Below are 72,089 nucleotides of genomic sequence, written 5' to 3'. Positions count from 1 at the left end.
CTGAGGAATATTCCATTAAATGGATATACTTCATTCATTTGTCCATTCATCCGCTGAAGCACACTTGGTTCAATTCTAATTGGGGTGCATGCATGCTAAGTCACTTCAGTCGTGTCAGGCTCCTTGCAACCCTATGGACTGTAGCCTGCCAGGCTCCTCTTCCATGGGATTCTCCAGGCAAGGCAATTGTTAATAAATCCTTTACAAATATTTGCATGCAATTTGAGTGTGAATATCAATTTCATTTATGTTGGCTAATGACCTGGGAATGAAATAACTAGGTTGTATGATAACTATGTATTAAATTTTTAAGAAACTGTCAAACAATTCTGCAAAGTGGTTGAATCATTTTCCATTTCGACCAGCGTGAATGGTAGTTCTACACAGTGGACATCCTCACCAGGATTTGGACTAGTCATGGCTTCTGTTATTGCTTTTACTGAGCATGTAGTGAAGCATACTGAGTTTTCTTTTATTATTGAACCATAATCGCTTTATAACATTTTCTTCGTTTCTGCTGTACATAGAAGTGGATCAGCTATATGTATACATATTTCTCCTCTGTTTTGGACCTCCCACCTCTTCATCCCACCCATCTAGGTCATAACAGAACACTGAGTTTAGCTTCCTGTGCTTTAGATAGATATCTATTGTAGATAGATATCTAGCTATCTATTGTACACACTATAATATATTTATGTGTAACCTAATCCTCCAATTCATCCCACCCTCCCCCTCCCCCACTGTGCACACTCGGTCTCTATGTCTGCAACTCTATTCCTGCCTTGGAAATAGATACATCTGTATGCTAGATTTCACATATATGTGTTGATATACAATATTAGTTTTTCTCTTTCTGACTAACTTAACTCAGCATGACAGCCTAACTAGGTACATCCATATCTCTACAAATAACCCAATTTATTTTCTTCTTCAGTTCACTTCAGTTCAATTCATTTCAGTCGCTCAGTCCTGTCCTCTTTGAGACCCCTTGAATCGCAACACGCCAGGCCTCCCTGTCCATCACCAACTTCCGGAGTTTATCCAAACTCATGTCCATCGAGTCGGTGATGCCATCCAGCCATCTCATTCTCTGTCATCCCCTTCTCCTCCTGCACCCAATCCCTCTCAGCATCAGGGTCTTCTCCAATGAGTCAGCTCTTCACATCAGGTGGCCAAAATATTGGAGTTTCAGCTTCAACATCAGTCCTTCCAATGAACACCCAGGACTGATCTCCTTTAGGATGGACTGATTGGATCTCCTTGCAGTCCAAGGGACTCTCAAGAGTCTTCTCCAACACCACAGTTCAAAAGCACCAATTCTTCAGTGCTCAGCTTTCTTCACAGTCCAACTCTCACATCCATTTATGACCACTGGAAAAACCATAGCCTTGACTAGACAAACCTTTGTTGGCAAAGTAATGTCTCTGCTTTTTAATATGCTATCTAGGTTGGCCATAACTTTCCTTCCAAGGAGTAAGTGTCTTTTAATTTCATGGCTGCTTTTGAGCCCAAAAAAATAAAGTCTGACACTGTTTCCTCTGTTTCCCCATCTATTTGCCATGAAGTGATGGGACCAGATGTCATGATCTTACTTTTTTGAATGTTGAGCTTTAAGCCAACTTTTTCACTCTCCTCTTTCACTTTCATCAAGAGATGCTTTAGTTCTTCCCTTTCTGCCATAAGGGTGGTGTCATCAGCATATCTGAGGTTATTCGTATTTCTCCTGGCAATCTTGATTCCAGCCTGTGCTTCTTCCAGCCCAGCGTTTCTCATGATGTACTCTGCATATAAGTTAAATAAGCAGGGTGACAATATACAGCCTTGATGTACTCCTTTTCCTATTTGGAACCAGTCTGTTGTTCCATGTCCAGCTCTAACTGCTGCTTCTTGACCTGCAAACAGATTTCTCAGAAGGCAGATCAGGTGGTCTGGTATTCCCATCTCTTGAAGAATTTTCCACAGCTTGTTGTGATCCACATAGTCAAAGGCTTTGGCATAGTCAATAAAGCAGAAATAGATGTTTTTCTGGAACTCTCTTGCTTTTTTGGTGATCCAGCGGATGTTGGCAATTTGATCTCTAGTTCCTCTGCCTTTTCTTCTTATGACTGGGTAATAATCCATTGTGTATATTTACCAACATATTGTGGCTTTAGTTTGAATTTTTTATTGATTAATACTGTTTAACACTTTTTTTCATGAGATAATTTGATATCTGTATATGCTCATTTGTCAGCTGTCTGTTCAAAGTTGCCCAACTTTTATTTGGTTGTTTATTTTCTTATATTGATTTCTGAGATTTCTGAATATGTTGTCAAATCATGTTTTATCAAATATTTATTTTCCAATATCTTGTTCAAATGTGTGGCTTTTCTCTTAATCACTGTAACAGTGGCATATGAAGAGGGATTTTTAATTTTGATGCACAAAATTTATCATTTTTTTTTCCTTTACGAGCCATGCTTTCAGTATTATGTCCAAGGTATTTTTGCTAAATGTAAGATCAAGTATATTTTCTCTAATGGTTTCCTTTAGTATTTTATATTTATTATGAGCCATTTCAAATCCTAAATGATGATGCTGTGAAAGTGCTGCACTCAATATGCCAGCAAATTTGAAAAACTTAGCAGTGGCCACAAGACTGATAAAGGTCATTTTTCATTCAAATACCAAAGAAGGACAATGCCAAAGAATGTTCAAACGACCGCACAATTGCACTCATTTCACAATCTAGCAAGGTCATGCTCAAAATACTCCAAACTAGTCTTCAACAGTATGTGAACTGAGAACTTCCAGATGTACAAACTGGATTTAGAAAAGGTAGAGGAACTGGGGATCAAATTGCCAACATCTGTTAGATCATAGAAAAAGCAAGAGAGTTCCAGAAAAATATCTACTTCTGCTTCACTGACTACTCTAAAGTCTTTACCTGTGTGAATCACAACAAACTCTGGAAAATTCTCAAAGAGATGGGAATACCAGACCACCTCACCTGCCTCCTGCCTAACCTGTATGCAAGTCAGGAAGCACCAGTTAGCACTGGTCATGGAACAACAGACTGGTTCCAAATTGGAAAAGGAGTACATCAAGGCTGTATATTGTCAGCCTGCCTATTTAACTTCTATGCAGAGTGCATCATGTAAAATGTTGGACTGGATGAAGCACAAGCTGGAATCAAGATTGTAGGGAGAAATATAAATAACCTCAGATACGCAGATGACATCACCCTTATGGCAGGAAGCAAAGAAACCAACTAAAGAGCCTATCGATGAAGGTGAAACAAGACAGTGAAAAAGTTGGCTTAAAGCTCAACATTCAAAAACCTAAGGTCATGGCATCTGGTCCCATCACTTCATGGCAAATAGATGGGCAAGCAATGTAAACAGAAACAGGCTTTGTTTTTTTGGGCTCCAAAATCACTGGGGATGGTGACTGCAACCAGGAAATTAAAAGACACTTACTCCTTGGAAGAAAAGCTATGACAAACGTAGACAGCATATTAAAAAGTGATGACTTTATATAGGAGAAATAGAACACAACCCTTGACTCTCATAATATAAAACAAAACAAAATAAACCAGAAATCTAAATGTAAAATCTAAGTTGATCAAACATCTAGAGAAAAATGTTGCATAGACAAAAAGTATTCCCCAGATGTGATAGGAAAAGCATTAATTGTAAAATGTAATGATTGACTTTTTAAAATTAAAACCATCTTAGTTTTATATGACACTGTTACCAAATGAGGAAGTGAAAAGACAGATCTGGAAAACATAAGATATAATGTCTGCTAAAGAATTTTTGTCAACAACATATAAAGAGCTCTGGCAATTAGATAAAAATGTAAATAACACAATTTGATAAGTGCATACAATATTTATTTGGCATTTCACAAAGAATATACCTGAATGATGAATAAGTGAATAAAAAGCTTCTCAACATCATTAGTTATTAGAAAAATGCAGATTAAAATCATGATAAGAAACCTATTTATAGTTATTGAGTCACTTATAAAACAAAACAAAACAGAAAATAATAATAGCAAAGGCTTGCCTGAATGTGTAACAAGAGGAGTGGTCATATAATCCTATAAATTAGGTAAAATGATACAGTAACTTTAACTTTTTTCACATTAATGTGCAATCTTTGTTTTTGTTTGTTTGTTTGTTTGCCAGGGTGGGGAGGCATATGTTTTTATTTCTCTTGGAACATAGTGAAATTGCTGGGTTTTAGATAATCTATGTTAAACATTTGAAGAGGTGAATGAAACAATTACTTTTGTAATTCAGAAGTTTCCTTAAAAGTTATAGATATGTTACTTTAAGGTAATGTATGAGAAGAGCTCCTGCCTCAGAAATTACTCCTGGCTCAGCACTCACAGAAGGAAGACTTCACCGTCTTGATTTGCAGACCAAGAAAGGAGAAAAGGCTGGGGGGTGTTCTCTTTATCAAAACAATTGAGGATCTCCTAGCAGACCCCAAGGCATATTCTTTCAGCTGTGAAATGCTTCTTTTCTTTTTGTTTTAAGTTGCATTCTCATTTCCCCCTTTCCTCTGGAAACGTCTCAATAAGCAAAATCTTCTTTTGTTGTCCATCACTCTTGAGTGTGTGACACAATTTATCTAACATGAACACTAGGTAAGGATCATAATGACATAGTTTATATTTATTGACCACTTCCTATATCCTTACATATATCACATTTATGTCTCATGGATGTTTTGGGATATGAACCTCTATTCTTTCTTTCACCTTTCTTATGGAAAAAGCGGAGTTTAGACATTTTTCTCAAGGGTCCACAATTAGCTTGAAGGCTGTATTTTGATTTTAGGAATATTGATCTTATTTTTTCCACTGCAGGATCCAGAGGTAAAGGCATTCGGTGAATACCAGATGATTGAGGAACTGACAAAGGTATGTTTTTTTACCATGAATGGTGATAGTTTCTCCAGAAACAAAAATAGTCAAATATGTGGCTCCTTGGAAATCAGTGTTTCTCATTCTAGGCACATTCATGGTCTGGGTCTCAGTTGCCTGAAGCAGAATAAAGCTGTGTAAGAGCTTAATAGTTGTCCTACTATTTCCAGGTTGCATTATCCACTGTCTACTAATATCTTTTTGACATTTTGATGGGTATTGGTCAGAAAACTATTGTTAAGTTCATAATTTCATTTCCCCATAGGCGGGTTGAGCTTTTTCTAATTCATTACAAGCACATCTTGATGAACAATTTCTCTTGGTGCTCAGTTCTCCTAACATACTTGAGAAAAAGTATATATTTGTGATCCAGAGAAAATACAGTTATTCTTCTTATAAGACATAGCAAGTTAGAGTGTACAGTAGAAGGACCCTTAAGGATCACATTCTTTCATCAACTCATAGCTTTAGCTAGGCTAAGAAACACTTTTTTGAAGTCTCATAATTTCTTGTTCTATACTAATATCGAAGTAGCCCTGTTATTCACTGAGACTCTTCACCTCTAGTTGAGAAAACTTACCAAGCTCTTCTTTCATGAGGGAGCTGTACAATTTGAGGAAATCAACCTTCAAGCCCTTTCATGAGCCTCATGAAAGGAGTTTCTCCTTCTCTGACATGGACGGTTGAAGAAAGGCATGTGTCTGGTCATCTTCAACTCTAAGGTCTTTTGATCTTATATTCACTATTTCAAGTAAAAAAAGATTTCAATCCTGTTTTGTCTTCTATGATGATATAATTATGTTCTCATTAGATAGATAATTTAATTTTTATATGCTTTCAGTTCAGTTCAGTCACTCAGTCGTGTCCGAGTCTTTGCAACCCCATGAACCGCAGCACGCCAGGCCTCCCAGTCCATCGTCAACCCCCGGAGTCAACCCAAACTCATATCCATCGAGTCAGTGGTGCCATCCAACCATCTCATCCTCTGTCGTCCTCTTCTCCTCCTGCCCTCAATCTTTCCCAGCATCAGGGTCTTTTCAAATGAGTCAGCTCTTCGCATCAGGTGGCCAACGTATTGGAGTTTCAGCTTCAACATCAGTCCTTCCAATGAACACCCAGGACTGATCTCCTTTAGGATGGACTGGTTGGATCTCCTTGCAGTCCAAGGGACTCTCAAGAGTCTTCTCCAACACCACAGTTCAAAAGCATCAATTCTTTGGTGTTCAGCTTTCTTTATGGTCCAACTCTCACATCCATACATGACCACTGGAAAAACCAGAGCCTTGACCAGACGGACCTTTCTTGTATGCTTTAGTTCTCCATGAATCTGTGTCTTTAGCAAAATGAATAGTGTAAGGGCATGCTTGAAAACAGAGATAGAGACATACAAACACTGCCTTGTTAAAAAGGTAAACTCTCTGTTCACTAGGCCAAAATCATGACCTATATCTACCAATGGGTTTATTTTCTTTTATCATAAACTCTGAGGTTTTAAACAACTTTGTAATGTTTCTTATCTTAGGTAATTTAAGCATAATGGTATTATTAGAGTAATTTATGCAATATGAAAAGGGGATTAGAATAATACAGGGGTTAAAAGTTTTCTTTGTAGTAAAATAAGCTGCGTTCAAATTTGATTTCTAACAATTACTAATAATAATGCCTACACACTTTTGTTATAAAAATAAATGAAAACATGTGTATAAGCTGCATGCATGCTCAGTCCCTAAGTTGTGTCTGACTTTTTGTGGCTCAATGCACTGTGGCTGGCCAGGTTCCTCTGTCCATGGATTTCCCAGGCAAAAATACTGGAGTGGGTTGCCATTTCCTTCTCCAGTAGATCTTGCCCACTCAGGGGTCAAACCCACATCTCCTGCATTGTAGGTAGATTCTCTGCCGCTGAACCATGAGGGAAGCTGGTGTGCATGCTACCTGGCCTCTGTTTTCTATTATTCCTACTGTATCTTTGAATACAAGCTGTGTGTGACTGGGAAAGGTCATCAATCCTCTCCTCCCTCAGAGGTTTTGATAGACTCAGTGAGAAGTTCCATAGACTAATGGGGTAGTAGTGCCAAAGTTAACCCAGATTTTGTTTTGATTATTATGTGTATCTCCCCACTCCTTTGTCTGGAAAGCAATAAAATAAATCTCACTTGAGCCACATTATAAGACAGTGAACTTCTTTCTGGAAATGGCACTCTAGAGACAAAGATAGTAAGTGCCTAACATGTTTGAGCAGATCATTTTTACAGGCAGAAAACTACTGCCAATAATAAATAGTCCAAATAGAATTATAATTATGATATATTCATGAACACGACGCATTTAACTTTTCTTCCTCATTCAGCCAGGAAAAGCAAAATAAAGTAATATCCCATTGCTATCGATGTATTTTGTTTGATGTGCATATTCATTTTTCATGTAGGATTATGCAGTGCTATCCCCATAAACAAGACTGACACACATTATTAATTTGATAAATCAGCATAATTAAATGTGACTGCTTAATAAATAGATTCATAGATTCTTCTATCCACTGTAGAGAGAGTGCATTAATGCTCACTTTCATAGTCATTAGAGGCATTCACAAATCTCCTCCTCTTTCTGGGCAAAGAGTAAGACTGTAGGGCTCTGCCCCTTTTGAAGTATGTGTGGATTTATGATATGCGTTGGCAAATGTGAGCCGATGTGATGTATCGCTTCTGGATGAAAGTTTGAAGAAACGTTTGCCATTTATATCCTGCCGTCCCTCTGCCATGGTAATCACGGGAGGAGTACACGTCAAGATGTATATGTGCTTCAGCAGCTCGGTCTGGTTCTGGCAGAATCCCACCACGCTCAGCGTCCTCCTGCTGACCCAGTGGAATATAGGATCCAAGGGAGAATTATATTCAGCATGTTAAGCCGTTGAGATTTCAGGTAGCAGTCATGTGTATAACCAACAAGCCAAATGCTGGCTTATTTGACTTCCCTCATCTTGCAGTTTTTACAGGTCCTCCGTTTGTTCACCATCGCGTGTAGGATAAGATCCGGGTTTCTTGCTATTGCATGTTACTCTGCTGAAACACTAACCGCATCTCTTTCCTTCCACATTCTCGCTTCAGTCAGAGTGTATCTTCGCTTTGTGTTTGCCAATCTAGTACTTTAAAAAGCAGCATCTCAGTGTAGTTTTAAATAACTCTGCTATTATTAAGAACAAACTTGAGCATCTTTTCATATATTTAAGAGAGCCATTTGTCTTTTATTTTCTGTGTGGTCCAAAAGGAAAATCTTAAATTCTGTGATGATAACACCCAATTAAATTCTTATATGGAGCCTTCTTATTGATGAGTCTATTATCAATCTTGATTCTTCTTTATGCATAGATGATATTCTTTTTATTTCTGTAGGGTTGTAAGTGTTCTGTTTTGATAGCCTCAATTTTATCATAATATGCATTTCATTGTGTGCTTATTAACGTCCATGTTCATATTTGAGTGTGTGCTACATGCATGCTAAGTCACTTCAGTCCTGTCTGACTCTTTGGGATGCTGTGGACTGTAGCCCACCAGGCTCCTCTGTCTATGGGATTCTCCAGGAAAGAATACTGGAGTGGATTGCCTTGCCCTCCTCCAGGGATCTTCCCATCCAGGGATCAAACCTGTGTCTCTTGTGGCTCCTGCATTGGCAGGTGTGCCCTTTATACAAGGGCCACCTGGAAAGCTCTCATGTTCTGAGTAAATATTATTAAATAGTAAATCTTTTTTGGGGGGCGGGATGGGGGGCGTGGTAATTCCTGAAATCCTTGGTACTTATTTCTTGGTTTTCTCCCTTTATTTTGATCAACTGTGAAAACTATTCTAAGAATGTTGACTTTTCTAATCCCCATTTTTAAACATTTTGTATATTCTACCACTTCATTTCTTTCTGATGTATTATGGGAAAGTTCTACAAATAAACCATTTAACTCACTGATTGTCCTTTAGCTGTGTCAATTTCACCCTTCAAGTCTTTACTGATTTCTCTCTGGCAACCGTGGTAGATTTATTTTGGGTTATACCGGGTGATTCCTTGATTCCAGTTTATCTTTTCAATGTTATCATTTCTTTGTTGATAACAAATTTGATTTTATAAAATTTTATTTTGCTTGTTTCATTGATTCCTCAGAACATCCACCATCTGAATCTTCTATGTTATTAGTTATGGCATACAGGGATATGTACTTGAGGTAAGACTCTCCAGTCTTCGCTTACATCCGTTTTCGTAGATTCCAAGTGTGGTAGGGACATTCCTCACGAAAGATGGACTTTAACATTGCTCTCAGCATCTTAGTAGTAGTTTAGTCGTTAAATTGTGTCTGATTCTTGCAACCCCACAGACTGCAGTCTGCCAGTCTTCTCCGTCCGTGGGGTTCTCCAGGCAAGACTACTGGAGTGGGTTGCCATTTCCTTTTCCAGGGGATCTTCCCTACCTGGAAATTGCACCCAGGTCGTCTGCATTGCAGGCAGATTCTTTGCTGACTGAGCTATGAGGGAAGGTATCGTTCCGGATCTTCCTGTGCCCTGGTATTTTTTGAGAGCTTGCAGCCTCAGTTGTAATTGCATAGTTCTCTGAGTATAGAAAAAGATACAAAGATGATAAAATGTTCAAGAGATTTTATCATCTTGAAAGACACTAGTCCTTTTGCCTCCAGTGTTAACTACTTTCATCACACCAGGGCCATTATATTTCCCAAGCTCAAGTTCATGCCGAGAAAGTTGTCTCTCTGATTGCAGTGAACACATTCAAACACAGCTTCAACTAAGCAAAGCGGGAAATGCAGGACATATGAATAAATTTTCTTCCATCTTGTCTTTGGCTAGATGCTCAAGTATTCCTCCATTTGGATGGTTGTTTTCTTCCTTGTGTAATTTTACCGTGTTGTTAGGTAAACAGGATTTCTCATGGAAATTTTCATAGGCCTCAGCAGTAATATTTGCTATCATATGTATCACACTATTCTAAGGTCCTCCTATAAGAATATATCCAAGTTCTTTCTTCTCTTTGAGATTGGCTGTGTCTACTTAAAGGCTTACATTTAACCATTTGTGTGTATTTAGAATTTGTGGGGAATGGTTCCCTTCATCTGTGTAACTTACCAAGTAATCAAAAATTTCTTTGACTTTGACAGTTATATTTTTGGAACTAAGTGGTATTATTAATTCATTATATTACTTGTTTTTTGTTTGTTTGTTTGTGTTGGTCACTCAATTGTGTCCAACTCTTTGCGACCTAAATGAGCCTATCAAGCTCCTCTGTCCATGGAATTCTGCAGGCAAGAATAATAGTGAGTTGACATTCCCTTCCCCAGGGTATCTTCCCAACCCAGGGATGGAACTCAGGTCTCTCACATTGCAGACAGGTTCTTTATCATCTGAGCCACCAGGAAAGCCCATATTACTCTCTACCTATGGTTAATTTATCAAAAGATCAAGCTTACAAAAGCACATTGTTAAGAGCAGAACCAAATAAAATTAAAGCTAGCAAAAAACAATGGAATAAATCAATAAAGCAAAAAGCTGATTTCTAGAAAAGATCAGTAAAGTTGATAAATCACTAAAAGATGAGCAAATAAGAAAAGTCACAAATTACTAATACCAAGATTAAAAGAGGTGATATGACTACAGAGCGCATAGACACCACGAGGATGAGGAAATACTACACACAACTCCACACACAAAATTTGATAACACGAATGAAATGGACCAGTTCGTTGAAAACTACTAAGTACCCAGTAAATATAACCCTGTAAGAAATTATTTGAAATTTGAATATTCTTAGACATATTTTAAGTGTATATGTTGTAAGCTCCTGAAAAATAAATCTCCAGCTGTAGGTTTCCGTTGAAAATACTGACAAACATTTAAAGAATAGGCTAACTTCTGCACTCTTTTACAGAAAATAAAAGAAGAGACAAGAGACTTCCCTGCTGGTCCCGTTGTTAAGAATCTGCCTTACAATGCAAGGAACTCAAGTTTGACCCCTAGTTGGAGAATAAAGAGCCCACATGCCTCAGAACAACTAAGCCAGTGAACAGAGTTTATGCACCACAAGGAAAGGTCGCCCAGGATGCAAGGAAGATCCTGTGTGCTGCAACTAAGGCCTGACACAGCCAAATAAGCTAATTAATTTTAAAAAAAAAGAAAAGAAATAGGGAAGACTTTCCAACTTGTTTTATGAAGCCAGCATTACCTTGAATGAAAACTAGATAAAGACTGTAAAAAAAGAATAAAGAAAATAAAGCAAAAACTATAGATATATGTCCTTTAGGAATACAGATGAAAACATTCTTAATATAATGTTAGAAATTTAGTAATGTGTAAAATGGATTATATACCATGACTAAAATAGAGTTTATTTTAAAGATGTAAAAGTAGATCACTATTTAAAAATCAGCCAAAGTAACCCATTATATACTTATAAATGAATAAATATTAATTAATTAATTCATAATCATATAAAATAGGCTAGAGCCTCAGAAAAGATTTACAGCTTGAATCTAAAGATGACTATGTTGGAGAACTAGGAAAAAGTGGAAGGACATCTATTTCCTTTTTCCTTAAGCTGCCTGGATGAGGTTTACCAACGTTATGGAAGGTAATCTGTTTTACTGAGATCAATTTAAATGTTAATCTCCCAGAAACATGTTAACCCTCCCAGAAACATCCAGAATAATAATTAACCATATATCTGGGCACTGTGACCCAGACAAGTTGACACACAAAATTAACCATACCTTGAACAATTCCAATTTTCTAATATTGAACTATAATTGTGTAAGATGCAACCACTGGGGAAAACTGAATGTAGGGTACAAAGACCTCTCTATGCAAACTTCTCAACTTTTAAATCTATAATTATTTCAGAATAAAAAGTTTTTCAAAACCACATTAGACATTTAATAGTCAAAGAACATAAAATCCAGTTTACAATGACTGTTTTCCCATACCATCATAAAGTTCATATTTGAAATTGAATTGCATTTCTGTTCAATTTTGCAGTGAAACTAAAACTGTTCTAAAAAATAACATCTATTTAAAAGGAGAAAAATGGATTGGATAATTCCTCATTTCTTTTATTCAGTATTTTAGTTGGTTAATTTCCTATTGAGAAAATTCACAGGGGTTGCTCCCTCTGCCTGTGGAGTTGTATTTCTCTTTGTTCAAGCACTCTTACTTGTTGTATTTCAGTTTAAATGTCATTTCCTTAGGAAATATTTCTCTGTCACTCAGATTTGTTCTGGTTTCTTGATTAGTTATTATCATTGAACCATGAGTTTTCCCTTTGTAACATTTATCACAGTTGCAATTAATTCACAAAGCTCTTTTTCATAATATCTGTCTTTGATGGAATAAACGTTATTCATTTTCTTAAGCATTCACTAGTGCCAGTTTGGCAGTTACATAAAACTTAGTAGGTATGTACTAAATGTTTGTTAAATAAGTTATTCCATTAGAGTTTTACTTACACAGAATTAAATGTGGAGATACTCTGAGAATTTATTAAGAAAACTCTGAGGCACTGGTAGAGTTATTGACAACTATACAAACGGAGTACCCTGCTTTGCAGTAAGAGTCATGTAGCACAACAACAGCAAAGGAAACAATAACAAAGCAAAAAGACAGCTCACAGGTTGGGAGAAAATATTTTCAAATGGTGTGACCAACGAGGGATTAGTCTCTGAATCTACAAGCAGCTCATGATGTTTAATAGCATCAAAACGAGCAACCCAGTCAACAGATGGGCAGAACACCTAAACCGACATTTCTCCCAAGAAGACACATAGATGGCCAAGAGGCACATGAAAATATGCTCATCTCTAATTAATAGAGAAATGCAAATCAAAACCACAATGACGTTTTCACCTCACACCAGCCGGAATGGCTATCATCAGAAAATCAACAAACAATAAATGATGGAGAGGGTGTGGAGAGAAGGGGAGCCTCTTTCACTACTGATGGGAATGTAATACTGGTTCAGCCACTATGGAGAACAGAGTGGAGGTTCCTTAAAAGATGAAAAATATATATATATGTATATATATATATATATATATATATATATATATACACCCCCCCTACAATTCCACTCCTGGGCATATATCCAGAGAAAAACATGATCTGAAAGGATACTTGCACCCCAGTGTTCATTGCAGCAATTATTTACAATAGCCAAGACATGGAAGCAACCTAAATGTCCATCGACAGAGGCATGGATAAAGATGAGGTACATATACACAATAGAATACTACTCAGCCGTTAAAAATAATGAAATAATGCCATTGGCAGCAACATGGACGGACCTAGAGACTGTCATACTGAGTGAAGTGAGTCAGACAGTGAAGGAGAAATAACATATGACATCTGTGGAATCTAAAAATAAATTAAACCAATGAACTTAAAAAATAGAAAGGGATTCACAGACTTAGAGAACCAACTTACAGTTCCCAGGGGAAAGGATGGGGGAAGGGATAGTTAGGGAGTTTGGTAGGTGCATGTACACAGTGATGTGTTTAAGATGGATGACCAACAAGAACCTACTGGATAGCACGGGAACGCTGCTCCATGTTAACTGGCTGCTTGGACGGAAGGAGTGCTTGGGGGAGCATGGATACATGTATATGTATGGCTGAGTCCCTTTGCTGTTCACCGCCGACTCCATGGACGTGGGTTTGGGTGGACTCCACGAGTTGGTGATGGACAGCGAGGCCTGGCGCACTGCAGTTCTTGGGGTCGCAAAGAGTCGGACACGACTGAGTGACTGAACTGAACTGAACCGAACTGAAACTATCACAACATTGTTAACTGGCTATACTCCAAAACAAAATAAAAAGTCAAAAAAAAAAAAAAAAGTCATGTAGCAGAACAAGCTGACCAGGTAGGCTTTAAGTTCACTATTATCTGTTTGGTTTCATCTTCACAGAACCTGCACCTTTGTCCCTGCACAGAGAACGTAATCAATACATACGTGCCGAATGAATTAATAAGACCACAATTATACATAAGGCTTGAGGCCTGACAACTGAATGAGTTTCTGGCTATGAAACCGCATTGGAAGGAAGGAAAGCGTGGGGAAGAATATCAAGTGAGTTTTACCAAAGCTCATTGGCCTGTATGCTTTTTTCCAGGTAAAATTTGTGTTAAACCAGAGGTAAAAAACATACCTTTATTATGTGTGTGCATGATCAGTCATGTCTGATTCTTCGTGATCCCATAGACTGTAGCCTCCAGGCTCCCCTGTCCATGGAATTTTTCAGGCAAAAATACTGGAGAGGGTTGTCATTTCCTTCTCCAGGGGATCTTCCCGACCCAGGGATCGAACCCATGTCGCTTGCATTGCAGGCGGATTCTTTATTCCCTGAGCCATCAGGGAAGCAGCTTTATTATAAGCATGAAGATTCAAAGATATAGAACTACTATCATCTGTACATTGGCTTATCAGAAGAGTAAAAATTCTTTAACTTTAAATTACTGTTAGAGCAGCATTCACAGCATTCAATATGTGGTAAACAAACCACTCGTTCCCAAAAATGTAACTGCGCCTTGCTTTGCAAGTGAGCTTCTGAGAGCAATATAAGTGTTATCAACAGCCTCACACTGTCCAGGAATTTGTCTCACTTTCTGACAAGTGGTCCTTGTTTATTATTTTTTCAAGATGAGCAAGCTGCTTTTGCAATAAATGAGCAATGCACAGCTGTGCTTTTAGAAGACTCTTTTTTTTTAACCGAAAGACTGTAGCTCAGTTCAATAAACATTTATTCATACTATTGCCATTTTAAAATTTGCCTTGTTCTCCTGAAATGAAGAATAATGTAAGAAAAATTCTACTCATTAAAGATATTAGAAATTATAGTTATAGTTTTCATGGTTAAAACTCTTTCACAGAGAAATATATCCAAATAATCAAGAAAATAACACCAGAATTTAAAAGGAAGTTACAGCTTCCCTAGTGGTTCAGATGGTAAAGAATCTGTCTGCAGTGTGGAAAACCCAGGTTTGATCCCTGGGTTGGGAAAATCCCCTGGAGAAGGAAATGACAACCCACTCAAGTATTCTTGCCTGGAGAATCCCATGGAGAGAGGAGCCTTGTGGGCTACAGTCCATGGTATCATAAAGAGTCAGACATGACTGAGCGACTAATACTTCTTCTACTTCATTATATGTATATGTGTATATATATATATATATATATGTATATAATAACAATTACTTTTAAAAATAAGAGTAAATAATGAACTTTAGATCAAGAAATTTGAAAATTCAGATCACAGGGAAACTTTCTAGAAATGTGACTTTCCAAAACATCACAAAAATGAATGTAAAACTTGAAGAGCCCTAAGAGCATTACACAAAATAACTGTAACCAGTAATTAAACATTCACTTATATAGCAAACCAGGTCCAAATTCTTTTACAGTAGGTCATAGATAGCATGCAAAATATTTCTATAATCTATAAATTCCTTTAGAGTTTGAAAGCAGAGGGGATGGTTTCCTCTTATTTTGTAAGCCTAGAATAATTCTGTGTCAAAATAAATATGGATGATATAGAAAAGCAAAATCCCAATCCACCCATGAACAAAGATATTAGCAAAATATCTAAAGTACATATTAGCAGATTAAATTTAGCAATATATAAAGAATATAATATGTCATGATTAAGTCAATTCAACTCCAAACATGAAAAATTTTTAATAGAATATCATTCAATTCAATTGGCCACATTAAATTTAGAAGAAAAATATAATAATCTCAATAGATAGAAAAACAGCTGAAGTAATCAGTCCACTGAAGGATGCTTATTAAACAGCTATCTTGTGTCAGACATAGATTCTAGAGATATAAGAATAATTTTTTGCTGCATGGGATTGTAATGGATTATAAAACTTAGTAAGATTTAAAACTATAGCACTATCCTGGTGGCTCAGTGGTAAAGAATCTGCTTGTAGTGCAGTAGACATGGGTTTGATCCCTGGGTTGGGAAGATCCCCTGGAGAAGGGAATGACAACCCACTCAGTAATTTTGCCTGGAGAATTCCATGGAGAGAGAAACCTTGCAAGCTATAGTCCATGGGGTTACAAAGAGTTGGACACGACTAAATGACTAAGACAAAAAGAAAAAAATAATAATAATAAAGAAGAAATATAATGGAAATCCCATAACTACAAAAAGACATGGCTGCCAATTCTGTCAAAGAAATGCAAAAATATATTTAATTTTGAAACTTTGGAAATACTTCCCTTAAATGAGGAACCAGGCCAAAGTGACCAATATCATCATTCTATCCCACATTTCTTTGGAGGTTGTACCAAATTCTGTGAGAATAAAAAAATAAGGCATTGAAAAGAAGCAAAAATATACTTTTTATGCATTAAGATTAATCAATAAGATAATTTACTAAGATTGTTAAATGTAAGCACAATATAAGCAAAAAAATTATGTTCCAACACATCAGTGACAAAAGTTATGGGAAAAAAGTAAGTAAAATATAATTTCCAACAGTTGTACACAAAAATTATAAATCACTCAAAAATAATACACTGACAAATTAATTTAAATTTTATGGAGAAAATATATCATTATTAAAAAGGTGGCATACAATATTCATGAAAAAGAATAGTCAATATTATAAATATGTTAATTCTATCTCAATTAAAATCAATGAATTCAGTTGAATTTCAATTAATTTCTGACACAAATATTACACATTTATAATATGATTATTGCTACAGAAATTGTTATATGGTTAAAACTATGAGGCTGGTAAGGGAATAGAGGTCAGTGGAACAAAACAGACACCTCAGAAATAAGCCAGTGTATATATTAGCACTTGATAGATGACAGTTTTGATATTTTAGATGAGTGTGTAAAGAGTGGATATTTGATAAATGTTACTGGGGCAGAAATTTATGTATGTGGGAACCGTACTTAACAGATATTAGTTCCTAGCTTTCTGTGATGATGGCATCAGCATTAGTTCAAATCTCCGTGGGTTGAACTATTTAACAAAAAAAAAAAAAGAATCTTTTTTTTTTTTTTTAATTAACAACAGACATCTACATTCAACTGGAAAGTATGTAATTGGAAAAGGAAGGTTTACCAAGAATATTGACCTCAGGAATAGATTAGAAAGTTTAAATTATTTAAGAAATAAAACTAAAATTGAAGAAGAGTACAATAGCAAAAAAAAAATTAAAAAAATCCCTGCAGATACTACCTTAAGGGGAGAAAAAAAAAAAAACAAAACAGTGAGAAAATGGAAGGGATAAAACTCTGAAAGAAATGAGGAGTGTCCTGTTCAAATGCAGACTGTAATCTGAGACAACCTTTCTCATCCTAACAACTGCAACAAACTGGATAATTTGTGAACTGAGGACGCAGAGATTCCCAGCGAACTAAACTCCAGAAAGTAAGGAGAGCCTCAAAAGAGAGAAGTAGCTTAATGCTGCTTTCACCCCAGTTGCAAATACAAGAGGAGGACTGGAATCTGCAGCAGACAGGGCGGGCGGTGGGTAGGAAGGAGCTGAACTTTTAGTGAAGTAGGAATGGGCACTGTGGTCCGCGGGGACGGATTGGAATCGTGAAGGGTCCCCTTGCCGTGGGTAGTCACGGGGTGCCCAGGACGGGGGCCCTGAAAGCAAAGCCAGAGGAAGACGGTGGGCAAAGCGCACCCTGGGCTGCATGAAGGGAGGGGGTCCCAGCGAGGGCAAGCCTCCGCTGTCAGAACCCCAGGCCAGAACCGAGAGAGATCGTTCGATGCATCTGGGGCTGATCATGAGGATGAGGCAGAGCTGCTGACCGAGGCTCCTCCTCTTCCCGTCTCTCTGAAGTTTCCCCCGAGTAACACAGGATGTCGGAGCGGAGAGACCGCAGGGCTGAAAGGGACCAGGTAAAGCGGAAGGTGGGAAAATTCCCGGGGCCAGAGACGGGGCAGCTCGGTGACCACGCAGAGGGAGATCGCCCACAGCCCCCAGACCCTGCAGGGTCCGCTGCAAAGCAGACGCACCTCTGCCAAGCAGCTTGTAGATTTCTAGTCTCTGTCAGAGGGCAAGTCTTCATTCATCCCTCAGCGGATTCTGATGAACTCAAACAGACAAGTCTGCAGCAGTTTGCCAAGCCCCACGCAGAATTACCAGTCAAATCTCCTTGACTAGACCATAGCGACATGACACGGGAAAGGGTGTGCCTCATTCTGGAATATTAAATATCGGTTATTTTGGTTTCTATTCTTCTTTTAGACAAAGCGACTGTCACAGAATTAAAAATACAGTGAGTGACAGAAACAGAATATATCTTCATTCAAGGTTCACGTGTAACAATCACCTATTTCAAGGAAATATTATTTACGAGGTTTCTCCAAAGAAAACCTCAATGAATCTCAAGGATTAAAAATAACAAAAATAGCATTCTTTCATCATAATGAGAAAAAAATAGAAATTGATTTAAAAGACAGAAGGGAATGCTTTTCCATATTGCAATATAAATATAAATATCAAATAATTCTTAGGCCAAAGGGTACATACAAAGGGGCTTTACAATTACTTGAAAGTAAAAAGAATAAAAATATGATACAAAATAATTTGCGGTATACAGTTAAAACTGTATGTGAGTAAAAAATTATAGTATTAAATATCTATGTAAATAAAAGCAAGACAAAAATGAAATGGAATAACTATCCAGTTCAAAAAACTACAAATAAAGGACAAAGCAATTTTTAAAAGGACTGATAGAAAGCTTCATAAAAATAAATCAGAAATAAATGAATTAGAAAACTTATACACACTAGAACTAATAAATAAATGCCAAATTTAGTTTCTTTGCAAAATCTGTCCTGCTTCCAAAGCAAAAATTTAAACCTAGATCAAGTAGATTTTTTTCTTAAAAAAATCTTACCAAAACTAAACTTAATATAAAGAAAATATAAGCAGTTTAATGACCCTAGAAGAAATTCAGAAAGTAACTAAAGAGCCCGCACCAAACAGCTTCACCCCCAGATGACTTCATCTAGGAATTTTACCCACTTTCTAACTGTCAGGTGGTCTTAAAACTATATGGACGGCTCCAGAGCATTGAAAAGAACTCCAAACTTGCTTTATAACATGAATCTAATATTTATCTTACGCGCTGCAAAAATTGAATATATCTCACTTATAAATATCAATGCAATATTATAAGATGTAGCACTAGCAAATAGAATCTAATCGCACATTAGAAATAATACAAGATAAACAACTGTAGTTAATTCAGTAATGCAGGTATGGTTCCATTTTACAAAGGCTACAAATACGGTTATAAATAAAATCATATAAATTAATTTTGAAAGAATTCCAAAGATGCAGAGAAAGCATTGCCAAATATGAGTAGACATAACAATAAAAATACACTGAATCAAATAAGACTTAATTGACCTCACTGACATGATAAAGTATACCACTTAATCAATAAGCAAGCATTTTACTTAAATCAAAGCACCATAGGTTTTCCAGCTACAGGCAAGAAAAGACAAAGATATCTTCTTGGCTGTTTCATGATGCCAACGAAGAAAACAAAATATTGCAATATAAGATCCAAGGCTTCAAGTCAGAAACTCTGAGAGTTGCACTCATATATACCAGAAATTGACAGATAGTTTCTTGCAAAAACTACAGTGCGGTTGAGTGAGCTCAGACTCCATTTGGATTAAGTCATCTGTTGTCACTTTATATACCTTATTGAGAATATGATGAAGCCTCTAGGGAAAATAATAGAGCCTGAAGATTGTGGAGATCGCATACTTTTCCTGAGCAGGGTATGTACTTATACACACATACACAAATACAGGATCAGATGAAAAAGGAAACAATAGAAACAAAAATATATCCATAGGTATTTGAGTAATTATAGATATCGAATATGAGTGAGGGATAGTAGCTCAGTTATCTTAGACTCTTTGCAACCCCATGGACTATAGCCCACCAGGCTCCTTTGGCCATGGAATTCTCCAGGCAAGAATACTGGAGTGGGTTGCCATTTCCTTCTCCAGATATAAAATATTGATATTAAAATAACGGTGATTAAAATATTTGAACAAAATAGATAAAAAAAGAATTCATCACATAACAGAAATTCTTTAAAGTGTAAATAGAATTAAAGACCTAGAATTTAAAATAGAACTTAATAGATGGTTTCAACAGCATATAAAGCAAAATAGAGAGGAACATTAATTAAAGGATGATAGAAAACTTACAAACAGATTCATGAAAATTTCAAAGATCAGAGAAGTGGCAAAATTTATGTGAGGGAAAGTTTGTCCATATTGTCTCAGGGGCTAAAGTTGCAGAAATAAAAAAAGGTATATAAAGGGCCATTCAGTGAAGTATTAGAAATAGAGTAAGGCACTAAACTACCCGTATGTGTATCAATAGGGAATTTTTAGTTAGGTTACACTCTGTAAACAAGTTGATTACTATGCAAACTGCTAAACACAAGAAATAATAAAAGAGTCAGAAAAATGAGGTATTTATGAGAATCATTAAATAAATGATGGCTAGCAACACAAATAAAAAACAAGAGGAAGATAATTAAATCAGTAATGAGAAAAATTAAAAATGTTTGGAAATTGAGCATCACATACTTAAAAACTCATGAGTGATAGAGTAACTATTAGCAAAATTAGAAGTTATGTTGAATTAAATAATAATAAAAATGCATTTTAAGAAACTTCAAGTACTTTTGATAAACAAACGCACAGAAAGAAATGTATTTAAAAGAAAGGTATAGTTTTTAAAAGCTCATGTTAAATATGAAAAAATGTGTCCAATTAATGACCTATGTTTCTGAAGAAGCTAATTTTTAAAAAGAGTGATTATGATAAAATATAGACAGCAGGTAAGAATAAAAATATAAATAAGATGCTAATTTAAGACCAGAAAAAAAAAAAACAATAGAATTAGTGAAAATGAAGATTGGTCTCCTGCTGCTAAAATTAGTTTTATTAGGAAAAAAGAATAAAGAACAATTATTAAGATCTGAAATAAAAGGTAGGACATCCCAAGTGGCTTTGTGGTAATGAGCACACCTGCAATGCAGAAGGCAGAGGAGACTTGGGTTCAGTTCCTGGGTTGGGAAGATCTCCCGGAGGAGGAGGTGACAGCCCTCTCTAGTACTCTTGCCTGGAAAATGTTGTGGACAGAGGAACCTGGTGGGCTATAGTCCATGGGGTTGCAGAGAGTCAACACAACTGAGCACCCATGCATGCAAGGGAATCCTAGAAACAGCTTCATGCACAGATATTCATCACCTCAAAGTAGACAGATTCTTCAAATCCCATGAGCTATACAAATTCATCCACAATAAAATAACAGTAATAGTCCTAAAACTATTAAACAAATTTTATTTTTAGTTTTAAATCTGCTCAAAGAGAAATCCCTAGTCAGATAGTTTTGCCGGTGAATGATACAAAATCTTTGAAAAAGAAATAATTTCAACTTTACACAATCTCTTCCAGGAAGTAGAAAAGGAACACTTCTAAACAGCATTACCTTGATATCAAATTCAAACAAGGTATAAGAAAAAGAAAAAAAATAAACAAGAAAAAAGTACTCTTGAATTTAATATTTCTCCTGAATATCGAAGCAAATCTTTAATGAAGTATTATGAAATTGATCCAATAATACAGAAAAAAGGAAATTACATCATTTCCAGCTAGAATTTATCTCATGTATGCAAAGTTGATTAGTTTTCTAAAATCAATCAATGTAATCCATAATCCCAAAGGAAAAAAAAAGGATTAAAAACATATAATTTTGCCAACAGTGGCAGAAAATCATTTGGTATAATTCAATACCTAATCTTCGTAAGTCATCACTCAGCGTCTGATTCTTTGTGACCCTAAGAACTGCAGCCTACCAGACTCCTCTGTCCATGGGATTCTCGAGGCAAGAATACTGGAGTGGGTTGCCATGCAGGCAGGTTCTTTAACGCTAGTGCCACCTGGAAATTCATCAAATCAGACAACAAGAAAACTTCCTGAATGCAATAAAAGGCATCTAGTAAACGCTGTAGCTAGAATCATACTTACTGGTGAAAGACTGAATAACATGTAAACAATGTCAGAAACAGGACATTGTTTCACTAAATAAGCCAGGCAGAGAAAGACAAATATTCTGTCATCACTTATACTTGGAATTTAAATAATAAAAGAAATGAATATATATAACACAACAGAAACAGACTCACTGATATAGAATATAAGCTAGGAGTTACCATGGGCTGAGGAAAGGAGGCAGGGTGAGGTAGGATTATGGGATTAAGAGACGCAAACTTCTTCGTATCAAACAGACAAGCAACAAGGATATATTGTGCAGCATAGGGAAATACAGCCATTGTTTCATATTATTTTCAAATGGAGAGTAGTCTATAAAAATATCCAATCACTATGTTGTACATTTAAATCTAATATTGTAAGTCAACTATAGTTCAATAAAAAAATAAACTAAATAAAATCATTGTTTGAGATATTCCAAAATAAATAAATGTGAATAAAAGCAAATAAACTATGATCTAGTCATATAATTCTAAACAGCAATGAAAATGAATAAATTATAGTTACAACTGCTAATATTAAACTTATAAACATTATGTTGAGGAAAATAAATGAGTAATAGGAAAATAAGGGTCTACCATCTGACTACAGTTGTATAAAGTCTCAAACCTGGATATTTTAAATTATATATAGTATGTGGATATGTACTTAGCTGATAGAATTATAAAGTAAATCACAAAACCAAGAGACTGATTACCCTGATTGAGAAGGGAAGGCTATGTGACCCAAACACAGCCTACAGAATGCACCCGGGTTACTGGCAGGGTCTTAGGTTGGGTGATGCTTATGGAGCTTTTGCTTTGTTAATGTTTTTAAAACAGACTTTATGAAATTTGCTGTATTTGTTGGAATGAATTTTATTAGAAAATATTGCAAATACAGGTTTGATTAGTTTAATACTGTAGTGTAGTTGATTTTCAATGTTGCATTTATTTCTGCAGGACAGCAAAGTGATTCAGTTCTCTGTCCATGCTGGTTATTACAGAATATTAAGTAAAATTTCCTATTTCCTATGCTATACAGTATATTCTTATTGATTCTCTATTTTATATGTAACCCTGGGCATGTGTTAACCCTTATCTCCTGATTTACTTCCCCCCCAACCATATCTACCCCTTGGTAACCATGTTTGTTTTCAAAGTCTGTGAGTCTGTTTCTGGTTTTCAAATACGTTCATTTGTAAGATTTCAAGTTTTTTAAAAAAATGCTTCCAGTTTATTTTAATATAATTTGTAGATCTGTTTAATCAGTATTGAATGTTTTAGCTGACTACAAAAAAGTACTTAATACATTGGCCTTCTTCTCAGAGTGTAAATAAATAGAAATAGAATTAGATAAAAAATTATTTATAAAACATTAAAAATTGTCTATCTCTGAAACTATGAGACTTTGTGTCTAATTATTTCTCTCAGAACCATCAGTGTTAAATAGGAATAATGTTATGTCATCTCCAACTCAGCAGAAGCCCTACGCTTTTATTTGGGATAAAGTATCATGTCTAGACAAGAGTGAAAGGGGAAATCAACATTTATATAGCATCCCCACCGAGATAAATATCCACCTCCCATCAAAAGAATAGAGAGGCCCCATCCAGAGCAAGACTGTCCCATCCAATAGCTATATTTTTAACTGTTACCTTTTTTCTTACAAATCACTAAGTCAAGGCAAGAAGCAAAACTGGGTTCCAGATGATTTGAAGTGAAGTGAAGACACTCAGTCATGTCCAACTCTTTGCGACCCCATAGACTGTAGCCCACCAGGATGGGCTTGTAGAATCTGAATCCCACTGTAGGATTGTCCAGGCAAGAGAACTGGAGTGGTTTGCCATTTCCTTCTCCAGAGGATCTTCCCAACCCAGGGATCGAACCCCAGTCTCCTGCATTGTAGGCAGATGCTTTCCCATCTGAGCCACCAGGGAAATCCCAATGATTTGGGAATCCCAGATGATGTATTCATATAAATATTGTCTATAATTGAAGGAACATTTACTCAATACCTGTTCAATACAAAGCTAGGAAAAGCAGGAATTGCATGTCATGATCTATACCTCAGAGAGTTCACAAGTTGATCAAAGAGAAAGTATCTAACCATATCATTGCAGCATCTATAAATATAGAAAATGAAGTACATACTCCATACAAGGACACCAGTGATAAGCGGCAATAGATATTATTCGGGGGGGGGGGCGGATGTTGAGCCAATCATCAGAAAGGATAAAGCATTTGTAGCTTTCTGGGTGGAAGAACATGGCATTGCTTAATGATATTATAAAAGTCATTGTACAACAAATAGCAAAAGTGACCGTGCATTGTTTAATAATAATATCAAAGTTGTAATTGCGAAGATGGCAGAAATACAGTACCATTTTTATCTCCTTTTTCAGTTATCAGTTTTCAAAGATGAGTGTCACATCCTGAAAAATGCAAGCTTTCCAGTTATCCATTCACTCAGCACAGACTGAAGGCCATCTGTGAGCTTCAGCTGGAGCAGTGACAAAACCATGGCCCCTGGCCAGCCCCCTAGTGCTCACAGTCAAGTAGTAACAATTCCATAGGTTTTATTGTCAGTTTCTTCATGCTTTTGCTTTCTTATTACTCACCCTCACACTCCATTTATATCTTCTCATTTGGAGAGAAATCTTTTATAAGTAGAGTGTAGTCACTTCTTTGGTCCTGGGGAAGGTTCACAGAGGCTACAAATTATCCTTTCTTTATAGAAAAGTTGGCCTCATAATAATAACTCCCTTTATAAAGGCCTTGCAAAGACCGGTTCCTTTCCATGTGGTGTTCAGAGATTAATGGGAGTGGTGTCCACATAGTTGTGTTCCTGCCAGACTACACCACTTATCTGAAGCCAGTGTCAGGGCCTTATGACTATTAATCACCTCTCCAGTCCCTGAAATAAAATCTGCATTGTATACTTCTTGGAATGAGCAGGGGGAAAGGGAATGGTTTGGTTTGGGGCTGCCTCTCATCATTAATTTTCAATTATGAGTGCAAGAACCATCCCAGCTAGGCCTCAAGTTGGAGGGCAGGGGGTAAGAAAGCCCTCGGGGAAGAGTAATAAGGGCCACATGGAAGAGGGGGGAAATCTGAGACTCATAAACTCTTTTTCTGGAAAAGAAAAATAATAAACAATTTATAAAATTCCTCACAGGGAGGTATATAAAATACGCCCATGCTAATTGGGAAAAGTCATATAAAGGACAAAACATACAGACCTTTTAAAGGCGTAAATAAAAATTACTAAGCCTCACCTTTGCTTAGAGCTAAAATTATGAACCCAACTTTCTTTACTAGTTAAGATAATTGTTCCATTTTTTTTAAAAAGTGATTTTCATGATGGCTTCTTCAGTTCTACTGACACTTCTTTCTCAGCCAAAGGAAAATGTTTCATAGTCTATAGAGGCCTGTTTAGGAGTTCTTCTCGTGAGCAAGCACAGATGATCTGTGTTTAAAAAGGAAGGGGGAAAAAAAGAATTAGCCTCCTTTGTTAGAACCAAGAAATCTGAATAATGAAAAAGTAACTTTATGGGTGTTGGTCTATATTTTAGAAACAGCTTTCTCATAGAATATCCTCATCTCACAACATTCCATGATGTCACTTTTATATAAATCCTATCCTTCACCTAAAGCACCTAAAGATCAAGAAGCAAAATCAAAGGCTCCATATCATAGATTTAAAGTAACACAGGATTTCAATTGCAGCCTCCTGACTCTAAAGACATACTTTACCGAACATTTTGATGCCTTTGAGTCTTTGATACACTGATATGGAGCTATTTTATACAAGCATTCGGGCATTATTCTTATGAAAAGAAAAAGGCACCCCCCTCCGATACACACACACACACACACACCCATCACATCATTTCAGATTTTACTCACATTTGGGGATATTAGTCAGGTTTGGATCTGTCCTTCTTCTCATTCCATCCCCATCTCAGTCCCTTATTCCATTTTCTTCTCCTTGAGGAATAATTCCTTGCTTTAAACATTTTTGATGGTGCAATGCCTTCATCTGACTGCAAAAGCCCTGTAGGCCAACTGATTTTGTTTGTACTTAGGCTTAGCTAATCAGACGTTCACTCTAAGGACCTTGAATCCTGAAGGAGGAAAACAAAGACCTGGGATATCTTGAAACGTGACTATGGCTCTTGTTCTTACTCCTTAAATTCTACTGCAAAATCCCGGCATTTGCCGACTTCACCAGGTTTGCTGTTCCAGCAACCTACCATTCAATGAATCCCTCATGTTCTTCTAATGTAGTCCCTATTGGAGAAATCATTCCGTTTTTGTGATTTACATTCAAAGACGTGACTGATCCATGCAACCTTGAATAGTCATGGATCGTGAAGATACCAGTTTGACTCTTACCCTGTGATTTCTCTCATATATGAAATGAATTCGTAACTCAAGACATAGACTGGGTTAATTGTTAAAGCATCACATGAAACATGATGCAATGCTCACATAATAAACATTGAAGGGCTGATGTTATTATAACACTTTAATGAGGTGTTTCCTTCTTTATCTCTGACTCAGAAAATACACAGTTTATGTATGTATAGAGTACTTTGATTGCACTGTTAAAATTGACTGTGTAAGGTAAAAATTCAAGGCTGAGCAAACATTGAAAGTGTTTAACACTTTTTGAAGGCTACAATTCATAAAATATAAGATGAAAAAATCTATTTCTCAACATTTTTATAGGTATTAGACATGAAAAAAGTTCCCATTACTGAATTATGCATTTTTAACTGCACACTGTTTACAAAATCTTAAAATAAAAGCTATCACAGGCTATTATTTTCTATTGTTCTATGAACAGTAGCTTTAGAAAGACTTCTCTTTGATTAACCAAGAATTTGAATTCTAGGACTGAAACCATCAACTTTCTGTGGCTTTTTCTGTTCCAGATTTCATATTGATCTAGCTGTCTGAATTCTGTGTAACAGTTCTGGCTTGGGAGATGGAAATGGCAAATTTTATGAAAAATAATCCTATGTTTTAGAATTTTCAATCTTATTTTCAGGATTCATTATTGCTCTATTATACTTTTAAGTCTTTGTCACTAAATGGGCTTTTATAGTAGCATAATACCGAAGTAAATCCACTGGAGAATAGGAGATTTACGTAGAAAGTGTGTTAGAGGAAATCCCTCATTGAGTGGCAAAAGCACGTGTTAAATTTCAAGTTCGACGAGAGTGACACTGGCTTTTATTTATAACGACAGCTGCTTATAAGCTGTGGAGACAAAATAGATTAAGAATTTCCTGATGCTTTTGCTCTGAAGATCATGTGGCAGGAAGGAACTTGGATTTGGATATTGCAGAAGAAATATAAATTTAGTTTCCCATTTACCCCTAGGGGTTAAGGGTAGAGGTTGACTGGTCAAGGCATTTGATAAAGTAAAAATGGGCCTGGATCTGAAACCTAGGTCATGTATCCATGTGAAGTATGCCTTAACTTCCATCTCTGCAGAGCATATGTGTCTCTGAAGTATGCATCAATAAGGACTGACTACTTTCCTTGACTCTTTAATGTGGATTTGCAATAATTAATTTCTTCAGTGAGAAAGAGCATATAAAAATAAAAGATGTTTAAAATTTTTAGTTTTACTCCTTAAAAATTATAGGAAGGAAGAAAGGAAAGAAGGAGGGATGAAGCAGACAAGGAAGGAAAGGCATGGATGATGAGACAAGGGAAAGGAGAAGAAAGGAAATAAGTGATTAAATACTGAAGTATTAAGCCATGTAGCTCAGAGACTGAATCCTCACTGCCTGGATTCAGACCATGATGGGGGTTCACAGATCACGTGATCCAAAGCAAACTACTTAACTTCCTGTTGATTCAGTTTCATCGTCTGCAGTGTGAACTAACATGGCATCGAGTTCATAAGGTCATATTAAGCATTGTAAACATTGAGTAAGTAGAATTTTAGAACAGTGCTTAGTACATCATAAGCATTACAGTGTTTATTATTATAAATGAACTTTCCACAAATCTCAGGACTGTCTCAAGAGCGTCCACAGATACTCAAGGCAGTTACAGAACTGAGTCAAGGACACCTGGTGCTCCTTCAGGTCCAGTATTCTCACAAGCCAACAGGCTAACTTCAAAGCGAAGTGGAGACTTTGCAGTGACTCAGTGGTAAGAACCCACCTGCCAATGCAGGAGACGGGTTCGATCCTGGGTGTGGGGAAGATCCCGTAGAGAAGAAAATGGCAACCGTGCCAGTATTCTTGCCTGGGAAACCCTCTGGACGGAGGAGCCTTGTGGGCTACAGTCCACGGGGTCGCAAAAGTGTTGGAAATGACTTAGCAAGTAAACACTGACATGGCAGAGCCATCATGTCCCTCGGTTATTGCTCACCCATCCTCATCTACCGCATTCTTCTGCTTCTTTGCCAAATTTTCCCCTTAGAAGTGTTATGTCCTACCTTGGTCTCTCTTATGGGTTGAATTTTATCCTCCCAAAATTCATATGGTGAAGTCCTAACCCACAGTACCTCAGAATGTCATCTTATTTGGAAATGGAGTTGTTGCAGATACAGCTAGTTGCTTTGGGATGAGGTTGTACCAGAGGAAGGCGAGCTCCTAATCCAGTATGAGTGGTGACCCTGGACGCTGAGGAGGTGGACGGAGGACATCACATGAAGACTGGAGTTATGTGACCACAAGCTAAGAAACACCAAGTGCCTTGTGTGTGTGCTCAGTCGTGTCAGTATCCTTGTGACCCCAATGGACTGTAGCCCACCAGGCTCCTCTGTCCATGGAATTCTCCAGGCAAGAATACAGGAGTGGGTTGACATTTCCTACTCCAAAGGATCTTCTTGACCCAGGGATCAAACCCAAATCCTTTGCATCTCCTGCATGGGCAGGTGGATTCTTTACCCCTGTGCTGCCTGAGAAGCCAAAGAACACCCAAGATTCTGGTAAATCAACCATAGAGAGAGGTGTGTAGGAGATTCTCCATGATAGCACTCAGAGGGAACCAACCAGGTCAACACACTGACTTCAGACTTCTAAGCCTTCAGAATTGTGAGACAACGTACGTCTGCTGTTAGCCGCTCAGTTTGTGGTACTTTGTCACAAAAGCCCTAGCACACTAGCAGGTCCTCACTGAATACAAAACCTGCCGCCTATCCAACTTGCTAAAGTTTGCAAACGTCGGAAGCCTTGTGTCTGGAAGCATCTGTGTCTGGCCATGGCACTGAAGCCCTTGTAGTCCCAAGACTCTAACAGAAAGTGTTATCTGTCCTGGTGCCTTTTGCACAATTTGTGAGACAGATGCACAGTGAGAGTCTCACATCCTCTATGTAGGCAAGGTCTTCGTATCGTTGCATGAAGTCACTTTATATGGGAAGATAGGAGAAATGCAATGGGACTTGCAGTTTGGGTTTGTCAGTTCTGCCACCAGTAAAAGTATAAACTTGAGCAAATTATTTAATCTCTTCTATCCCTCCCTGACAAGTGAAGATGCAAATAGCCTCTTTATTGCCCCAAAATTTAAAAAAAATTATCATTCATGCCAGTAGTAGATATGTACTGAACGTTACTGGTAGACGTTAAACAAGATGCTGTGGAATTTAAATAAAAAATGCATAAAACATTGTCTATACTTGAAGCATTTAAAATACAGGAAGGGAGGCAGACACGTGCATATATAAATACAATATGTAATGAAAAATATTTGATTAGAACTGAGCTACATGGTTCTATATATGAATGGTGAGTTCAGAGAAGAAAGGCATTGACTTGGCCATTGGTGGAGGAGACAGAATCACTTAGCCAGCATATGTGGCTGAGCAAAAGCCTGACAGATTCCATGATATTTGGACCAAACCTTGAGGAATGAATGGCAATTTACCAAACAGAGAAATGCAGGAAAGTGTGGTTGCCTAACATGTCCATAGTGCAGTTATGCTTGTAGGAGGCTTGCCTCAGTCTATGTGTCTCAATCTTATGATGCACACACCAGCAAATGGTTGGAGATAAAGTCAGGAAAAGATGAATCAAGACTTTTCTAATCTTAAAGTATTAGATTATTAGAAATAAAAATTTCCTATCTTCCAAGTTGAAGAAAAGGAAAATCTGTCCTTGGGTCATGGTCTCAAACCCTCATCAGAGATGTTTCTAAAACCATTTCAATCTTTTAGTAGCAACTTATCTTCTTAACTTGACTTCTCAGCCCACTGATACTTTGGGCTTGAAAATTATATTATTCCTACTTTACAGATGAGGAAACTGAGACAAGAAGTGGTTTTGTAAATTTCCCAAAGACTTACGGCAACCCACTCCAGTATTTTTGCCTGGAGAATCCCATGGACAGAGGAGCCTGAGGGCTATAGTCCATAGGGTCGTAAAGAGTCAGACACGAATGAGCAACGTAACATGGCATTGCATATGTGCAGTGAACAGAGAAACCAAAATGTGATATTTGTCTTTCATGATGACATTTAAAAAAAAATTATTGTAGTGTAGTTGACTTACAATATTGTGTTCATTTCAGATGTACAATAAAGTGAATCAGTGATACATATATACACTCTTTTAAAAAAAGATTATTTTTCCATCTAGGCCATCACAGAGTATTCGTAAAAGTTCCCTATATTATAGAGTAAGTCCTTATTAGTTATATATTTTATATATAGTAGTGTATAAATGTCAACGCCAATCCCCCCTTCACCTCTGATAACCAGTTTGTTTTCTACACTGTGTCTCTACTTCTGCTTTATAAATGAGTTCATTGGTACCGTTTTTAAAGATTCCATATATAAGCAATGTCATATGATATTTGTCTTTCTCTATTCGATGTTTCACTTAGTATGACGACCTCTAGGTCCATCCATATTGTTACAAATGACATTATTTATTCTTTTTTATGGCTGAGTAGTATTTCATTATATATATGTATCACATCTTTATTATCCGCTCCTCTATCAGTGGACATTTAGGTTGCTTCTGGGTCTTGGCTATTGTAAGTAGAGCCACAATGAACACTGGAGAGTGCATGTATCTTTTTGAATTATAGTATTCTCTGGGTATATGTCTAGGAGTGTGGTAGTCATATTTTTAGTGTTTTTAAGGATCTACCATTCTATTCTCCATAGTGGCTATACTAGCTTATATTACCACCAACAGCATAAGAGGGTTACCTTTTCCATGATGATATTTTTACTTTAAAAATTACCATCTCATAAAAATATACTTGTGAATAAAACATTAAATAAATAAATAAAATGAGATTTAAAGAAAAAAATAGTTTAGTAGTCATGTACAGATTTGAGAGTTGGACCATAAAGAAGGCTGAGCACTGAAGAATTGATGCTTTCAAACTGTGATGCTGGAAAAAACTCTTGAGGGTCCCTTGGACAGTGAGGAAATCAAACCAGTCAACTCTAAAGGAAATCCACCCTGAATATTCACTGAAAGGACTGATGCTGAAGCTGAAGCTCCAACACTCTGGCCACCTGATGAGAAGAGCTGACTCATTAGAAGAGACCCTGATGCTGGGAAAGTTTGAGGGCAGGAGGAGAAGGGGGTGACGGAGGATGAGATGGTTGGACAGCATCACCGACTCAATAGACATGAATTGAGTAAACTCGGGGAGATAGTGAAGGACAGGGAAGCCTGGCGTGCTGCCACTCATAGGGTCACAAAGAGTCAGACATGAATGAGCTACTGAACAACAATGACAACATGTGTTTATTTCCTTGGCTTGCTGGGTCTTAGCTGCTGCACACAGGACCTTCAGTCTCCCTGTGCATACAGGGCCTTTAGCTGTGGCCTGCAAACCCTGCTTCGTCACGCAGGATTTAGTTCCCTGACCAAACCTCAAACTGGAGTCCCTTGCATTGGAAGCATGGAGACTGAGCTATTAAAGGGAAGTCCTAGTAAAATGCATTTTGACAAGGTTCTAAGCAGTTTAACGTCATAATTTTTTTTTTTTTTTTTTTACAGTTAAAAGCAACTGAATTTCTCCTTTCGGTCAAAAATCACTTGAGAGACACTAGAGATTTATGTGTGTTTTTCTTAATTTCATACTCAAAATGTGAGTGCTTTCTCCTTGTTGATACCCTTCTGCATAGAGATTAAGTAAGCCACATTCAGAATTTCATACCCATATACCTCAGAGTGGGATCTGATAATGAGTCAGTTAATTTTGCTGCTTAATATATTCACAGAAAATGCTGAGTTTTAGGCAGAAGAATTTTCTGTAACACTTTATTTTGATTTGCAAAGAGCTAGTAAAATATCCATATTTTGTAAGATCAGAAAACACAAGGGAAGTATAACTATGTTTAAAGTTCTACTTCCCTGTTGGCTCAGAGGTTTAAGCATCTGCCCGCAATGAGGGAGACCTGGGTTCGATCCCTGGGTCGGGAAGATCCCCTGGAGAAGGAACTGGCAACCCACTCCACTATTCTTGCTTGGAGAATCCCATGGGCAGAGGAGCCTGGTGGGCTACAGTCCACGGGGTCACAGAGAGCAGGACAGGACTGAGCGACTTCACTTTCACTTTCAAGTTTCTGAATGACGACAATGGGTCTCTTTTCTTGTATTATGACTTCCGGTGTTGCATTCTAAGGAATTTCCCTGGTGGCTCAGATGCTAAAGCATCTGCCTACAATGAGGCAGACTGGGGTTCGATCCCCGGGTTGAGAAGATCCTCTGAAGAAGGAAATGGCAACCCACTCCAGTACTCTTGCCTAGACAATCCTACGGATGGAGGAGTCTCGTGGGGTTCATGGGGCTGCAAAGAGTCAGACACGACTGACTGTCTTCACTTCACCTCACTTGCATTCTAAAATAACTACTTGCTGAAACTTATAGGAAATAATATTAATAATAAATGGATAAACCCTCAAATTAATGCCTAAATAAAATAATTTACACTTTCTTGCTCTGGGTCTCTTGATGTAAGTCTTTGGGGACATAGCCTAAGGCAACAACTTTGCAGGCCTTTAATATGATAGGATCAAAGAACTTATTAGAAGGAGTTACCTGAGAGGAATCAGAGACTACATTTCCCTAACCTATGAAAACAAAACAAAAATTTTAAAAGGCAGAAACACTCTCTAAATCATATGGGAATCTATTAGGAGGTACCATGTTCCTTCTATTCAACCAAATGACAGAAAAGCATGTTGACAACTATATATATATATACGATATATTCTGATGTACGCTCCCCAGCATTGGTTTGTTAACAAGTCCTCTACATATTTAAACATATTCCATAGCTTTACAAGCTAATTTTAACAAACAATGGGAAGATTATTGAAAGCTTTTTATGTGAAAAAAAAAATTTGGAGTAACAGAAGAATTGCAACAATAATGGAGAGTCAGTTTAATTCTTCACCCAGCAATGGACAACGTTGTCATTTTACAGATCTAGGTGTATGCATCAAAGCTAAGAAATGAGAATTAGTGTGAGATTTATTAGTAACTAAACTTCAGGCTTATTTGAATTTTACCGGATTCTATACTAAAGTCCTTTTTCTCATCCATGAGTCAGTCTAAGAGCAGTGCTTATGGATGTGTCATGTCTTAGTCTCGAAACAGCGAGAGTTTTTTTTTTCTTCTCTTTCTTGTCTGTTTTTTTTTTTTTTTTTGGTGTTCCATGACCTTAACACTAGTAAAGGGTTACAGAGTTTTGGTAAATTATTTTATAGAAAATCCCTCATTGGACTTTGCCTGATGCTTCCCCGTGTCTGAATCAGAGTTCTGGGTTTTGAGGAAGAACACCACCATGAGGCACCTTTCTCATGAGGTGTCAACAGCAACCTGATGGTAACGTGTGCTGCTGCTGTTGGCAACCTTGATCACTTGGATAAAGGGCTATCTGCCTGCAGGGGGCAGTAAGTAGTTACCACTCTCCTCTGGCTTTCTAATCCCTAGATTCTGCAAAATCCAGTCCACATTCAAAGGAGGGGAATTAACCTCCTTTTTTTGGAAGGAGAGTGTGAATAAATCTATAGTCCTATGTTAACACCACCATGGTAATTAACAAATATTTATATTTTGGAAAAATGCTTTGAGACCAGCTAAATATCCTGTTACTCTTTAAGGTTTGTCCACTAGTATCATCCTTCATCAATTGTCTGGAAGAATGGTTACTATGCTATTCTAATGGTTATTTTCTATTTCTCTCATACTTACTAAATTTATTATTTGGAATTCTTCTGTAAGGAAGATCTACACAATTTCTCTCACTTATGCATCCCTTATTTATTCAATCCTGTGTTTATGTCGATATGGGTATATAATACTAAACCCTACATTAATTAATTTTGTTATTCTAGGTATATTAGGACTTGGTATATTTTATCTCTATTGCTGATATTAACCATTTCACTGAACATTATACATTTTATCCAGGAAAGAAACTATTCTTTTTAATGAAGTTATATTAAGGAACATAGGTTTGGAAACAAAACTACTGTATGAGGTTATTATCTTCCACTCCCATTCCAAAGGAAACTTGCTGGTGTTGTTTTTGTTTTTTTTTTTAACTCCCTAAAGGCACTTAAATTCTTTCTTTTGTTCTATTTGGTGGGGCTAAAAATCAAAAATTTGGAGCAGGTTTACCTAAGAAGATCCAAAGAGAGGAAAGGCTTAAAATGCAAGGGAGGAAGATAACCAGGATTCATTTCATTTTATGTACAATATAAATGCCCAGGAATGGGGAATTTGTAAATAAATTGTGATCACCCATAGGAAGAGATATTACTCTTTGAAATCCCATGGACTATACAGTCCATGGAATTCTCCAGGCCAGAATAGTGGAGTAGGTAGCCTTTCCCTTCTCCAAGGGACCTTCCAAACCCAGGGATCGAACCCAGGTCTCCCGCATTGCAGGCAGGTTCTTTACCAGCTGAGCCACAAGGGAAGCAGAGATATTATACAACCATTCTAAAAGTGATTTTAAAGAATTTGTAATAGCATGGGAAAGGTCAATGATAAAATAGAGCAAACAATGGCAGGATTAAAACTAGACATGCAACATGATCCTGATTTTGTTTTCAAAAAAAAGAAAAGAAGAAGAAGAAAGGAAAAGAATATAAAGAAAATAAATACATGTATAAATATGCAAAATATTTTTAAAAATTAAAAATCACTAAAGAGTTTCCAACATCTAGTAGGATATCATGATGCCTAATAGCCTACTTGGCGTCTACTGAATTAATTATTGAATATAAGAAAATATGAATAGTAGTTATAGCTGGGTGGTAGAATATTTGATGACTTAATATTTCTTCTTTATGGTCTTTGTGTATTTTCCAAGCTTTTTTATTTTCAACATGTATTATTGGGTATTGTGATAAGAAATTGCAATTTAAAAATGACTGATAGCAGTTGGTTTCCAAATGTCCTCAAGCTTGCAAAAGTGACCCTTGATGAGAATTATTTTGCTACTATATCTCCTAGAAATTATTTTTAGAAAGAAACAATATTGAGGAAAAAATAAATTAAAGGAGGTCTTTTCTAATTAATCAACCCAAGAACTTGGCTGCTCGATATGAACGGTGTAGGTCACCTGAAAAGCAAACAGAATAATCATAACTGCTTTCAGAGTCTTTGAAGTTATAGATTAAGCCAGTGGGAAATTAGCCAGATTGCCATTATAGCTGAAAAGTGCCGGAAGGCCCCAGCAGCCAGTGTAATTATGCAAGCTTTGTGAGCCTTGAAAATTTTGTGATTGTAATGCGTGCTCTCAGCCTTCATAAAGTTCTATACCAACCTGCATTCTTTAAACTGCTGTCTGGCCCAAGGCTGAGCAATAAATTAGTAGAGGAAAACTAGTGGAGCAAACTCTTCCTTCAGATCAGAAGCTTCTGCACCTGTTGTGTTCCTAAATGACTCAGGAGTAAACTTGCTTCACCAGTGACTGGCAGCACTTGGGTAGGGTGGAGAAGCTGCCCTGCCCGTGCGCTTTTTCTTACTGCGTGGGCACAGGCGTACACACATCTGTGTCTAATTATGGCTGGAATCTCAATTATAAGAGACCAACTGGGTACAGACAGGGGTCATTGATAAGATTAAGGACTCACCATGGTGCAGCACAGTGTTCTAACGAATAGGAGAAGTGAGTTTAAAAGGATGCTCCGATAATCACTGTAGGTAGATTTCTGGGGGGGGGGGGTCCCTTGAATGTGAATGCTGCTCCATACTCAAATGCAGACTGAACTGAAAGAAAGGGAGGTCTACTGCCATGTTAACATGGACCCTTATTTAAGTAGTGACATAATTCAGGGGACGGGTGGGAGGGAGAACAGATCATTAAAATGTCTTCACCATTGTACAAGGACAGAACCAGAAGTGAGAGGTTAAAGGTTGATGCTCAGAAGAAAGACTTTCATTCCCACTTGAAGATGAACTTCTGAAGATAGCAGAGGTTGAAGGCGAACTCCAGGGAGAAGGAGTCTACAGTGAGAACGAGTGTATTCCATCAAACTTCAGGAGTAAAGCGTTTCTTATGTGCAACCTTTGATTCTTCTATAGATTCTTTGCCAAAGACAGCATTTCAGACAAGCAGCATATGGTTTTGGATATCTAGCAAAAAATAGCGTGTAGGACAACGGCCTTAAAATGTGAGGGGATCAGATCACATTAAGGACTTAGTATAAATTATTGTCATCTACCCCCTGTACACAGGCATTTTTGATGCCTCAAAAAATGCATGAATTTAGACCTTCAGAAACACTGTTGCACTAAACAATATTGCATGAAAGCACATGAGCACATGAGCCCTAGATTAACAATTTCTGATGTGCACGTTGACGACATAGAAATTAATAAACAGAAATCTCCATTAAGTAGAGTTGGGGGAGCAGAAGGAAGATAAAAGCAGAGCCCAATACGAGGAAGACAGACTTCCTTGTCTTTCCTGGCAAGAGCTCAGCCATTAAGAAACCATCACACTTCAGCCAGTGAAAAGACATGGAATCTTTGTTTGCTGCAGGCTTCTCAACTTTCTTTTTCCCTCTATAAAAGGATTCTCTCCCTTTTTTTCTGGGGATTTGTGCATGGTTCACCATGGCTGAATTGCAATTCTTTGCTGATTTTGAATAAGCCCATTTTGCTTGAGAAATGTTAGACTACTTGTTGTAAATCAACAGTCATGAGTAATTTCTTATAACTTTTCTCCTAGGAATTGAAGGAACATCTCAAATCTTACTGCTAACCTAGTTTAATTCTTTATAAGAGAGACCATTTTTTTTTAAATTAATTGGGACAGTGAAGCAAAGAGAAGTCAAATATCATTGATAGTTATTTGGCTGTGATTCAAAGCTGAGAAATGTGGTTGTCTTTTTATTTTTATCTTTTCTGTTGTTTATATGGCTATTGTTCACCTTCAGTCTACCAACCGGTTTGTAAAAATAAGAAGGAAGTTTTAGAATTGGTAAATTTTGTCTGTGGAGTCAAGAATGTTCAGTTTATAAACATGAGACATAGTAGGCTATTCTTTAGTGTTTTAACATTTCACGTGATGTGAACACAAAGCTACACAGACCATTGTAAACCACTTATGTAATTAAAATTATATGATAACTAAAATTTTTATTCTCAATATTATAAAAAAGCATTTATTTTAAAATGGTTGATTTATTCACATTTATTATTGCTGTTGTTCAGTCACTAAGTTGTGTCTGACTCTTTGAGACCACAAGAACTGTAGCACGCCAGGCTTTCCTGTCCTTCGCTATCCACTGGAGTTTGCTCAAATTCATGTCCATTGAATCAGCAATGCTATCTATCCACCTCATCTTTTGCCGTCCCCTTCTCCTTTTGCCTTCAATCTTTTCCAGAATCAGGGTCTTTTCCAATGAGTCAGCTCTTTGCATCAGGTGGGCAAAGTATTGGAGCTTAAGCCCCTGCATCTGTCCCTCCAATGAATATGCGGGGTTGATTTCCTTTAGGATTAACTCATTTGATCTCCTTGCAGTCCAAAGAACTGCATGTTAAATATTTGTATAAAAGAAAATGCATTCTAATTATTTTAAAAGAGCACAAAATCTAAAACAATTTAAAAATTAACAAAATTTGATAGGGCTTTCAAAAATAATAGCCCCAAAGCAAATTTTAAAATAATTTAAGTATTATATTCTCATCCTACTCTTTCCACTGCATTCAGTTGTTTCACTTTATACCTGGAGATCAATGCCTATAGCAAATCTCCTAAAATGCCTCTATGCATATTTTTCCCTATCCCAGAAGGAATTGCAGTTTATAGAATATACACTTATCCTTGGAATCTGAGACATTTTATAAAAATATGTACACAATACATGGATTTCTGTAAATATTCTTAACAATGCAAACTTAATATTTTGCCATAATATTTGTCATTTTTTTATGGGGGCATTTAATGTTGCTTCATAGACAGCTGGAGAAGAGAGGTGGTTATTGATGCATTGATGGAGGGGGCTGTATCCAATTTACACTTACTCTTTTCTTGCATGTTTTCCTTGTATATTTATGTTAATGGACTTCCTTGGTAGAGCAGTGGTAAAGAGTCTGCTTGCAAATGCAGAAGATCTGGATTCAATCTCTAGATCTAGAAGATCTCCTGCAGAAAGGAATGGCTACCCACTACAGTATTCTTCCCTGAAAAATCCCATGGACAGAAGAGCTTGGCAGGCTGAGGTCCATGGGATAGCAAAACAGTCAGACGCACCTGAGCAACTAACATTTCCTTCCTTGTCTTTATCTTAATCAATGGAAAAAAATTTTTTTTTAACTAATGTAAAGACTTTATTTGGATTCTATCGGTTTCCATGAATGTCATTTTTCTGTTCCAATATTTAAATTGGGACACCACATTGTGTTCAAAAACTCTATCTCCTTAGTCTCCTCCAGTGTGTGGTAATTCCTTAGTGTTTTTCATTATCTTAACAATGGTAAAGACTCGTGGTCAGGTATTTCATAGAAAGCTTCTCACTTTGGGTTTGTCTGATATTTTCTCATCATCACACTGGAGTTACTGATGGGGCAAAATTACCTTAGAGCTAAAGTGTTCTTCTCATTACATCCTATCAAGGGTACCTGGTATCCACAAGACTTATTACTTGTGACTTCAACTTTCATCATTTGCAGTAAGTGGCATCTGCCAGGTTTCCTACTGTAAAACTGCTATTTCTCCTTCTTCTGCTTCTCTCCTGAATAAATCTCTCTTCTCAACAAAACTCCTGCATGCAACTCGTAGTCTCAGAGTCTGTTTCTACAAGATCCAAATTAAGAAAACATGTATTGCAACATTCATTGTAACTTGAAAAACTAAACGCTGAATAATTTTCCATTGAAATTTAATTTTGTCAATATCTACAGGATAAGGGCTTCCCAGGTGGCACTAGTGGTGTAGACTCTGCCTGCTCAAGCAGGAGAAGCAAAAGAAATGGATTGGATCCTTGAGTCAGAAAGATCCTCTGGAGAAGAAAATGGCCGCCCACTCTGGTATCTTGCCTGGAAAATTCCATAAACAGAAGAGCCTGGAGGTCTACAGTCCACGCGGTTGCAAAGAGTTGGGCACAATTGAGTGACTGAGCACACACACACAGGATAGGATAATGGCAAAATAGTCACAATTAGCATCAATTTTGCAACCATGCTAATGTTCCACTAAGAAGGACATAAAATTACAAAATCCAGCTAATTTAATAGTATTTTTAATGCAACAGCTCTAATTCGAGGAACTCATAGAAATAACAATATTTATTCAATATCTGCATATATATTATTACTCACCTATATGTTGTTCCTGGTTGTGATTTGATATGGAAAATGCACAAAGTTCATATTACAAAATACTGTGGTACAAGGATATAAACCTCTATCTTCACCAATTGCCCAAACTACTAATTAACCACATCAAAAATTAGAACATTCCATTCTGAATCCTTTAAACCTCTTTAGTAAGACCATATTGTATGAAAATCCTTAACATTAGTAGAATTTACACTGAAAATTACTGAGCCCAACATTCTCATCTTTGACCAATCAAACTTTCCATTGGAAAAATCTTTACAAGAAACTTAATCAACCAAATAATGTCATTGTCATTTCAATTTCAGTGACTTTTTATTTTCAGAAAACAAATGCTTTTTTGAAAAGAGTTAAGTTATTAACTTTGTTTTTTCCTCTCAATTTATCCAAACTGAAAGGTTTTTCTAATAAAAACCTTCAAATTCTCTCTGGCTAATCCCAGCTTCACATGAGCTATTTGAATATATCTGTAAAATTGATAGGTGCAGCATAAACTCTATTTTCCGCTCATTTACTAAATTGCTTACTCTGTGAAAAGTCACACATTTTCACATATTTTAGGAAAACAGTAGTATCTAGCCTCAAACAATCCACCTTCCCCCCCGCTCCCCACTTCCCCAAGCTAAGCAACAGTATTCTTGGTACTTTTTCTAAAAAAAACACAAGAAAGGTAATGATTTAGACTCAAGCTTTGATGACGTTTACTGCAATCACCTCGGAAGACAAAACATCCTTCATTTTTGTAGGTGAAATCTTTGAGAAAAGTGCACACTGGTGCAACTTATCATGTGCGATCATGATACCAGATTACTCTTCCTTGACAGAAGACACAAATCCTGAATTTCCCCCTTGGCATGGTAGGGTCATCCTTGCTATAAATTGAGTCACATATATCAAGTTAAAATAAAAGTCTCCTTGGGGATTGAACAGACTGATTTCCTTCATAGTTCAATGAAATCATCCTGGATAGACACATGGCTTTCCTCTTGCCATTGCATTCTTTGGGCCACTGCTCAAGTGTTATCTTATCAGTGAGAATGATCCAAAGAGTTGATTTAATATAACTCACTCCCCCTGCATTGTATTTCTATACCTCTTCCCTACTTATTTTTTTCTCTATGGCACTCATTATTACTATCCTAATGGGCTCTGTATCTTCCTTATTTTTAAATGTTTCTCCTTGTTCTGGAATGCCAAGAATATGAGGATAGAGACTCCTTATTTTGTCCATGTTTTATTCCTAGTGCTTAACAACAGTGCCCAACATGTAGTAGATGCATGTGTTTTTAATGAATGCATTAATTAATACATCTGTTTAACAAATATATGTGGATTATAGGTTACTCTCCATACAGGGAAAGACAACATGTAATATTGACCCTTCATAATACTTTAAATCAAACAAACAAAATATATTAAAAAAATTAATCTATTTCCCAATAGTTTTTCAGTATTATACTATAATGACTTCTCTCTACTTAAAACTAATAGCTTTTGCTCCTCTCCACCTCCTTCTGTACATTTTCTATGAAAAAAAAAAAAAAAAAAAAAGCCAGTGTGATACTGTGTCTTTGTCAAACTGCTTTTGCTATATCATTAAAGTGTCAAGTTAATTTCAATGATTCAAATAATAGCCTCTTAGAAAGCCCGTTTTTCTCGAGCAAATTCCTAGCCTAGAAATGATCTGCTGTGCTTTTCTTTGTCAGACCCAAGATTTTCCAGTACTTCAAAGTCTATAAATGTGTGCACTTCTAGCTAATAGTGTTCATGTGCATTTCTACCTAACTGTATCGATCATTACCATAGGATTGCTTACGGCCTCCAGGGTTATACCATGGTTTAGACAGCATGCTTCACTCATGCTCTACCCACCTGGTTGCATCTTGCTGAATGTACTGAGGTTTCTCCTATTTGTTATTAATTCTTGCAACCTTAAAAAATACAGTAAACATTTGAAAGTAATAAGCATTTCTTTGTATTTTTTTTCCCCAAAAGAAAGTTTGGTTGTGTCACAGGATATGTTCAACAACGATCAATGTCATTAGTACTATAAAAGATCAGAACCAAGAAGCCAAATAGTCACAATTTTATTCTAGTAACATATGATTGTTTGCTGAAGTATATGGAAAAAAATATACTAATATGCATCATCTTCCTTAATACATCATGCCAGTCTTAAGAATGCTATTCATATCTGAAAGGCCATTTTCAAGTGAGACAAACAGTACAATGCCTCACCGTTTTCAGAACTTCATCACTCCTGATACTCTTATGTAGCTAAAACTATCAACTTAAACCATTTTTTAAAGCTATGATTTAAAGGTTTTCTTCAGAAATTTCAGAAAATTCAACATTCAGAAAACTAAGATCATGGCATCTGGTCCTATCATTTCATGGCAAATAGATGGAGAAACAATGGAAACAGTGTCAGACTTTATGTTTTGGGCTCCAAAATCACTGCAGATGGTGACTGCAGCCATGAAATTAAAAGACGCTTGCTCCTTGGAAGCAAAGTTATGACCAACCTAGACAGTATATTAAAAAACAGAGGCATTACTTTGCCAACAAGGGTCTGTCTAGTCATAGCTATGTTTTCTCTAGTAGTCATGTATGGATGTGAGAGTTGGACCATAAAGAAAGCTGAGTGCTGAAGAATTGATGCTTTTGAACTGTGGTGTTGGAGAAGATTCTTGAGAGTCCCTTGGACTGCAAGATCAAACCAGGCCATCCTAAAGGAGATCAGTCCTGAATATTCATTGGAAGGACTGATGTTGAAGCTGAAACTCCAATAATTTGGCCACCTTATGCAAAGAACTGACTCATTTGAAAAGACCCTGATGCTGGGAAAGATTGAGGGCAGGAGGAGGAGGGAACAACAGAGGATGAGATGGTTGGATGGCATCACCGACTCAATGGACATGAGTTTTAACAAACTCCGGGAGTTGGCGAAGGACAGGGAGGCCTGGCGTGTTGCAGTCCATGGGGTTGCAAACAGTCAGACATGACTGAGCAAATGAACTGAACTGAACTTAGAAAATTCAAAACCAATGAACCTGCCTTTGTCTATAAGTTTGCAAGGGCCATCCCTGAAAGGATGTGTCACAGGTAACAACATAAAGCGGTTGGTGAAGGAAGTTGAAGGGACAGACTTATTCGTCGTTGGGCTGTCGGGATGGTTATAGACTATGGCAATTGGTTCCATATATACATTCCCAGTCTAGGTCCCTCCAATGCTATTATGAAAATTGCCTTCACACTGAGATGATGCATAGATCTTTCTTGTCACTTTGATAGTAGTCATCATCAGACAAGATGAGCAGTGGCTGTGAAGTAGCCCTTGCTGGAAATGTCTTCCTTTCGCTTTGGTTACATTATATTTGGTTTACTAGATTCCACACTGTCCTCCTCTTCCAGGTTCAATAGTTTATTATTTGAGTTAGACTTTCTTATTACAGGAAACTTTCCATTAAAGAAGATTTCAATTTATGAACATTTACTCCTAACATGTTTTTTAATTTTCTTGTCATTTTTCTTAATTGTCAAAAGAAACAGAATAATCTTATCCATACTTTCAAAGGCAATTATTCATAAGACAAAAAGGATGGAATCTATTTCACATTGCTTAAAAATTGTGTCTTTTCTTTGTCAGTTCTTGTTTCTATCCTAACAGCATTTGGGTAAAATATTTTATAGTTTGGGGAAAGATAATTGCTTTTTACTATACAAAAATTATTAAGAGCGCTGGTACTATAAATTTTTCCTGCAATTATAAATGTTACTGCATGAAAAAATGTCTCAGTTAAAACGTTACTCAGAGAAACAACCAGGAGATTAACAGAGTGACAATCTCATTTCCTTTCATAAAACACTTGAAATATCCACACTAATGAATTCCCTAAAATAAACATTTCCTTAAAATATGGAGTCTTAACTTTGAGGTATATTGTTTCAGTAATTCTCCTTTGTTGGAAAAGATGGAGAGATGTCAAGTCTTTTCTTAGTAGTGTCTCTTTCCGTGTTTCACAAGTTGCAATGTGTATTTCACTGCTGCTGCTGCTAAGTCGCTTCAGCCGTGTCCGACTCTGTGCGACCCCTTAGATGGCAGCCCACCAGGCTCCTCTGTCCCTGGGATTCTCCAGGCCAGAACACTGGAGTGGGTTGCCATTTCCTTCTCCAATGCGTGAAAGTGAAAAGTGAAAGTGAAGTCGCTCAGTCGTGTCCGACTCTTAGGTACCCCATGGACTGCAGCCCACCAGGCTCCTCCGTCCATGGGATTTTCCAGGCAAGAGTGCTGGAGTGGGTTGCCATTGCCTTCTCTGGTGTATTTCACTAGAATGAATCAAATTCGTTCCTCTAGGTAGGGGTATTATTTCTCATGGTTACCCTTAGCACAGGCATTTTTTTTTCCCATTGTCATACATATAATAGACATTCAATGAATATATGATACAAACACAAGTGAATGATACTTTTGAATGCACTTTCTAATGTACTCAGTATAGTAAACAGTCTCTGCCTCATGACACATGTTTTATGAAGCCACCTTGATGAAATTAATTTGATCGAGTAGTCAAGACATTGTTCACTATCACATATTATTCTCTGCAGGGGAGGAAAAGAGTAAGGTACATCTGGTAAAAAGAGTTATGTATATTATATATACATATATATATGTATAAAACTTGGTGGAATACCATGTACATATGACATATAACATGATCAAGTATGGAACTGTCATTGGACAAAATATATTCTAGAAGATACATGAGAAGAGATCATCATTTTTTCATGTTAAAATATTCTCTCAGTCGTTAGTTGCTATTTTTAACAGATATAAAATAGCTGGATTTCTTTGAACGCTGTCCAACACACTGGTCAGTCTGCAGGCTCGCCCCCACTTTTACTTAAATATATATTGGCTGCCTCTGACTGGCACCATCTGGAGACGGCCAAAGGAGGTCACTTTTGACACCTGGAAGCTTTCCCTCTGGGTAACGGGCCGTAACTATTCTGTCAGGCATACATGTCAAGGTTTCCACCACCTTCTCCCGTGGATCCCCCGTAGTAAGTAGGTGGGGAAAGAGTGGAAGCGTGGCAAAGTAAATAGGTGCACGTGACTTCCTTTCATTAACTTTCACTCCAGGAGGCACCAGCAAACTGTCTGGAAAGTAGAATTACACAGGTTCACAGACAGGTCTGAGACTTCAATATTCTGAACTATATTTTGTTCTTATTAGCATCTTAAATTTACCTTATTACGTCCCAGAGATGATCACTTCTGATCGGCTATGTCACGGGGTAAGCACAATGACCGGCATATTATTAAAATGGATACATATGTTAATGTTACCTTACTCTACCTATTTTGAGCCAGAGAAGAAGGAAGAAATACTTTATTTTCGCCTGATTAAAATGATGATAACTGCTGGTTGGAGATAAGAGAGTACATAAAAGTATAAAGATAAAAATGAAATTACTCTGAATATTCAGCCATTCACACTTTGATATATTAAACATTTCCTCATTTTCTTCAAATAGTTTTCTATTTTTGAAAACTGCAGCAATGAACATATCAGCAAGTAATTTTCATTTGTGTTTCTGATTATGTCCATGATGCATTCCTAGATATAGAATCGAGTTTAGTTTTAGAGTCAACATTTTATCATATGCTCCATGGAAAAGTCTTATCAATTTATATTATGGCAATATAATTGTTACTTAATAATCTCATCCTGACTAGTGTCTCTTGTTATACATTTTAAAAAGGAAATTGTACTCTAGTGTTTATTTGTTTAATTTGACATCCTCATATTATTAACACTGTCTTGACTTTATTTATATTTATTTCAATTAATTTTGGCAAAACATGTTGGAGTTTAAATATTCTTTTTATAATCCATATGCACTTCAGTTTTACTTTTGGTCCTAATCACTTGTTTACAATAATAGATGAAAATGAATCTTCTAATTTGTTAATTTCTTTTTACTTTTACTTATGCCAGCTTTGATAAACCACTCCAAGTTGGTGGTCAACTTTTTCTTTATTTTCCCTTTGCTTTCTTGTATTATATATGCCCTATAGAAGGCTTTCTGCATAGGATTTCATGCTATATTTTCCTCATTTTTCGTACTTTTTAAACTTTTTCTTATTGAACTTTTTAATCCCCCTAATTGTGTGAATGGATGTGATGGAATTCCTGTTGAGCTATTTCAAATCCTGAAAGATGATGCTGTGAAAGTGCTGCACTCAATATGCCAGCAAATTTGGAAAACTCAGCAGTGGCCACAGGACTGGAAAAGGTCCGTTTTCATTCCAATCCCGAAGAAAGGCAATCCCAAAGAATGCTCAAACTACTGCACAATTGCACTCATCTCACATGCTAGTAAAGTAATGCTCAAAATTCTCCAAGCCAGGCTTCAGCAATATGTGAACCATGAACTTCCAGATGTTCAAGCTGGTTTTAGAAAAGGCAGAAGACCCTATATGCAAAACAGAAAAAGAGACACAGAAGTACAGAACAGACTTTTGAACTCTGTGGGAGAAGGTGAGGGTGGGATATTTTGAAAGAACAGCATGTGTATTATCTATGGTGAAACAGATCACCAGCCCAGGTTGGATGCATGAGACAAGTGCTCGGGCCTGGTGCACTGGGAAGACCCAGAGGAATCGGGTGGAGAGGGAGGTGGGGGGGGGATCGGGATGGGGAATACATGTAACTCTATGGCTGATTCATATCAATGTATGACAAAACCCACTGGAAAAAAAATAAAAAAATAAAGATTAAAAAAAAAAGAAAAAGAAAAGAAAGGGCAGAAAAACCAGAGATCAAATTGCCAATATCCACTGGATCATCGAAAAAGCAAGAGGGTTCCAGAAAAACATCTATTTCGTCTTTACTGACTATGCCAAAGCCTTTGACTGTGTGGATCACAATAAACTGTGGAAAATTCTGAAAGAGATGGGCATACCAGACCACCTGACCTGCCTCTTGAGAAACCTGTATGCAAGTCAGGAAGCAACAGTTAGAACTGGACATGGAACAACAGACTGGTTCTAAATAGGAAAAGGAGTACATCAAGGCTATATATTGTCACCCTGCTTTTTTAACTTATATGCAGAGTACATCACGAGAAACGTTGGGCTGGAAGAAGCACAAGCTGGAATCAAGATTGCCGGGAGAAATATCAATAACCTCAGATATGCAGATGACACCACCCTTATGGCAGAAAGTGAAGAGGAACTAAAAAGCCTCTTGATGAAAGTGAAAGAGGAGAGTGAAAAAGTTAGCTTAAAGCTTACCATTCAGAAAACTAAGATCACGGCATCTGGTCCCATCACCTCATGGGAAATAGATGTGGAAACAGTGTCAGACTTCATTTTGTTGGGCTCCAAAATCACTGCAGATGGTGACTGCAGCCATGAAATTAAAAGACACTTACTCCTTGGAAGGGAAGTAATGACTCTAAAAAGCAGAGTCATTACTTTGCCAACAAATGTCCGTCTAGTCAAGGCTATGGTTTTTCCAGTGGTCATGTATGGATGTGAGAGTTGGACTGTGAAGAAAGCTGAGCGCTGAAAAATTGATGCTTTTGAACTGCGGTGTTGGAGAAGACTCTTGAGAGTCCCTTGGACTGCAAGGAGATCCAACCAGTCCATCCTAAAGGAAATCAGTCCTGGGTGTTCATTGGAAGGACTGATGCTGAAGCTGAAACTCCAATACTTTGGCTACCTCATGTGAAGAGTTGACTTACTGGAAAAGACCCTGATGCTGGGAGGGATCGGGGGCAGAAGGAGAAGGGGACGACAGAGGATGAGATGGCTGGATGGCGTCACCTACTCGATGGGCATGAGTTTGAGTAACTCCGGGAGTTGGTGATGGACAGGGAGGCCTGGCGTGCTGCCATTCATGGGGTCGAAAAGAGTCGGACACGACTGAGTGACTGAACTGAACTGAACTGAAGCATATAAGTCAGTCAATCCTAAAGGAAATCAACCCTGAATATTCATTGGGAGGACTGATGCTGAACCTGAAACTCCAATACTTTCGCTCCCTGATGCAAAAAGCTGACTCTTTGGGAAAGACCCTGATGCTAGGAAAGATGGAAGGCAGGAGGAGAAGGGGAAGACAGAGGATGAGATGGTTGGATGGCCTCCTTGACCCAGTGGACTGAGTCTGAGTAATCTCTGGGAGACAGTGAAGTCAGGGAAGCGGGGAGTGCTGCGGTCCATGGGGTTGCAAACAACGGGACACGACTGAGCCACTGAACAGCAACAGCAACGTGTTTTTGCACCTATTCATTATTTAATATAAAAAGAAGCTTTAAATTTATCTTAAAGATTAAATTTTCCAAAAATTATACACTTTGCTTTATTGCTTCTCTCCTTCAGTGGCTGAAAGATTGGTGTGTTGTTTTAAGTCCATTAGTAGTTCACTTTGTTTTTGAAATAAATTCTTGAGTTTTTCTTTCTCTTTTTATTATATCAAAATAATTAAGCAGGATACTTTGAAGAGTCTTTGTAAGATCTGAAATAATATCAAATTTGCCACTGTCTTTAAAAAAAATTGGAGTATTAGATTCTTATTATTAACAAAGTGTTTTTTTTTCTCCTTTTATATCTTCCTTCTCAAATGTGTAAACTGGTATTTGTAATTAGAGAATTGTTAGTATTATACTACATAACCAGTTTTAGCACCCCACAGCAAATTTTACATTTTAAATTTTGACTCATTTTATTTGTCCATCTTTCATGGTTTAATATATATTAGAAAGTTGTATGCTAAAAATGATTCTCCATTTCTTACCTAAGTTAGTAACCCAGAATATTAATATGTCTTGACTTCTTTAAGCATCCCATCCATCCTTTGAGAAAGGCCGTGTTACCTGACTCATAAACTCAGTGTGGGGATTAAGTGACCTAGAGTCAGCTCACCACTGTGTTTGATGCTATTCAGTTAATATCATTATTGTGAAATTCTTTTGATTTCATTGATAAGGGATGCAACTTGGCTACCAGGAAAAGTCCTTGATTATAGGATTGGTCCCTCAAATCTCTAACTTGTCTTTTAGCATTTAATGTTCTAGAGGAGATAGCTGAAGCTTGTCTGAATTTTATTCCATTTTTATTATTAAGTTTTTGTTATAGAAGATAGATGCTTACTTGTTTTCACAGTTGATGAAAATATGTGTGGCTTTCTCACGACTGATTATCCCTGATTCACGACGATGCATTCAATCCATATAGTTAGATTTTTTTTTTTCACTTTTGGAAGTTCTTCTTCATTAATACTGATAAATATTTTTTCATTTCACTTTTTTTTTTAATTTTCTGCACTCATCTCCAGATGCTCCTTTAATTCAAAGGTTGTCTTTCCATTATCTTTTTTAATAACAACTGAACTATTTTTCCTTTTTCCTACCTCTGGGAGAACTTCTCTGATTGCTGATTTAATATCCCACTGTGTTTCTCCCTTAGATGTGGCATGTATCTATTTTTCTTTCTTTCTTTCTTTTTTTTTTTTCAGCTTGCTCATTTGTAGTGGGTTGAACTTTATCTTCCTGAAACTCAGGTTCATGTTTTAAGTCCTAGTAGCTGTAAATATGAACTTATATGGAAATAAGGTCTTTACAGACATAATAAATTTAAAGATTTTAAGATGAGATAAATTGAATTTAGAATTAACCCTAAATCCAATGACTTGCATTATTTTTAAAGAAAAGAGAATGACATTTGGGACACAGAGACATAGATGGTGAGGCAATGTGAAAAAGGAAACTGAGATTTAAACCACAAAACACCAAGGATCACTGGCAACCAACAGTAGGTAAGAGAAAAGTGTGGAAAACATTTTCCCTCAGATCCGAAGGAGCCAACTATTTGGGATGCCTTCATTTGATCTTGTGGTTTCCATAACTGTGAGACAATAAATTTCTTTTGTTTTCAGATGCAAGACTTGTGGTAATTTCTTGTGGTAGCACTAGGAAAACCAATGTTTATTTTATATTTTTAAATTTTATTTGCCTCTGTTTTGTACTAAATGACAAGACTCCAAGAGTCAGAAAATAAGTTGTCAATTCTATTCTTTATTGCCATTTTTCTTCATTTATTTCCTTACTTTTTTTTTTCCTTTCAAAGATATTTTAGTAGGAAATTATGAAGGTTTCATTGGGGGATAGAAGCCAAATGCTATATTAAATAGAACCTTTAATTATATTGATAATGAAATGATTGCATGTTTAATTGTTAAGAAGGGATACAGTGAAGATCAAATCACATTGTATAAGATATAAGAAAAAGAAAATATAATATACTGTATAATATTTAATATAAAATGCTAGAATTATCCTTTATAACTATAAAAGGAAAATCATATTCAAGATGGGTATCTTTTAAATTCAAGGCACAAAAGTTGTCTTAGTTTAGATTTTCCCAGAACAAAATCCTAAAGCAAAGATTAGAGTACATTTAGTTTATTTTGGAGGTGATCCCTTCTGGTAAAGGAGTGAGGAAGTGATACCAGGATGCAAAGTCAGCCAATAAGGGTTGCTATCAAGTAATACTATGACTGTAGATATCTGGAGCTTAGCCATGCAGAGAACTCTGGGCACTAGTGTAAACCATGTTATTTCACCTGAGAGGAAAGTATTTATATACCAACTGCCTTCTGTCATCGGTAAGGTCTGTTCTTCTAGGTGGGAACCGCAGAGTTTCCTGAACACTTGTGGTTTGCTAATTGGGTGGGAAATCAGGCTCTGATTAACTGAGACAGGTCTCAGAGAAAGAATACAGATTTTGTCAATTAAAAGTCAAGTCGGTGCATTCTAAACTAGTAGAGGGCATGGACTGGACACCAATCACATCTGCCACAGTGGCATTAACATATGGGGATCCTCTCCAAATTTCTGAAAGTGCAAGGTTAGCATCTGCCCGCATTGATTCCATACAGACAGATCACTGACACAGTGCGGGCTCGGGATGGCATTTCTGTAGTCCTCTTGTCTTTCCTGTCATGGTTGCTAGTTGACTATAACTCCAAGCTTTGTGCTCTTTTAACTACAAGTCAAAGGAGAAGAAAAAAAGGACCAATGCTCAGCAGAGATTTTCTCTGCATGAATCTCTTTTTAACAGGAGAGAAAAATCTCCCATAGAATCCCGCCAGCTGGCTTCTTCATATTTCACGGATGTCGTGGAAAGAGGAAGGGACCTATTTTCCTTCAGATGAAGGACTCTTAATCTAGTACCTGAACAAATCAGAGGCTTGATAGCAAGTGAGACGTGGAGAATGGAAACGACTTCTGGAAACAACAGCCTAGTATACTAAAACACATAAGAGAAAAAATGAGCCTGCCGATGTTTTACATGTGAAAACCGCCGCCTCAGTTTTATTTTGTTAACTATTCTCATATATAATGCAATTCTTAGAGGTAACAAGCTAACATACTCATACACATTACACACACACACACACACACACACACACACACACACACGTATCTGAGTGGGTATGTATCTCTTTGAATTTGTTTCAATGTGATAAGTTAAAATATTTCAGCATCCTCAAAATTTAAGGGAGATTATCTCCTAGTTTTTAAGTATTTCAAGTCCCTTCTTGTTATTTGATTTTCTGGAAGTTGGTACTCCATGTAATCGTAGATCTTAATCATTATTCCCATCTAAAATTTTAAGTTCCAGTCATACATAACTAAAATGCACACAATGAAGACTCTACAAGGACAGTGAGTCTCTGTCCTGTACAGTTTTTGGTCTCATTGAAATAGAAATTGTGGTAAACGTGAGTGGCTTCTGTCATCCTTCGTGTATTAGTATTGACATGTGTGCTATCTTAGATAGGTCTTGTTTTTAACTTCCACTGCATTTCATTCAATAGTTCCCCAGAACTTAACAGATTTACAAGCTTAATTTAAATTTAATTAGGCAACAAAAAATAAATTGTTCAGAAAATAATGAAGCATTATCCTAGATTTTTATGAACTTACTTTTAGATTTAAAAAAATCCCCACACCCTTTGACTTGGGAATTATTCACTTCTGTAATAGACAAAACTCCAAAGCTCAGTGGCTTGACACCATACATTTGTTTCTCACTTCTTCAAAATGAAATTTAAAGCAGAATTCTTGGTTGGTCCAAATGGTGACTCCAAGACCAGGTCTTAACTTTGGTTTTATCTTCTTCAGTAAACGGTTTCCAAGACCACTAAGCTAGGGCAGATAGAAAGTACATGTAGGAAAGACTTGGGAGATTTGTGAGTGTAGGTCCTAGAAGCAGCATGCATGAAATACTCACATTTCATTGTATAGACTCAAACGCATAGCCAAAACTAATTGCAAAGGAGTCTAGAAAATACAGCCTAACTCTGTGACCAACAGCAGCAACAAAGAAAATAGACTTGGTGATCAATTCACATCACCACGACATTCTATTAATTGTAAATTTCAAGAATAAAATTGCCATTCACTAACAAGCAAATAAACAACAATATGAGGAGCTTTCTAAAGTCTATTCATTAAAAAATGTTGTCAATTTAGTAAATATTGGGCCAAACATTGAGTATTAGGTTTGTGATTTTACAATTGGAAAGCAAATTGCAGGTGTTAAGACCTTGCCAAAAAGTTTTTTTGGGAAAAAAAAAAAAAAGCTTTATTCTACTATCCACTTAGTGGATAGTTGTCTACTATCCACTAAGAATTGTAATTGCATTTAGCATTGTACATTAATAATATTTTAATTGTTTAGTCTTACCTAATACTGATAACACTTAAGAAATAACTCATCTATTATGAATAACTATTAATTTATTCATGTCTTTATACATATGAGAGAAGAAAGAGAACTTCTCATTTCATCAAAAAACAGAAAAGTAACTGGTGCTGATTTTATTCACTATCACAGAAAACACACTGGTCATAGAAAACACTCTCTTCCAACAAAACAAGAGGCGACTCTACACATGGACATCACCAGATGGTCAATACTGAAACCAGATTGATTATATTCTTTGCAGCCAAAGATGGAGAAGCTCTACACAGTCTGCAAAAACAAGACTGGGAGCTGACTGTTAATCAGACCATGAACTCCTTATTGCCAAATTCAGACTTAAATTGAAGACAGTAAGGAAAACCACTAGACCTTTAGGTATGACCTAAATCAAATCCTGTATGATTATGCAGCAGAAGGGACAAATAGATTCAAGTGATTAGATCTGATTGAAAGCATGCCTGAAGAATGATACATGGAGGTTCATGATATTGTACAAGACGCAGTGATCAAGACCATTCCCATGGAAAAAAAATGCAAAAAGGCAAAATTGTTGTCTGAAGAGGACTTTTTTGTAAATTTATTTGTAAACGAGAAAAGAAGAGAAGCTAAAGGCAAATGAGAAAATGAAAGATATAAGCATCTGAATGCAGAGTTCCAAAAAATAGCGAGGAGAAATAAGAAAGCCTTCCTCAGTGATCACTGCAAAGAAATCGAGGCAAACAATAGAGTTGGAAAGACTAGAGATCACTTCAAGAAAAGTAGAGCTACCAAGGGACCATTTCATGCAAAGATAGGCACAATAAAGGACAGAAATGGTATGGACCTAACAGAAGCAGAAGATATTAAGAAGAGATGACAAGAATAACAAGGTTTCCCTCATAACTCAGTCGGTAAAGAATCTGCCTGCAGTACAGGAGACCTGGGTTCGGTTCCTGGGTCGGGAAGATCCCCTGGAGAAGGAAATGGCAACCCACTCCAGTACTCTTGCCTGGAGAATCCCAAGGACAGAGGAGCCTGGCAGGCTACAGTCCATGGGGTTGCAAGAGTCCAACACAACTTAGCGACTAAATCAACACCACCATACAAAAAAGATCCTAATGGCCTAGATAATCATGATGGTGTGATCACTCACCTAGAGCCAGACATTCTGGAATGCAAAGTCATGTGGGCCTTACGAAGCGTCACTACAAACAAAGCTAGTGGAGGTAATGGAATTTCAATTGAGCTATTTCAAATCCTAAAAAATGATGTTGAGAAAGTGCTGCACTCAATATGCCAGCAAATTTGGAAAACTTAGCAGTGGCCACAGGACAGGAAAAGGTCAGCTTTACTCTTATCCCAAAGAAGGGCAATGCCAAAGGATGTTCAAACTACTGCACAATTGCATTCATCTCAAACTAGCAAAGTAATGATCAAAATACTCCAAGTAAGGCTTCAACAGTACTTTAACTGAGAACTTCCAGCTGGATTTTAAAAGGCAGAAGAACCAGAAATCAAATTGCCAACATCTATTGGATAATAGAAAACCCAAGAGAGTTCTAGAAAATCATCTGCTTTATTGACCATGCCAAACACTTTGCCTGTGTGGATAACAACTGTGGATAATTCTTCAAAAGATGGGAATACCAGACTTCCTTACCTGCCTCCTGAGAATTCTGTATGCAAGTCAAGAGCAATAGTTAGAACTGGACATGGAACAACAGACTGGTTCCAAATCAGAAAAGGAGTATGTCAAGGCTGTATATTGTCACCCTGTTTTTATTTAAATTACATGCAGAGTACATAATGGGAATTGCTGGGCTGGGTGAAGTACAAGCTGGAATCAAGATTGTGGGGAGAAATATCAATAACCTCAGGTATTCAGATGACACCACCCTATGGCAGAAAGCAAAGAGGAATGAAATATCCTATTGATAAAAGTGAAAGAAGACATTAAAAAGCTGGCTTAAAACTCAACATTCAAGAAACTTAAGATCATGACATCCGGTCCTGTCACATAATGGCAAATAGAAGGGAAACAATGGAAACAGTGACAGACTTTATTTTCTTGGGCTCCAAAATCACTGCAGATGGTGACTGCAGCCATGAAATTAAAAGACACTTGCTCCTTGGGAAAAAAAGCTATGTCAAAGCTAGACAGCATAAAAGCGAGACAAAGAGATGAAAAGAGAGAAAAAGAGATGATTACTTTGCTGACAAAGGTCCATCTAGTCAAAGCTAAAGTTTTTCCAGCAGTCATGTGAAAATTGGACCATAAAGAAAGCTGAGTGCTGAAGATTCGATGCTGTTGAATTATGGTGTTGGAAAAGACTCTTGAGAGTCCCTTGGACTGCAAGAAGATCAAGCTAGTCAATCATAAAGGAAATCAACTCTGAATATTCATTGGAAGGACTGACGCTGAAGCTGAAGCTCCAGCACTTTGGCCAGCTGATGTGAAGAACTAACTCATTGGATAAGACCCAATGGGAAAGATTGAAGGTGTATGGAGAAGGGGCAACAGAGGATGAGATGGTTGGATGGCCTCACCGACTCAATGGCCATGAGACTGAGTACGCTCAGGAAGTTGGTGATGGACAGGGAGGCCTGGCTGCTGCAGTCCTTGGGTTGCAAAGAGTCAGACATGACTGAGCGACTGAACTGACTGAACTGAAGGCGACTTCTCTTTCGTGATGTGATAGGATGACAATCATTCTCACCTAATTACTAGTACAAATGATGTAAACATGCTGGCTTTTATGGAGAAATGTCATATTTAATTCCAGATTGTATTCAGTGAAGAGCACAGTTACTATATTTAGTCTTGTTCACTCCTAGAGCTTGAAATATTGTGGTTATGCAGTATATTTTCAACTTTGGGGAAAATTTAAAAACTCTGTCCCTGGCAAAATTGCAAAAACATACATCTTTAAAGCAGATTTGTTTGCATGGCTAGCTTTTGTGTAGTTTGCTTTTGTTTAGCTTAACCTGTTTGCTTTTTAAATGACAATAGGGAATGTGTTAAATTTGTAGAACTAAGACTAATACATCTTCGCAGGATTTTTTTTTTTAATTTATTGAAGTATATTTGCTTTAAAATGCTGTGTTGTTTTTTGCTGTACATCAGAGTAAACCAGTTATACATTTACATACACATCATCCTTTTTGGATTTCCTTCCCGTTTAGTTCACCACAGAGTATTGAGTAGAATTCCCTGTGCTATACAGTAGGTTCTCATCACTTATCTATTTTATACATAATAGTGTCTATATGTCAACCCCAATGAATTAAACACCTAAATGCAAGGCTGGACACTATAAAACTCTTGAGGAAAACATAAGCAAACACTTTTTGGCATAAATCACAGCAAGATCTTTTTTGACCCACCTCCAAAGATACTAGCAAAATTAAAACAAAATAACAAAAATAAAACCAAAAATTAACAAACAGGGCCTAATTAAACTTAAAAGCTTTTCCGCAGCAGAGGAACCATAGACAAGACAAAAGGCAGTCCTCAGAGTGGGAGAAAATATTTGCAAATGAAGCAACGACAGGGCTCGTTGTTCCGTCACTCAGCACTGCCCAGCGCTTTGTGACCCCATGGACTTGGAGCACGCCTGTCTTCTCTGTCCTTCACTGTCTCCCGGAGTTTGCTCATGCTCATGTCCATTGAGTTGATGATGACATATAGCCATCTTATCCTAGTCTCCAAAATGCATTAATACAAACATCTCATGTAGCCCAATATCAAACAGCAAACAAACAACCCAATGAAAACATAAGTGGAAGACCTAAATAGACGTTTCTCCAAGAAAGGCATACAGATGGCCAAGGAGCATATGAAAACTTGCTCCACATCACTGATTCTTAGAGAAATGCACATTAAAACTACAATGAAGTATCATCTATCACTGGTCATCATCTTCACAGAAATTTAATATTACAAAGTTTCTGTCATAATTTTTGTTTACCTATGAATATACCTCTAGTTAATAGTTACTGATATTATTTTTGCTTTGTCATTTTCTTGTTGGAATTGAGAAACAGTGAAACCTTAAATCACTTCCTGGGGACTCCACTGACTCCCAGATGCTCCACCTTGATTACAAAGGAATCAAAATTCCTGACTCAGACAGAGGCTGCTTCCCCAGAACAAGGAAGATAAAGAATTAAGAATTGTATACACACACACACACACACACACACACACACACACACCCCTGAAAAATACAATGAATGATAGTTTAGGAACAAGGCATAGGCATACGTTTTCTGGTCTCAAGTCAGACTTCTTCATTAGCCTTCTTTCTGCAAAATGTAAAGAGATATCTATTTTATTTTTTTCTGTTAAATGTAAAATGAAACCCCAAACTGCCAAGATTTGTTCCCTTGTTTCTATTTTATTCCCAATACTTGAGCAACCTTTCTTTTATGGTCTGCATAACATAAAAAGAAAGAGAATTATTCCTTTGAGAATAGCATTATATATATATATACACACTATATATATATATATATACACACACACACATACTATATACAACAAATCAATAAGCAGAAAATGTACCTAATTATTTGTATTTGTGAGGAGCTGTTTTGGAGGGTGGGAACTAGGGACTACAAATCAATCTATATTTTTATTTGTTAAAGTAAGAAGTTAAGAGAAAATGTTTGATGAATTGGACAGAGTTGGATAGTGCCTATTTTGTAGCAAAGCTATCTGAGGATTAGGACACAAATATAAGTATATACTCAGTAATTACCACCTTTGCCTAGCATAAGGTCAACAATGACCTACTGACCAAATATTTTCTCTTAATGTGAGACTCTTTGTGTATTGTTTGCAATATTATGCTATTATAATATGTTAAATTATATTATTATATACTATAATATATATTTTGTATTCAAAATTAGGCAGTAAGTTCTACTTATTTAACAAAAGAGAGTATGAATGGAGTTGAGGGTCCTTGCTTTGAAAAACTTTCCTCCACACATACTTATCAAGGAAACCTGATCTGTTAACCCACTGCAATAGCCAGGCTCCAAGACGGTCCACAATAATTCTCACCATCTGGTACTTGCACCATGATTATCCCTTTCACAGTTCATATGACTGACCTGTTCAATCAAGGAAATATTGCAGAATTTATGATGTGTGACTTTCTAGGCTAGGTCATAGAAGATAATGTTACTTCTACCTTGCTCTTGACCATATCATTATTCCATAGGAAGCCGTCCATCAAAGCCAGCTCCCATGCCTTAAGGACTTTCAAACAGTCTGTGGAGAGGTACACACAACAAAGAAATGAAGCTTCCTGCCAATAGCCAGTATCAACTTGCTAGTGATCAAAGTTAGCCGTTTTGGAAGAAAGTCCTCCAGACTCAGTCAAGCCTTCAGATGCCTGCTTTATTGGCTAGCATTTTTAAAACAAACAGTTAAATCAGAACCATCCAGCACAAATAGCATATACAAAATGGGGAGTCAAGAAAGGCCATTTCAGAACTGAAGGGTGTATGTTTGCCTTGGATATTGATTTCACTCTGTGGCTTCAGGTTAAAAACTCCTGGAGAGGCTGGAAAGGCCATTCTCAATAGTTACATAAGAAGGTAGCCCTGCATGCAGTTCAGGTTTCCTAGGCTCTTTAGTAGATAAGACAGCAAAGACCCCCATATGTATCTCCTCTCTTTGACTTGCTTCAGCTCATATCCACATGTTTCCCACAGATCCAAGTTGGATTATATCTTTGAGTGGGATGAGTTGAGAGAGGCTTTGCTGTAATACCCACTTCAAATGTAGAAATGACTTCATGTGAATTCTCCTCAGTTCCCCTCTGTATCTTCTTTTAGAGGCTGGTCATTTTAAAAAGATTTTTTTCCCTCCTAGTTGAATGTCTGCTTTCTTAATCTTAATGCATCATTCTTTGATTAGCCTTAGAAATTTAGGTGATATAAATATTTCCCCATATCCTGACAATTAATTTGCATGCTCAGTGTACGCAAACTTGAGCTAGTTTAACCAAAAAGGGGAAGCTTATTTTGAGATGCTGTCTAACTCTGGCTAGAAAGGTTGAAATTACTGCATAAACAAGACTTCTAGTTCATTGCTTTTGAGAATTATGACAGTTAACAGAATTACTGTGAGCTTGGTAACACTCAATGCTATAGTAAATATAAAGATGAAATTTTGCAAGAAAATTTATGACAAAGTGTTGTAAAGATTATTTTTTTTAACGTATATTCACATGGCAATGGATCACTGTAGTTTCAGGAAACTTATCTGTGAAACTGATATATGTTAGATGAATCTGTGTAAATATGATGTACTGTTGGTGGTTTTTAGTATCTGACTTTTTAAAAGCAAAATTCAAAAAGTTATTTTATGAATCTCCACATTAATTAATATTTGTTGTTGTTCAGTTGCCAAGTCATGTCTGACTCTTTGTGACCCCATGGACTGCAGCACACCAGGCTTCCCTGTCCCTCACCATCTTCCAGAGTTTGCCCAAGTTCAAGTCCATTGAATCAGTAATTAATTAACAAATATAATTAATTGCTTATATTGAGCTGTACTTCCTATATACTCTACTGTTCTATTTGAAATGTAGCATTCTATTAAAGTACAATGAAACTATCAATTTTTCTTCAGCAAATTTCTTAAATCCTCATTGGAAATTTTGGTCTGGCAAGAAGAAAAAAAAAAAAAGCTTTATTTATGTTGATAAAATATCTGAACATTCTTAGTTAATGGCATCGAAGAATTCTAAGGACACAGAGCAAGAAAAAATTCTTTCAGACCGAATGCCAGTGAAGGGCAAAATATATAAAAGCCATCTACATATCAGTGAAAATATCTATCACTCTGTTAACATCATTTTCTCTTATAAATATCTTAATCCAAAAAGTAGGACTCTTTTCTTTATGAAAAACTCTACAGTCACTGAATGCATTAACTTCTTCTTAACAAAATATTCCTAAGCAAATGAGTCATATGATTAATTGGTGATAGACTATGCAAACTCTTTCACTAAGACCGAATCAGAAAATGCGATCTTTCTCAAAACACGCTTTCAGTTTCCTGGCCGAAATTTGAACCAGTGCTTTGAGAGATACTTCTCTACATGTTTTCAGTTTAGGAGCATATATAGGAAGAGGTCAGGTTTTTCCAAAGAATATTATCTAAAGTTTTTTTTTTTTTTTTTTTTTTTTTTTAATGATATAGGGGAGATTGTCAGGCTGGGAGTTATCTCTCTAATGTCTGCATGTTCACCTTCTGGTGTGTCCTAGCCCGTTAGGACTCCATACTGCCCCCACTGTAGGAACGGTATGCAATGTAGAACCACTTCAAATGAAAGCAGTGTGTATCTATGCGTACCTACCTCCTCAGTCTTCTCCAACTTTGCTGTTGATCACCTTCAGAACTAAGCTTTATACCCCCTTCCCTTATCTTACAAGGTTCCAGGAACATAAGCTTGTAATTTATAAGAAAAATATTAGTAAGCATTCAGAGGCGATGGAGACTAGAGCATAAACAGTACTCAGCTTTAAGAAGAATGTCAAATATTAATGCTGCTGGAAAGTCTTCATCCATTTCTCACTGCAGGAAACTTCTTGGGGGTCATAGCCTTCCTAACCCCCAGCTGCCAACAGAACATTTGCATCTAAGGATCCTCCCTCTGACTTGCTTTCAGGTTCCCAAAATACTTCTCTGGGAATGAGAAAGAAAGCCCAATCCCTATTACTAGAATATGTAGGAAAAAAAAAAAACTAAACTAAAAAGTTTTGAAAATCTACTCTATCTAGACTGTAACCAGAGACATATTCTTTCATAGCCATTCGTTTGCACTTTTTTCCTTAGCAAATGAGTAATTCCCTTTATTAAAAAATGTCATTTATTTATTCAGTGTTTCAAGGCAAATGACTCAAATTGTAGCTCTGTGTTAATCAAACTATGCCCCCTATCTGGTGGCTCAGTGGTAGAAAATCTGCCTGCAATTCAGGAGACATAGGTTTGATCCTAGGTCAGGAAGATTCCCTGGAGAAGGAAGTGGCAACCCACCGCAGTATTCTTGCCTGGGAAATCTCATAAACAGGAGCCTGATGGGCTTCAGTCCATGGGGTCACTAAAGAGTCTTGTACACAACTTAGTTACTAAACAACAACACAGCAACCCCTACTTATAGGGTTAAGCGGTACGTGGGGGATGGTAACGTGGTGGGGAGAGCTGCGAATAGTGAAGCAGCGTGTAACATCAGCATGGTTGCCCAGTATCTCCAGGTGGCCAAAATAAAAACCAGACATATTATAAACAACTAAAAAAATCTAGTTTAGTTCCTAGGGGGAGGAATTCATAATAAATATTCTTCTTATTCTATCTATATTTTTTAACAGAAATAGCAGTCACCTAATTTGATAAACATAACCCACATTTGAAAGAAAAATTCATTTTCCAGGAGCCTAACATTTCTCAGGTTAGCTGACGGGTTTATGTCACTTGACTTCATAATGATATTTCTATGTAGTCTATGTTTTTCTTGAATGTTTGATGAATTTTCAATTTTTTGTGTATGATCATCTGAGTGGAATTTTATAAAATGTTAATTTTCTGAGCATTTGAAATGAAAATTTGGTGACTTACTTTGGAGAGAATACCACCACTATTTGGTGGCATAAATGGAATAGATATTAATGCTATTGACTTATTTTTTGCACATAAACACAAGGCCAAAATCATTTACAGATTTAACCCAAGGAAGCAATTTCTTCCTCAGGGCATTTTGGCAGGGGTCTTGAGTTGCTTTTTCCTCTCCTCTCTGGCCGTTCTCCTTGGGGCTCAGAGCAGGGACTATCCATTAAGATCAGATGCATGTAATCATGATCAATTTCCTGCAAGAGCAGAAGGGGTGGGCACACGGATGCTTGGCGTCTCCTTTTCTATTGTGTGTCCATGATGGTGTTTTTCTATCCATAATATAGCAGCTGGAATCCAAGTCTGTAGTGGAGAGGAGAAGAGAGAAAATGAAACTCCTCTTAGGTATAAGAGTATTCCCTATTTCTCTGGTTTCTTTTTCTTTAAGTGAATTTTCCACAGTTCCAGTTTCTCTACTACATGCAATGTGATGAAAGCTATGGGAACCTGGACTCAACTCAATGCATACTTATTTGACACCACAAACCTGAAGGAATGTCACTTTATTTCAAATGTCAGTATCCAGTGTTTCACGGAGAACAAATCTGCCATAGAAAGTCCCCAAAGTACCTATAACTGGCTATTGCTTGCTGGAAGTCTCAGCTGTGAAAAGGCACTTTCATTTTTGTTGGCACTCAATATATTTGGGGATATAAAGGACACTTGGTACATTGCTAAGTTACACAATGAATAACAAAGAGAAAGCAGAAAGAGCTTTCTTTTGTTCTACAGAACATGTATACCATACGATAAATGTGTGTGTGTTTGCATGTGTGTATACATACATACATATTTTACATATAAGCTTTAATCTGTGAGTTGTGTATTCTGTTGGTTGTTTTACATATTAACTCAATTTTCTCATTAAAATAAAGGTTCCTGAAAAAGCAGATTTTTCAATAACTCAATGCCATTTTCTTTCAGTTCCCTTCAAAATACTTTACTAGACCTACAATTTTATGATTATACTCTTAGCTTCATATCAAGAATAGAGATTATAAAATGTGCCACATGAAGAATATTCTGAATCTTTTATGAAACAGTTCCTTCAGAAATTGTTCATTATGATATTTAGTTCTTCTAATATGCAGAGCTTCAAAATGGTAGAACTAGTAAAAAGCATCTCTTATTATATGATTGTTATAATGTAAAGAGAGCATATAAAAAATCTCCTTTCCGTTGGCAGGGAACTCATTACCAAAGTTTAAACTTACCTCAAGTTACTCCCCTTAGCTCCGACATCCTAATAAACCTTTCCACTCATCTTTAAAAATAATAAAAATAGTGGTTATTGTAGTAAGAGGTTTACTTACCTTGCAAACTCACAGACCTCATGGCAGAGGGTGTGGTGACTGAATAGTCATTCTAGAGTGTTGTAAAAAGACATCTCCTTGGAATAGCTGGAATAGTCACAGATTGCTCTACATCGTTCCTACCTAACAGCTGGACAACAAGAAGGTTTGGTGCCAACAGCTAGATGTCTGTCCTCACATAGGGGCTGGGTGGTTGATGGCTCAGTTTCTTAATCCAGGTGATATTAATTTTCCACGTATGTGCAAACAGCCCAGTCAGTTGGTGAAGGTTCCAAGGCAATAGACCTTCTGGGAATGCAAGCAGTTACCCTCCCAGTAGGCTTTCTCTTAGCCAGACTTTTTCTGGCATCTTCTGGACACATGTTTTCATCTCAAGACAATGTCCCACTTGAGCCTTCCCATCACCAAGGTTCCCCAATTCTTCCCAAGCCTCCCTGTCTTCATGTACTCAACTGTCCATCCCTGTAGACCACAAACATTCTGCCCATCTTTTCTTAATTGGAAGGTCCCCATGGCTGTTCAACGTGAAATTTTGTTTCTTGTGAAAACTAGACCACAGATTATTAGCAACAGAACATTTGCCTCTCCTGTTGCTAAATGCAGAGAAGACTTGATCTTCAGCAAGATAACCAAGTGTCATCTTCCCTGAGGAAAAGAGTGAATTTTCTATTCAGCGTGACAGAATTCTCTCTCTGCTATACATGGGTGCATGCTAGACCCTTTCAGTCATGTCCATCTCTTTCTGACCCCATGGACTGTAGCCCACCAGCCTCCTCTATCCATGAAGATTTTCCAGGCAAGAATACTGGAGTGAGCTGCCTTGCCCTCCTTCAGGCGATCTTTCCAACCCAGGGATAGAACCCAGGTTTCCTGCATTGCAGGCATGTTCTTTACCATCCGAGCCACCACGGAATCCATAAATCAATTCATATAATAAAGAAAATAAGGTAAATTTTCATATGCAAATAGTTTGAAGATTGAAATTCTGCTGATCTTCCTTGGTCATTAGTGCATTACAATTCACAGTAAGGTTTTGTACAATTTCCCTTTATCTTCATTAGAAACATAATTAATTATTATTATCCTTAATACACTGATGAAGACTTAGATGCTCAGGTAACTTGTCCGGGAGAGCAGGAAAAACTATCCAAATATGAAAGCTTTGAATGATTTAAATGATTAATGCTTAAAACTTGTGCTAAAGTAGTGGTACCTGCAAAAATCACTCTGTTTTGTAAAGCAGAGAATCAACTTCATGGATAGCTCTAATCTTAATTCTAGCTCTCTATGAGGATTTTACTCATTCACTTTAATAGGATGGGTGTTTAGCCTCCATCATTCACCTTAAGAGACTTATGAGAGGCTCAAGTTAAGTAAATGACTAGAAATGTCAGATAATTAAACATCTGGTCTCTAATATAAAACAAATCTTCTCATGCCTGTGGTCTCTGTCACTTGATCCCTCCCAGGGCTCTCAGACTTTAAGGGGCTTCTGGCTACACTTAACCACTTTGTCAAGAGCCAGGCATCACTCCAAGCTCCTATAGTTCCTTGCATATTGTTTTCCTCAAGGATTTTACCTCAGTTTGCTGTGTCTGGCGCTCACACCTAAGTTTAGAGTTTCATTTTTCTCTCACTCTCCCTAGGTTAAATTATTGTTAAAAGTAGTAATGCTTACATATGTTTAACCTGGACTTTTAATTTCTTTGAGCCAGCATAGTCATGAATAGAACCTTTACTTCCTCCAATCCTTTCCTCAAAAGTCACAGCTGATTTTTGAGATGGCATACCTGAACCTCATCCATATCTTTAAAGCTCTTTAATTGAGTACATTTTGCAAGGGTTCCACTAATTGCTATGAAAACAGTGTTTTCTCACTTGTACTAACTACGAACGGGCAAGATTTGGGACACTTCTCGAATTGCCGGTACATAATATGAGTCAGCAGACTGTGTATCCTTCTGCACGCCACACATCCAAAAGCTATCATGCCTACGACGTTGACTCAAGTTTCCCTGGTGGCTCGGCAGTAAAGAATCTGCCTGCCAATGCACGGGACGCCGGTTCGATCCCTGGGTTGGGAAGATCCCCTCAAGAAGGAAACGGCAACTCACTCCAGTATTCTTGCCTGGAAAAATCCCATGAACAGCAGAGCCAGGCAGGCTGTACTCTAAGGGGTTGCAAAGAGTTGGATGGGACTTAGAGACTAAGCAACAGCAAGTGAGGTTGACAGCTAAGTGTCACCCCAAGAGTGAATGTTTGTAAATGTTATCCTCCAGGAATCTGTGATTCCTCCTTTGGCTTATGTTGGAGACCATTGATCCTTCAGTCTCTCTCCATGAGCTTGGGGGGTGGGTGGGTGGGGTATTGAGAAGATGGATGGGTAAGGGAATGAGAATGGAAGGGGCACTTCCAACCTTATTTCAAGGCTAAACCTGGCTAATAAGCTTATTCTATCCCTTAGACATAGTAACTAGTTCAGGTGTGAGAAAGTGAAGAATCAGTGCTATTTCAATAAGATTCAATCGTGGGACTTTCTTGGAAAAGTTAGAAAGAAGCAGCCCTTCTTTTGTTGAACTTGCTGAAAGAAGAGAATGCAAACAGAAAGCTTCTCCTGAAATCGTGCTTTAATGTTAATAATATGAAAAAATAAAACAGAAAGGAGATAACACAAAGAAGTCAGACAGAGCATCTCTTTATGTGTTTCAATAGAATACGTTTATGTGTTCCTTTTTTTAAAAAAAAAAAAATTGATTTGACTTGACTATTCTTTGGTTGTTTTTATTTTTGTCTTTTACAATCAGAAGATTCTTGACCAATATAACTTCACTTAAAAGGCTCAGAAAATTTCAGTTCAGTCAGAGGTAAGCTCCATTTGGGCAATGGTATAATTTGAAGCTTCTGAGTCCTGTTTTGATCCCAAGTTGATTTCTTGTCTCAATTTTCAAATAAAATGGAGGGGAAAGAATTAGTTAGGCTTTCTGAAACTTCCAACATCCAATGGCAGTTTGATTCCTCTTTTGTAAGGGATGGCTGTTTACAATTCTTCTTTCCATCACATAAACCTTTAATCTCCTCTGTCTATACTGGCTCACCTGGGGTTGCCCATCTACTTCCCTGATTAACTAATGTATAACCTTACTTAATAAAACAGGCATGGAACATACTTAAAGTAAAGAATCACTTGTTTATTTGAAACTCAAAGGCAACTGGTGTCCTTTATATTTGTTTGTTAAATCTGGCAACTCTGCTCATTGTGATCATGCAACCACATGAAAGAGCTGTCACTTACTGTGGTTTCATTTGAATTAAATGCTAGCATCCCTTAATTATAGACCTAGTCCTACTATTATCTATACTAGCAAGATTTATCTGACTATTGCTTTTTATATTTACTGTTTTAATCAAGCCTTTATTGTGAAGTATCCAGGGAAATAGAAAAGGAATATGGAAAAATGTGAGATTCTTCAATATCCTGGGATTATTTAGTTTAGAGAAAAGAACACTATGGGCTAGCGATGGGAGAGCTATTTCCTCAGATAACCAAATGTGTCTTAAATAAAGAGGTGGCAAATGCGATCCATATTTCTATAAAATTTGCAGCTCAAATTATATGGAAAGTTGTAGGGTAGCATGTTAGATTCTAATTCCAACTAAAAAGAAAATGACTATAAAAAGTGGGCATTTGCTATGGAATGAAATAGAATGAATTTCTGCTTATAAAGACTGCTGGTATTTCAGGAAACAACCTGTCAAGACCATTATAGAAAACGTCCTTGTAGTGCTGTATTTTGCTGGCAGATCATGGAGAATAGTTTGGGGAAGTCAACAGACCCGGGAAAAAAGAGATACAGTGAACGTTTCTGGGTGTACTGTACGTGAAAATCATTCCCACAGAAAGGCATGTCTATGGGATTATGGATAAAAAAATGAACAGTGAAAATGTGTCACAGCTGGACCACCAGAATTTTTTTTAAAAGGTAGGCAAATATTCAATTTAAATCATTTCTTACCTTTTGCTGGAATTGAGTTCCTTCTATAATCTCAAAACCTTCTCTTAATGAGGTACAAGCAGAAGTATCATGTCAGTGGATTTTGGGATATGAGGGAGAGGAGCAGGGAAGTGGAATTCTAAGGAAAGGGGGTGGAGGTCACAGGTCTTGAAAAGATAAAAGGAAATATGGAAGCTGGCAGAGAAGGAAGGTAAGGCAGGATGAAGTTCGGAGAATTCAAGCTGTCATATGGAACTTCAGAAATTTAAGAAGAAATAATAGATGCCACAGGAGATAATTTCTCAATACTTTTGCCCCATGTTTGAATATTAAAACATTTATCCTTTTATGTGAAGAGTGTGTGGAGCTATGCCAGTGACATGAGGAAAACTTTATCTAACTTTTAGAACTTCCATCAAGGTGATCGGCTTCTTTATATCACGTTGGATTCCTGTACTTATCCTTTCTGGCAAGAACACTGTAGAAGGCAGGCTTGCATTGGGTGGGGAAGTGGAGGGAAGCTTCTATCATCTTTTATATTCCACAACTCTTTTATTGAATTCCCTGCAACTTTGTAGATGGCTGTTCTCTGACCATCCACTACACGGTGCTCAAATTCCCAGAACATGCTCAGATGGAGTTCAAGCTTCCTGAAGAATGAGTTTCTTATATTTCTCTATAGCATCTATAATATATGCATTAGAAATTATGTACTAGAAAATTACTAAAAAACTTAATGAGTAAGTACAAATTCTTATAACTCTGACAACAAATCAAGAAAATGTAGAAGCAAAATCAAAACAAAATGACAAAATACTGCGCTCTACTTGCTGTAAGATTAAGGCGCATCTATTGGGATCATGTAATTCTAGAATAAGCTGATACATTTTTAGACTACAATAAGAGCAAAATGGTGAAAAAATAGGAAGATGATGACCTTTCTTTCTCAAGCTGCAAACAATATCTAATATATTATTCTTAGCTTTAGCTCTCTTTAATAATTGAGTAAGTTATTCATCTTCTAATCAAAAGATACAATGATAAATTTCTAAATGTAGAAATACTAAAATTTATAAGGAAAATAAATAGGTTTATATCCATTACTTCAATTCACGAATTTCCACTAATGTATTTTCTCAAAATGCTTAATACATTTCAATATGATTGCAGTGTATAAAATGCTTTATATTGCTTTTTTTTTCCCTGCTAGAATTTTTAGGAATTATGCAATTTACAAATTCTTACAACTTTAATTACTCTCAAATATTCCATTGTGTAGTTATAATATTACAGTTAACTGATTCCCTTATCCTAAGGTTGTATTTTAAAAATTATAATTATCATGAAAATAAATTAACTTGAAAATCAGGATTTTCTATATTTTAAATTACGTTCTTTAGAGTCACAGAAATAGAATTTCTTTATAAATGGAATGCACATCTTAAGAGGAATATAGAAGTAGTCTTATTCTACATTAATTGCCCATATTAATATATGAGGTATATTAATACATGAACTTTATATATGATTATTACATATAAATAATATAATATTATTACTGAGCCTTTATAGTTTTAAGATGTTCAAAATAGAAATTTGCATTTTTAAGATACTGGTCAGTCTTAATATTTTCCCCAATGTGTATTAGCTATTCATATTTACTTTTTTCATATTTGTTCTTTAATTATTTGTTCAAGTTTTGCATATAAACAACTGTGGATTATAATGTTTCACATCAATCTGTAGTATACTTTATTTATAATACATTAATCTTATATATTTTAATTTATTGCATTTATTTATACTTTTTGATATTTAAATTTTTAGTTTGGTAATGTTACAGAGGCACAATTTTAAGACTTTTATGAGCTGAAATGTTTTGACCTTATTAAATATTATTTGGATACATCTGACATTCAGTATAATATTACATAATTTTTCCTATCTATGAGCCAATTGGATATTTTCACTTTTAGAGTGAAATTTTAATTCACCTAACATGTGGTTAATCTGTTATATTAGGTTTATGAAGTAGGAGAGAAAGATCTATGCTGATTCTTTTCTAAATGATTAACTGGCAAAGGTCTATTTATTAGATTATCTTTCCCTTCTTTATTGAAACAGGATAACTTTTTGCATCTATTTATTTATTCAATAAAATTGAATAAATTTCCCATCAAGTTATTTTTATTGCCCTTGTACTTTGAGTCCAATATATTTTTAACATTTGTACGTATATGAGAGTTGGACCATAAAGAACGGTGAGAGCCAAAGAATTGATGATTTTGAACTGTGGTGGCTCTTGAAAGTCCCTTGGATAGCAAGGAGATCAAACCAGTCAAACCTAAAGGAAATCAACCTTGACTATCCTTTGGAAGGACTGTTGCTGAACCTGAAACTCCAATTCTCCAGCCACCTGATGAAGAGCTTACTCTTTGGAAAAGATCCCGATGCTGGGAAAGATTAAAGGCAAAAGGAGAAAGGGATGGCAGAGGATGAGATGGTTGGATGGCATCATTGACTCAATGGACATTAGCTTGAGAGAACTCTAGTGGAAGACAGGGAAGTGTGGCATGCTGCAGCCCACGGGATCACAAAGAGCTGGACACAATTTAGTGACTGAAGAACAACAAAATTAATCTAAAAAACTTAGATCCATTAGAGTTATCTGTCGTTACTCTTCAATTCCCAAATCCCCTATGCTATCCTCATATCTTATTCTGTCCAGATTAATTTTAAAGTTATTTTACTAATTGAAAAATTGCTATGAAGATTTTGATTAAAATCACACTTAAGCAGGTGGTTATCTTTGTATTGGGGGTATATTGAAGTCTGTTATTTTTAGCTGCCTTGAGAGTAGGTAAGGCAAAATGAGTATTTCTGATCAGTAAAGGCTGGGTAATGTGACCTCTTACTTCCAAACCAAAACGTGGAGAAACAAAGAAATATTCATGAACATTCTTCCCTAGCAGGTTGAAAAAGATAGCCACAGTTTCAATATGGTAAAGCCTCCATCAGCATTATAGAGATACCACTACCCATAGAGCTCACTAGATATTTAATGTGGAAGGAGTTAGGCCTTTTCCGTGTCCCAGTATTGACGGTTAATTGCTTACTCCAACTTTTAGTCTATCTTGACCTCCGCAGCCTGTTTTTGAATTACATTTATTCATCCTGGAGGAAAATCCTATAGGCATACATTTTCTTTCCTTATGATACAGACTTCCCCTCACCTGCCACCCCATGGGCTTTTTGTGTTTCTTTTCATTCTACTCATCTTTAAGAGAAATATTAGTTTTTTTCTTTCTTTCTTTCTTTTTTAATAGTAAGTGTGTAGGAACTCTGACTGGTGCTTCTGCTTCTCAAAACCAGCTCCCAGATGTGATCTGCTTTTAAGGATATGACTAGACTCACAACATAAACGTGAATGAAGAAGCAGGGGCTGTTGGCACAAATTTTGGGAGGGTGAAGCATTCCAGTGCTCCAAACCATGCTGTATCCCCGGGAACTGAGGAATTTGAGTCTAGAAACAGGAACAGGAGCAGCTGGGATTCAGAGAAGTAAAGAAAAGAGAACTAGCTTGGATAGATAGAAGTGTAGGTTAAAGTCCATTCCTATCACGTTATAGTGGCAAGGGATATTGCTATTGAAATAGAAACTACATCAGGAGCTGAGTCTGAGGCTCTAACTTTTCACTAAAACACCTAAGAGAGGTTAAGTGGAAGTGGAGTCACTCAGTCGTGTCTGACTCTGCAACTCCATGGACTCTCGCCTACCAGGCTCCTCCGTCCATGGGATTTTCCAGGCAAGAGTACTGGAGTGGGCTGCCACTGTAGACCTCAACTGGACTTGTCCCCTGAATACTCTCAGTCAGAAGCAAATCCATTTTGGGGTAAAGGTTCTTCAAGTAAGATCCACAAGATGCTCACAGATTAATAACAAGCAAAATTTTACAAAGATTACCAGATATGTAAGAAGGCAAGCCACTATACTTGTAACTCAGAAGAAAAATAGAGACAAAAATTTTTGTTAGTTGATAACTCAAGATGTGAGTCAAGATTCAAAACAAATTGCAGATACGCAAAATTTTAGGAAAAAAATGCAAATACAAGGATGAGTTTAAAAACAGAACTTCTTTGCAATGGAGACAAAATCATTAAAAGGGGAACTTAAGAAAATGGAACATATAATTGTTAAAACTTAACTGATGAGTTAAGCAGAGGAATATAAACACTTGAAGAGTAAATTAGCAATATTAAAGAGTCTGTTAATATAAGTATGCAGTTTGTGTTAAAAATGCTTATGAAGTGGAAAAAATTTAATAGAAGAAAGCTACCTGAAAGACAAAATAAAGCCTGATATTTGATGAAGGCTTAAGAGGAGAAAAAGAGACTGCCGGAGAAGAAATAGTTTAAGAGATAATGCTAAAAATTAATATAACACATGAATCTACATATGCAACAAGCACAAAATATTCCAAACAATATTAAAATATACATATATTTCTGCTTATATTGTGAAACCATAGAACATCAAGGCAAATAAAAGATATCAAAAGTTGCTAGAAAGAATGAAAAGGAACTGAATTAAAAAAAATAATATTAGAATGACAACAATTGTACTCTACAATGCAGAGGGATAATATTTACAGACTTGTGCAAAATAAACTGTTTTACCAAAATAGTGGACACTTTGAAACAATAAGAATGAAATAAAAATGGTGAGAATTGCTTCAGGAAGTTACCACAAGGAGAACTTAAAATAAAATTATAAAAGAAGACAATCAGAGGTCAAAAAACAATGTTGACTAAAAAAGAAGATAAATTCAGATAAATATTTTCTTATACAATATTAATATTGAGTTTGATAAGACATAATTTTAAGTAGGTAAAAATATCATGTAAATAGGGATAAAATATTTTAACACGATTTGTTTTCTTTGGGGGGCCCTGGACTATCAGTAATTTATTCAAGACTTAGATAAGTTCAATATACTTGATAAAATTATGAATATGATCATTTTATTGGAAAAATAGTGTAAAATCTCCAATCACTAGAATGAAAATGGAAAAGAGTGGCAGTAGAACAAGAACAAGATCCATTACATGCAAAAAAAATAAAAAATAAAAAATAAAGAATGAAAAAGAAAATTAAAATGCACATAACATGTCAATCCTAATCTCTAAATTCATCTCACTTTCCCCTTTTGCCCCTGTATTTACACATCCATTCTCTACATCTATATCTCTATATGACCCCTGGATATAGTTTGTTGGGAATGTAAATTGATACAGCTACTGTGGAAAACATAAAAAACTAAAATAGAGCTACCATATGACCCAGTAATCCTGCTACTAGGCATGTAACCAGAGTGTTAGCTGCTCAGTCATGTCAGACTCTTTGTGACCCCATGGACCATAGCCTGCCAGGATCCTCCATCCATGGGATTCTCCATGCAAGAATACTGGAGTGGGTTGCCTTTTCCTTCTCCAAAGGATCTCAACCCAGGGATAGAACCTGGGTCTCCCACATTTCAGGCAGACTCTTTATCGTCT

Source organism: Cervus elaphus, chromosome 12 (genome assembly GCF_910594005.1).
Source record: "Cervus elaphus chromosome 12, mCerEla1.1, whole genome shotgun sequence".
Classification (NCBI taxonomy): Eukaryota; Metazoa; Chordata; class Mammalia; order Artiodactyla; family Cervidae; genus Cervus; species Cervus elaphus.
Note: the sequence above shows the minus strand (reverse complement) of the source record.